The sequence below is a fragment of the Oryctolagus cuniculus genome, chromosome 9 (assembly GCF_964237555.1).
Source record: "Oryctolagus cuniculus chromosome 9, mOryCun1.1, whole genome shotgun sequence".
NCBI classification, from domain to species: Eukaryota; Metazoa; Chordata; class Mammalia; order Lagomorpha; family Leporidae; genus Oryctolagus; species Oryctolagus cuniculus.
Window position 1 is genome coordinate 92967827 of NC_091440.1, and position 72089 is coordinate 93039915.

At 43.0% G+C, this 72089-nt stretch overlaps 1 long non-coding RNA gene across 1 annotated transcript; it reads right to left on the reverse strand.

Moving 5' to 3' along the window:
* Positions 1–5951: 5951 nt before the first annotated feature.
* On the reverse strand, positions 5952–46356 carry LOC103349026 (uncharacterized). Its single transcript, XR_007921212.2, has 6 exons — positions 46038–46356; positions 21240–21321; positions 12599–12717; positions 8889–8947; positions 8368–8570; positions 5952–7441 (listed from the first exon to the last, which is right to left on the reverse strand). It is a non-coding gene; the product is annotated as an uncharacterized lncRNA (long non-coding RNA).
* Positions 46357–72089: the final 25733 nt, after the last annotated feature.

Sequence of the window (72089 nt, forward strand, 5' to 3'; positions counted from 1 at the left end):
AAATAATCCATTAGGCTGGTGCCACGGCTCACTAGGCTAATCCTCCACCTTGAGGCGCCGGCACACCGGGTTCTAGTCCCTGTTGGGGCTCCGGATTCTGTCCCCGTTGGCCCTCTTCCAGGCCAGCTCTCTGCTGTGGCCAGGGAGTGCAGTGGAGGATGGCCCAAGCGCTTGGGCCCTGCACCCACGTGGGAGACCAGGAGGAAGCACCTGGCTCCTGGCTTCGGATCAGCACAGTGTGCTGGCCACAGCGATCACTGGAGGGTGAACCAATGGCAAAGGAAGACCTTTCTCTCTGTCTCTCTCACTATCCACTTTGCCTGTCAAAAAAAAAAAAAAAAAAAAAAAAGAAAGAAAGAAAAAAAAAAGGAAATAACCCATTGATTCACAGAATTTTTCACATGCTTGCAGTCTGGGTTATGTGAACATGAATGAAACCCAATCTGGAAAGGGAGCACAGGAGGCTGCCTGACAAGGCCATATCCCCCTGTATTTGCTTGTCTTGGCCATGGACAGGCACCAAGGTGTTGGGTGGGGTTGAAGCGGGGTCCATGCCTTAATGAAAGAAATGCCTTGTCCAGAGTGGCCTGGCTTGCAGTGAGAGCACCTGGAGTGGGAGCAAAGGTTTTGGTGAAATGTTTCACTGTTTACGTGATCATTTAATTCTGGCTTATTTATTGACGGAAGTCTAGCTTTCTGGGCTATGATGGCCGGTGGCTATCAGTCACCAAACTAAGCGTAGTTCCAATGATGTCGACCAAGCAGTTCTCTGTCCGGGTAGAACTCCACCCTCTGTAGCACCACGTGACATCCTCATAACCCTGTCATGCTTCACTCTGTACCACGATCATCTGGGAGTAAAAGGAATCTAGATTTCACAGGCAAACAGGTGGACTCGACACTGATCAGCTGTGAGCCCTTGAAGGCCAGGCCCTCATGTAGCTAATTTTTACTATTTCCTTTCTTCATTCTGTAGACACTGGAAGTAACAGTCTCCTCGGAGGTTTGGTATGAAGAATAGATCTAAAGGAGGTTAGCATGATGTCTGACCCAGACTGGTAGCTACTATTATTCTTGCTGTTACAATTATTGGTGGATACATTTAAGCATATTAGATATATCTGACAGGCTGTGTGCTTTTTGAGAACAGAGACTATTTGGTTAGTTTTCTATTACCTTCATACTCCTCCTAGACATTTGATCAATGTCCCTAACGTTAGGAATACAAAGATGTGTATATGTGGGTTTTAAGATTTATTTATTTTTTTGAAAGAGTTAGAGATCTCCCATCTGCTGGTTCACTCCTCAAGTGGCCACAATGGCCGGAGATGGGCTGATCTGAAACCAGGAGCTGGGAGCTTCTTCCAGGTCTCCTGCATGGCTGCAGGGGCCCCAGTACTTGAGCCATCTTCTGCTGTTTCCTAGGTGCATTGGCATGGAGCTGGATCAGTAGTAGAGCAGCTGAGCCTCAAACTGGTACTCCTATGGGATGCCAGCACCTCAAGCAGTGGCTTTACCCACTATGCCACAGCACCGGTCCTGTATATGTATGTTTATATGTATATATGCTATGGATCTTCAAAAAAATCATGAAAAATAGAATTTGAAAATAAGAGTAGGAATAAGAGAGGGAAGAGATGTGCAATTCGGGACATGTTCAAGCGGACTTACCTCAAACGGTAGAGTTAGAAACATATCAGGGGATTCCAATTCAATCCCATCAAGGTGGCATGTACCAATGCCATCTCACTAGTCCCAGTGATCAATTTCTGTTCACAATTGATCATAATGATAGGACAAAGAGCCAAAGGGATCACATAAACAAGAATAGTGTCTGCAAATACTAGCTGATAGAATAAAAAAGGGAGAGAATGATCCAACATGGGAAGTAAGATACACAGCAGACCCATAGAATGGCAGATGTCCTAAACAGCACTCTGGCCTCAGAATCAGCCCTTAAGGCATGCGGATCTGGCTGAAAAGCCCATGAGAGTATTTTAGGCATGGAAAGCCAAGACACTCTGGGGAAAAAAAAAAAAAAAAACTAAATGGAAGATCTCCGTGAGTGAGATCCCAGTGGAAAGAACGGGTCATCAAAGAAGAAGGTACCTTTCTCTGAAGGGAGGCTAGAACCTCCAATTTGACCATGGCCTTGCCTAAATATGATCAGAGTCAGTGAACTCAGGGGGCTTCCATAGCCTTGGCAGCTCATGACAAGAGCCTAGGGTGATTACTGATGCCAGAAACAGGAGTGTCAATTTGTAAAGTCAACAACAGGAGTCACTGTGCACTTATTCCTCATGTAGGATCTCTGTCCTTAGTGTGCTGTACATTGAGATTTAATGCTATAACTAGTACTCAAACAGTATTTTTCACTTTATGTTTCTGTGTGGGAGCAAACTGTTGAAATCTTTACTTAATATATGCTAAACTGATCTTCTGTATATAAAGAGAATCGAAAATGAATCTTGATGTGAATGGAAGGGGAGAGGGAGTGGGAGAAGGGAGAGGGAGTGGGAAAGGGGAGGGTTGCGGGTGGGAGGGACAGTATTGGGGGGGATCCATTGTAATCCATAAGCTGTACTTTGGAAACTTATATTCATTAAATAAAAGTTAAAAAAAAAAGAAAATAAATTGAGGGATGGATGTTTTACTTAGCAGATAAGATGCCTACATCCCACATCTGACTACCTGGGTTCAAGTCCTGGTTTGCTCTTGACTCCAGCTTCCTTCCAGTGCAGACTCCAGGAGGCAACAGATGATGACCCAAGTACTTGGATCCCTGCCACCAACATGGGAGTCCCAGAGTGAGTTCTTGGTTCCCAGCTTCAGCCTTGGCTTAACCCTGGCTGTCCCAGGCATTTAGAGCGTGACTCGGTGGACGGTAGCTCTCTTTCTTTGTCTGTTTGCCTCTCAAATAAATAAATGCATATTTTTTAAAAACTATAAGCTTATTTTCATGCAAAATTTTGTGTAATTCCATGCACAGGAGAGGTCTTCTTGAAAGTTTATGAAAACACATGTTATGAAAAAACCATGGATAGGTTTCAAGGTATTTGGAAAAAATAAACTTATCTTTTAATTCAATTTTTCCACAATCCTTTTCAAGTATGTCCCTTATGTGTATATATTACTAACACTAGAACCAAACGCATATACATGGCTTGGTATGATAAATTGCTGTGTGCAATTCAGACCTCACCTGCTATTTTTATCAGTCCCTAGTCTCCAACAAGTTAATAATTTGAGAAGTCGCGTTACTCAGGTTCTGTGGATGAGGAGGTGGGACAAGATCTTCATGTAAATTATGAGAGAACCTCAGGTCCCCTATCTTAGGGACTAGGCACATTCCCCGGGCCCCTGGCATTGCAGATTTTCAGTGAGTGCGCCTACTGTCACACCCACGCTCCTCCTCGACAGAGGTTGTTTATGACTCGCTCCCCTGTTGCTTACTTGTTCCTGTGCTACAAAACCCATGCATGAAAGGAGGCCCACGTGCTGACTCGGAGCAGAGAGAACAGTCCTCATTTGTTCCTTAAGAAACAAGGTGGCCAATTGACCTGAGCACATCCCCCTTGGGGGAAGGAGCAGCGTGAGCTGCAGCGGGAGTGCTGGGGGCTGAAAGCTGGACCAGGAAATGTCTCACACCTTCCCACTTTCAGAACACTCTGGCACTCACCTAATTTTTTTGTCATGCCTTTTGTTCTGGCGAGTTTTTAGCTGTAGGGGAGATTACATAGACAGCACTAAGCACCAAACATTTATTTAAGGTGAAATAGCGCCAGCTGCCATTTCCATGTCAGTGCAATAGATTCTTTGGGGCCTTTCCCTTCCAGAGTCTGACAAGGCAGACAAAGATAACACCCTGCCAGGACTCCATCCACTATGTGAGGCCTCGCTATTAAATCCCAGGAATGCGCGCCCAACTCCTCCCTCTCGACCGCTCACCGCTCGCCTCTGTGTTTTCGAAGGAGAAGGATCTTGGGTGGGCAAGGGATCTGACTGGGGGAATCGCTCTGCTTGCTCTCCCTTAAAGCCCTGGGATATTTTAATTTTTATCCTTGGTGCCCGGCACTTAAAGCACATGAAAAGTAAAGCTTTAGATTGAAGTTGAAAGAAAATACCAGAAATGGCATTTGGAAGCAATGAAATATGGCACTCCACAGTTGAGACAGGCAATGCTGCAGTAGGAGCTGTAGATTTCACGAGCAAATTTCAGGGTTGCACGGGCCATTAAAAGCAAAACAAAAACCATAATTGCCCTTAATCTCTATTCATTCTGCATGTGCAAATCCTGTTCAAAGGGAGATTTTGAGGGGGAAGATCAAGAGAAAAATAAGCACAAATCTTTGGACAGTGCCAGATTTGATCCTCTTTCTTTGAAGATGTGTTAAGAATAGGGCTGCATCCCGAGACTGGAGCTCTCCTCCAGCAGCTGTAACTAGGTGACATGCTTTCAAAGACTTGACTTTGTTGCATTGTCTTTGCTAGTCCCATCTGGGTCTACAATGCCCTGTTTTGTAGGTGAAATATTTCTGCTGTGTTTTTGGCTCAAGAGGCTGAGCAGGATGATCATGCCTACATATCTGCTTTCACTTCACTTTCCTTAAAATATAAAACAACAACAACAACAACAAAACCTCTGCTTAAATTACAAAGAAATTAGTTGTGAGCCTAAGGGGTTACAGGTTAGGGGTTGGAGCCAGAGGGAAGAGACACCAGATTGAATCTGATTGTAGACACAGGACAGAAATTCCCCTAGTAATTTGTGATTCTCTTCCTTGGTTCTCCCAAGAAATAACCAAGGTTCTAACTCTGAGTAAAGTTGCTTTGCTCATGCTAATATTGTTTTCTAAGTGTGAGACAATGTAATGCAATGATCTTGTTTTCCAAATAAAACAAATAGGTTCTTTTCTAGATAATGAGAAGTAACAGTTAGCATTAGTCTGTGTAGATAAGCATGTGACATAGGAATATTCCAATATACTCAGATTTTATGGTCCCTCTTAAAGAATATTTTGGGCAATGTAGGTCAATGCAATTTCATATTATTTAAGTGGGTTTTCAAAAAGCTTGTAGAAAATGTGTATTATGAAAAATGTGTTTCAAAAAGGCTTGCACCTTTTTTATTCTATCAGTTAGTATTCGCAGACACTAGTGTTGTTTGTGTGATCCCTTTGACTCTACACAGCAGATTCATAGAATGGCAGATGTCCTAAACAGCACTCTGGCCTCAGAATCAGCCCTTAAGGCACTCGGATCTGGCTGAAGAGCCCATGAGAGTATTTTAGGCATGGAAAGCTAAGACACTCTGGAAAAAAAAAAAAAAAAGGACCTAAATGAAAGATCTCTGCGAGTGAGATCCCAGTAGAAAGAACGGGCCATCAAAGAAGGAGGTACCTTTCTCTGAAGGGAGGAGAGAACTTCCACTTTGACTATGACCTTGTCTAAATAAGATCGAAGTCAGCAAACTCAAGAGGCTTCCATAGCCTTGGCAACTCATGACTAGAGCCTAGGGAGATTACTGATGCCATAAACAAGAGTGTCAAATTATTAAGTCAACAACAGGAGTCACTGTGTCCTTACTCCTCATGTGGGATCTCTGTCCTTAATGTGTTGTCCAATGTGAATTAATGCTATAACTAGTACTGAAACAGTATTTTACACTTTATGTTCTGTGTGGGAGAAAACTGATGAAATCTTTACTTAATGTATACTGAATTGATCTTCTGTATATAAAGATAGTTGAAAACGAATCTTTATGTGAATGGAATGGGAGAGGGAGCAGGAGATGGGAGGGTTGCGGGTGGGAGGGAAGTTATGGGGGGAAAAAGCCATTGTGATCCATAAACTGTACTTTGGAAAATTACATTTACTAAATAAAAGTTTTAAAAAATGCTTACACCAACATAAAATTATTATTTTTAAAAAATATTTATTTGAAAGTCAGAGTTACAGAGAAGGGAGAGACAGAGAGAGATGTTCTATTTCTGGGCCACTTCCCAAGTGGTCACGACAGCCAGAGCTGGGCCAGACTGAAGCCAGGAGCCAGGGGTTTCATCCGTGTTTCCCACAGGGGTGGCAGAGGCCCATGCATTTGGGCCATCTTCTGCAGCTTTTCTCAGGCCATTAATAGTGAGCTGGTTTGGAAGTGGAATACCTGGAACAGGAACCAGCATCCATATGGAATGCTGGTGTCACATACAGTGGCTTTTCCTGCTACACCACAATCCTGGCCCCAACTTATCTTTAAACTCCATTATTCTTTTTTTCCCTGTTCTTTGCCTAGGGTCTGATACATTATATTTCACACTGGCACCCCCTTATGCAAACACTATGCAGCAAAATGGTCATAATCCATCCAACCTTATTTTTCTTCACATTTACCGAGAACTAGACTGAGTGCTATGTTGATGAGTGAGACAGACAGTGGTAAAACCCTCAGCGTCTCCTCTCCTCTTTTCTCTTCTGCCTCCAGGTGCCCCGTAGTTTTTTTAAATGAGACTTACTGGTTCTCCTAGTGACATTTCTTTTCACTAGACTTCCACCTTGAGACCTTAAATTTTCTCAAATCTCTCAGAATTATAACCAGATTCTCTTTCTTCTGGTGGGTTGAAATCAATAGTTGTGTTTTTTTCCTCCTGAAAAAAAAAAAAAAAAAAAAAAGCAGACCCTAACGATTGTTCTCAAAGTCAGTAACAAGTTTGGAGGAGTAATGTTTCTCTGTGGAATCAGAGATGGCGAACAAAGAGAAGCAACCATTTCTGGTGTCTCTGGTGTTGGAGGGAAAGCAGTTTTCTTGGAATTTGATTTGCTATGACTTAACATAGGTTCTTCCATTCCATTTGGAGCCTTGTTGTGTGTCTTTTTCTTTTGTCTGGGTAAGCACCGGGTGGACAACTTCTTCACTTTGGGATTCTACACTGACCTGCAGCTCTCAAAGCTTTGTATCTTGCCACTCTGTAATGGATAGGCCAATGAGGGATTCCAATTCCTCTACATTATATCACTTTGATCAGTTAAACTTTAAAGGTTGATTTCTTCAAAAGATGTTGAAAGCTGCTTGAAGTTGAGTGACCTCATAGCAAATACTAAGCTGCTACTTTTCATCAAATTTCCTCTTCAAGGAACATGTGCAACTCTTCAAAACTTTACTTTATTCAAATTGTCACTCCACACCAGAGGATCGCCCCATCAGAAAAACAGAGCCCATCACAATTACCATCTCCTTTACAAAGTGAAAAACTATGCTCAGATTATTGCTCCATCAGAAATGACAATTCCTTATGTGACAGATTGTGACTTAAACCATTACATGAGTTCTTTAGGAGCCTGGGGCAGAAGGGAGTTGGAAACCCCTAAAAACTCAATCAAGTGTAGTTCAATGCTTCCATATGATTGCTTGGCTTGGGAACAACCTGGATTTTTTCTTGGATATTTTCTGAAAAATAATAAGACCATTTGCAAAATATATTGTGATAGAGAGTGGAAACTTAGCTTTATTTAAGAAAATACGAGTTTAGGTAGAGCTAACATAAAACAAGCAATAAGAAAACATGCAAATATTTATCAAATTTCTCTGTGAGTAAAGACTTCCTAAAGTAACAAGAAGCAAGAGGAGTCACACAGAAGAAGACTGGTTAAGTTGCTTGCATATGACTTTAAAAATCTTTATATAGTTTATACATTAAAAACTTTATTTACATTATTAAGACAAAAGAAAAAACAAGAAAAGTATTTGCAAAATATCTAATGGTTCTCTAACCCTAACACCCTAACCCTAAGAGGGGATTCTCTCCTTAATATATATTATATATTATATATTCTCTTCTTAATATATATTATATATTACAATATATAATATATACTATATATTATATTACTCTTGCAAATCAGGAATTTGAATACAGTCAGTCAGACTATATTAATATGAAGAAAGAAAATAAAAAATTCAACTGTTTTAGTCATAAAAAATCCAAAAATTAAAAAAAAAACTAAGCATATCAAATAATCAAAAGGAACATGAATCACTGGCAAGGATGGGCATAAACACATTCTTTACCATGTTTTTATGCTTGCAGAAAATTGGAAATAATTAAATGATCACCAAAATTATTATGAGTAAAAATATATAATTGTGCAGTCATTAAATGATATGGTTTAAACAATAAAGGAACATATTCTTGTTAATTTTGAAAAGAATACAAAATTACACAGCCCAGTAAAGTTCCATGTGTATTAATATTACATAGAAGCAATATTAATATGTTGATGTGTGCTACTACATAATGCCAACAAATCAATATTTATGCATTTGTGTAACTTATGGAGAATGATGGATTTCTGCCTATAAAAAGGACTACTTACACTTGCATTTGAACTTAATTCAGAGTTGTTCAGTGGGTCCTACACGGTCCTTCTGTTTATGTAAACACCCCAGGTACAATTTTTGGAGCTGATGTCACCCCAAGGATTTCCGAGATCTACTTCCATGGCTCGAGTGCTTTAAACAGCACACACTGCAACAGACTTCCAGTGCAACCAGGCCTTTTGGACAGTGCCTTTGTAAGCTTTTTGGAGAAAAGAATGACTTTTACAAGGTGTTATGAGTTGTTGTGAGTGGACATTATCCCTCATAAATTCAGTGCTCAGATTGGCTAAATATGTTGCCTTTGAAAAAAAAAAAAAAGAATTACATTGATCTCCAGGAAAGGACACACACATGTGAGAATCAAAGGGCTCTTTCCGATGTGTAAGCCTAATATCAAAGACTGCAGAAGTCTAACCCAGCCTTACAGGTGTCCTGTGCTTTGATCATTAATTAAAATGTGACTTCTACCCACAGTGTCACTTTGGGAGAACTTGACAAAACAAAGTACGTCAGGTACCTGACAATTTCTTATAATGCCCGGAAAGACAGGTGTTCATTCCTGCAAAAGCTTTGAAGCTAAAAATAAAATAAAACAAAATTTAAATTAAAGGATATTCCCAAGCACATGGTAATCATCTTAATACACACATTTCAGGCCTTTCTTCCTCCCTGAGGATGGCGATGGTGCTGACTGTGATTGGGGGGTGGGGGTTAGGAGGTGGGGGTGGGGCCCCTGTTAAAGACCAGCAAAACCCCTGGCTGGAAAGGAATGCAGAAAATGGGGTAAAGTAAAGCCTTGTAAGTCATTTGAGATCAATCGTCAGAGAATGTGTCTCAACGGTGTCATTATCAGATTAATATTTGAGTTTCAATTTAAGCTGGAATTATTTGGATAACAGAAATCAAAAGAAAAGTTTTTACAAACAATTTTGCCTCGGAGCAAAAGAAACGTATCAGAGATGGGAGTTTTGCGATTTTTCACCACACCTCTTGAATTCCTCTTGCTCCACAAAGAACCATGGGCATCCTTGCTTTCATGGCCCTGAATTGTTTTATCTTCAGTCAAAATTGGGAGAAAACAAGATTCTCTTAACTGCAGGTGAGTTTCAGGTGGACCATAGATTTCCTGGTGGAATAATCTAGAGAGTTTTCTAATCATTGTCAAAACATGATTTATTGGGTAAACTCACTCTACATTGAAAATCAGAGATGCCTCTTGGGAACAAAGCAAAAGTTTGCTTCTTTTTATTTCTTCATCAGGTGTCAGGAGTTTCTTAATGAAACATTTCTGAGCTTTGAAGCAGCTTACTTGTGTAGTAGTTGGCAATGCTAGAAACTAAGAGCAATTGGTACATAAAAATATACAGTGAAATATGAGGCTACTTCAAAAAGTTCGTGGAAAATGAATTGAAAAAACTTTTAAATTTAATTAATTACTTAATTTGAGAAGAAAAAAGAGAGTGAGAGGGTCCCCATCTTCTGGTCCCTATCCTATGCCTACTGGTGCTGAGAGCCTAGAACTCAATCCAGGTCTGGCTTGAGGGTTGCAGAAACCCAATCACCTGAGCCATTGCAACTGCCCCTCAGGCTCTGCCTTAGGGAGAAGCTGGAGTTGGCAGCCAGCATGGGCACAGATCCCAGGCACTACCATGGGAAACACGGGTGTCAAGCACCATCTTAACTGCCGGGGTAAACACCCCAATAAGTTTATTTTGTTTCAAAAACTTGAGAGATCCATGCATACAAGAGGGTCCTCCAAAAGTTCATGAAATGTACTTTATGAAAAGATTGTTCATGAATTTCAATTTTTTTTTGCATCAAAATAAACTTACTTTTTAATTTAACTTGCTCTTGAACTTTTTAAAGTGCCTTCATACTTTGACTTGAAGCCTGTATACAGAGTGGAAGCAGACGTGAAGGGCTTAGCTGAAGGGGAGCTGTAATAGGATTAATACGGCCAATAGTTTTGGTGAGAAAATGACTCTGGTCCCAGCATAGAGCACTTAGGGAAAGCACTTCTTGCAGAAGTAGGAGGTGGGAGGTAAGACAATGGGTTTTGTTCAGACTTTAGCTAGGCCATTAACATCAGGTTGTATCTTCTACATTCTGGGTTGGGAAGACAGAAAATACATGTTTTGTAAACTGCTACAAAGAAATCAGGCTGCAGATGAATCATTGAATTATGGGAAGGCAAGACTTACAATAGACATATGTAATATTCTTATTTTTATTTAAAAATAACACATTTGTGAAGAAAAGGAAAGCCATAACAGGTGGGTACCCGCAAGGAAAGCTATTAGCAACATGCAGACCTAATATCTTGTAAAAAAAAAAAAAAAAAAAAAAAGAAACCCAAAAGCAAACAAATCAAAACAAAAGAAACAGAAACAAAAACCAAAAAACCAAAATTCTATATAGAAAAGAAAACACAGGCTGAAGATTGCAACACAATGGTTACTAAGTCCCTTATTCCATCAGCATTGCAGTTCTTTTTCCTGGAGTTGTTTGTTTTATGTTTGCTCATAGAAGTTATCTGTTTTCAATACATTTCAGATTTACAGTAATTCAATTTCCCATTTCTATCCAGATATTTTTATTTATTTAATTGTTTGAGAAAATGAGCGAGCCCCCATCTATTGGTTTCCTCCCGAAATGCCCATAACAGCTGGGACTGGGGCAGGCAGAATTAGGGAGCCAGGAACTCAATCTGGGTCCCCTAGAAGAGTGGCAGAAATGAACTACTCAAGCTATCACTGTTGCATCCCAGCATGCCGCATAAGTCTTCTTACTACCCTATGCCACAGCACTGGCCCCTCAAACAGCAGCTTTTTTATATGCTAATGATGAACTCACAGAGAAATCATGAAAGAAATTCCATCCACAATAGCCACATACACACACACACACACACACACACACAAAACAAGTATTTAGAATAAATTTAACCAAAAAAGTGAAAGAGCTCTACATTGAAAATGATCAAACATTAATGAAAGAAAGAAATCATCAAGGACACAAAAAATGAAAAAATATTTCTTGCTCATGTATTTGAAGAATCAATATCATTAAAATGTCAATACTATCAAAAGCAGTCTATATATTTGATATAATCTCTATCAAAATAACAATGACATTCTTTACAGAACCAGAAAAAGTAATCCTAAAATTCATATGGATTCATGAAAGACCCGGTTTAGCCAAAGCAATCCTGAACAAAAATGGGAGGTTTCATAGTAGCTGCCTTCAAAGCATATCACAAAGCTATAGTAACCAAAATAGCATGATAGTGGCATAAAAAATGATGCATAGATCAATGGAACAGAACAGAGAGCCCAGAAATTAATCCACATGCATTCAGCCAACTGATTTTTGAAAAAAATGCTCAGACGGTACAGTGGAGTAAAGATAATCTCATCAACAAATGGTGCTGGCAAAACTGGATGCATATGTGTTGAAGAATGAAATTAGATCCATACCTCCCACCATATATAAAAATCAGCTCAAGGTTAACCAAAAACCTAAATTTAAGAGCTGAGACTATTAAGTTGCTGGAAGAATACAAAGAGGAAATACTCCAAGATGTAGGGAACAACTTCTTGTGCAAGACCCCAAAGCACAGGCAACAAAAGCAAAGAAAACAATCAATAGAGTGAAAAGACAGCCAACAGAATGGGAAAAATACTTGCAAACCACCTGACAAAGGATTACTATGCCAAATATATCAGCAACTTCAAAAACTCAACAACAAAAAACCAATCAATCCAGTTGAGCAATGGGCAAAGGATTTCAATAGACAGTTCTTGAATGACCAACAAATATATGAAAAAACGCTCAGGATCACCATCCATCAGGGAAACGCAAATAAAAATCACAAATGAGACACCAGCTCCCCACTCTCAGAATAGCTAAAACCCCAAACCCAGACAGTAACAAATGCTGGCAAGGATGCAGGGAAAGGAGAACTCTTATCCACTGCTGGTGTGAAAGTAAATGAGTGGAGCCACTGTGGAAAACAGTATGGGGAGTTCTTAAAACGCTAGAAATAGGCTTGCCATATGATCCAGAAATCCTTCTTCTGGGTATGTACGCAAAACACTTGAGCACAATGTATTGGAGAGATAACTGCAACACCATATTTATAGCAATCCTGTTCACAATAGCCAAAATTTGGAACCAACTGAGGTGTCCATCATCAGACAAATAGGTACATAATGAAATATTACTCACCTGAAAAATGGAATTCTACCATTTGGAGCAAAATGAGCTCAACCAGAGGACACCATGTTGAGTGAACTAAGCTGGATCCAGAAAGACAAATACTGCATGTTCTTCCTTATCTGTGGGAGCTAAAATTAAAAAAAAAAAAAAAAGCAAATGAAAAAGAAAAAAAGCCAAAGAAATGTCAAGAAACTTTGTCTCCTGTCCTCTGGCCTCTCAGCATGGCCACACACTCTTAAGGTCTGCTTCCTTCTATATCTTGGTTACATCAGGGAATTGGATTGGAAGAAGTTCTAGGGCGCATATAATGCTGCCCCAGGCTATCCAGACCCTGAATGCAAAAATTTCATCTAAAATTGAATTTTGGTGCAAAGACAAATGAAGTCCATGCATAGTTTTTTCTTCCACAGCTTGTCCCAGGTGTATTAGCAGGGAGCTGGCTGGGAAGTGGAATAGCTTGGACTTGAAGCAGTGTACTTATGGGATGCTGGTGTTGCAGGCTGTGACTTAACCTGCCATGCCCACATCACTGGTCTATGTTTTTTCATAATACGAACCTTTAACGAACTTTTGTATGTATTCACAGATGTCAAAAATTTTTGACAAAACTAAATTTATCTTTTAATTCCATTTTCCATGAACAACACTTTGAAGTGCCCCTGTGTTCCATATAAAGTTGAAATGGGTGGTGAGATCACACCTGGAGACAGTGGCTAGAAAGGAAATGCATTTTGGATTTGCTTATCTCACTCCTAGAATGAAGATTTTCCTTGAATTTTACCTAACAACATTTTCCTTGTAAACATTAAGTCTGCTTGATTAAGGAGCCAACAATTGACTTCAGAGAAATATAGAATGCTTCTGAAACTTTCTGCTGACAGACACGTCTTTGACTTTATGCAAGGTCATGTCCCCATCCTTTGTCAGCAAGCAAACGCAGTCTCTCGGGAGCTCTCTTGTTATTCTTTTATCACAAAAGCAGCCTTTCTGAAGAGCGACACTCATTGTGTTGATGGTGATAGTACTTCCAAATAATTCTGTATGGAGCACATTCTATGCATCCGGCACTTTACTGTGAATTGTACATTATTTATATCACTTTGTTTTCCAAGAAATCCTATGAAATAGGTATTTTATGACCATTGTACCAATAACAAAATTAGGCCTCATCATTTGAGCTAGTTCACATTATCCGAAAGTGGTTGACAAATATCACAAGCATCACATGTCTCTGTTTAAGCTGGTTTATGGGAGAACACATACTTTATGGAATGTGCTTTCCTTACTCTTTCATTTATACTTCTTTCTTTACAGATTTATTTATTTGAAAGACAGAGTGACAGAAGTAAAGATAGAGGTAGAGGTAGAGGTAGAGGTAGAGGTAGAGGTAGAGGTAGAGGTAGGGATAGGGATAGGAATAGAGATAGAGAGAGATAGAGATAGAGATAAAGATAGAGATAAAAGAGAGAGAGAGAGAGAGAGAGAGAGAGAGAGAGAGGGAAAGAGAGAGAGAGAGATCTTCTATCTGTTGGTTCACTCGCTAAATGGCTGCAATAGCCAGGACTAGGCCAGGCTGAAGCCAGGAGCCAAGAACTCCATCCTGTTTGCTCATCCTGTTTGGCTCCTGTTGCAGGATCCAAAGTGTTTGAGCTATCTTCCACAGCAGAAAGAGGGATGGGAAGTGAAGCAGCCAGGACTTGAACCTTCCAAGTGATGTGGGGGTGCTGGCATTATAAAGCAGCAGCTTAAGTCATGGTGCCCCAAAGCTGCTTTCTCAGTATTTCTCAGAGGTACAAAGTACTTGTTGGATAGTAAACCTTCCATAATGTTTCTTGAGCTAACCAATGAAGTTCCAAGAATTTCCATGATAATTGTATAGCAAAGTCTAGAGACTTGTCATATCTATCCTATGGTGGGGTGTGATGTTCCCTAGAATTAAATGTTCAAACCTTCTTCCCTTTTGTGATTGAAGGTCATGGAAATGAGGTAGGGTGATGAGATGAAACATTCATTTTACATTCAGAAATGTTTTGACTTTTTGTTTGTTTGTTTGCTAATTACCAAATTGATTTTGTTAAGTGGATACGATTTGAGTACCAATATCCCAGCATGCTAAAGAAGATGTGACAACTGAAATAAAGGGAGTTACTCAAAATGCCAAGAAGAAATTTTTCAGATCCTCTTTTTCTCACTCCTATCCTGACTATAACTGAAATGTGGTCATCAAAGATACTCCAAAGTAAAATTCAAGAATGTTCGGGAAGGTAGAAGTACAAAATTAGTCAGAAAAGAATTATTAAACAAATGTCAGAGCTGAGTCAAAAAGTACCTTAGAGTCCACCAGTGGGTTCAACTGAAAAAAACAAAGCCATTCAAAGGTGGAGACTTCAGGATTCTCTCATTGGGCAAGAAAGCTGTGTCTTGAAAATTTAGAATTATGAAGTCATTTTAAATTTTATTGAAGTTATACAACTTTCATATATTTTATATATGCAGATTTATAATTATGACATCTTGATGAGTTATGAATTATGAAGAATCAATCTTTCAGGGCTCTGCAGGTGAAGTAATTGAGTCTCGCGGAGTTGGGGAGACGTGGGAAAGTGTGCAGGCTGCATTAGTCTTCCACTCAGTGCACATTATTGTGCATTGGTCTCTTCCCTCTATTTCTACTCCCTTCTTGTTTATTTCTTGAAGAAAAAGCAACTCAGCACAATGAGAAAATTTCGTCCAGCGGATTCTATCTGTCAACCTGCGCAACTGAGCAGGTGCTGCACAGCTGAGCCCGGGATCTCTTGAGTATCAGGAGGCATTGCTCTTCCCACATTCTGAGAATTCTGGACTTTTATTGGTTACTGAGGTGAGAATGATAGCACATAATGAATTTGTAACATGTTTGAATGGCTTTTTTTTTTTCTTGTAGCTGGTGACCTCTGTGTAAGTATGTAGTGTAAAGATGTGGAAGGCTTTGCCATCATTGCTGCCAGAGCTTTTATGGAATAATGGAATACAGGGAAATATTGGAAAGCCTAGTTGTGTTACTGTTTTCCTCAGGTATGGTAGAATTTCCATCTGTGGGCAGAAACAGCATGCTTGTCTTCCTTGCAGTTGGGCCACAGTGTGTATTTACAAAGTTAAAACTCTGTGGAGTTTCTAACCAGGGAAAGTGTGTGCATTTACCCAAGGTGGACTAAGGTTGCCATTAATTTGCTGATTTGCAGGGTGATTAAATGCAAAAAGGAAACAGAAAGAAACAATTGCAAACAGCTTGGGAAAACGTCCTTTATCCTTTCCAGAATATTTCTGATTTTTATGATCATGAACATCTGAGCACTTCAATTACAGATCCTACGTTTCAACGACCAGTTTAAATTAAACACATTTTTTAAAACTCTCACTCGTAAGTATTGACTAAGTAAATTTTATGCATTGTAGTAATGATGAGAAAGCAACCTGGTCATGATCAAGTTGTCAGCGTTTCCTTCTTTTAAAAACACAAATAGAGCCAGGGATACTTTCCTTTCTCAACTCCAGGTCACCCATCCCCACTCTGGCTCGATTTTTTTTCCTCTCTCTAGAGTAAGAAGCCTAAGGAATGATACCTACTTTCATATTTTGAAAGATAACATTTTACGTAGGCTATTATAAAATATTTATACCCAGATTTTAATGATTTTTACTAATTTGAATGCCTCAAGATTTATGAGCAGAATACAAGCCTAAAATTGATTTCATTTAAGAATAAATATATCCAGTGATCTTTTGAGGGTCTTCTCAAATCAAAGTAGATTCTATAAAAGTTTGGATTGAGAGGTTTTTTTTTTAGGAAAAGCTCTAAAAATCTATCCAATCTCAAATAATTGGCTAATCGAATGTTTTTGTGCTACAGTTGCTTTGTTAAAAGAGTTGGGGGTTGAGGAGTGGGAATTGACAGTGTACCCTTTGAATCATTTATTATTGCAAACATTTTGTTTAAAAGCAAGAGTATTTTTTAGGGACAAAACACAGTTCCTTACTGGATTCTCTGTCATCATATTACGTTACAAACTGGAAGTATATGAAGAGTTTTTAAAAGTTCACTGAGGCTCACTAGGCTAATCCTCCACCTGCGGCGCCGGCACCCAGGATTCTAGTCCCGCTTGGGGCGCCAGATTCTGTCCTGGTTGTTCTCTTCCAGTCCAGCTCTCTGCTGTGGCCTGGGAATGCAGTGGAGGATGGCCCAAGTCCTTGGGCCCTGCACCTGCATGGGAGACCAGGAGGAAGCACCTGGCTCCTGGCTTTGGATTGGCATAGTGCGCCAGCCGTAGCGGCCATTTGGGGGGTGAACCAACAGAAGGAAGAACTTTCTCTCTCTGTCTGTCTCTCACTTTCACTGTCCTACTCTGCCTGTCCAAAAAAAAAAAAAAAAAAAAAAAAAGTTCATGGAACATGCATATTGTGAAAAAGCTATGCATGAATTTTTTGCACCAAAGTAAATTTATTTTTAATTCCATTTTCCACTGGTTTCTTTTTGAAGTATTCTCATTTACCCTTTTTACTAATTTATTTCACCAAAAATTACAAGATACTGTGTGTTAGAAATCATGCTACATATGTGAGAAACAAACAGTTGCACATAGTCCCTACTCTGGCATGAAAGAGCAGAAGATGGAAGGAGCTCCAGTAATCAATCGTCCATCCTATAATAGATTTGGTCTAGGCATCCATCTGTACTGGGCTCTGGGGACACAGCTGGGAGCGAGCCAGGCATAGTCTAGGCTCTAAGGAAGCTCAGGACAGAGAAGCCAGCACTGAACTCGGGTACAGGAGAACGTGGCTCTCTCGGTTGGCGTAGGGAACTCAGTCTTGTTGGGGGAGTGAGAGCAGGGTGCACTAAAGGAGAATTATTTAAGCTGATTTCTGAAGTAGGAGTTACATCCAGGTTCTAACTCAGAATCTGGGGTGTGTGTGTGTGTGTGTGTGTGTGTGTAAAAGAGAGACAGAATGTTCCAGGCACAGGGAACAGCTTGTACTAGGGAAGTGAGCTTGGGAAAGTGCAGGTCCATCCAAGAAAGCTGGAAAACCAGGTGTGCCCAGTAAATAGAGAGGGGAGAGAGAGAGAGAGAGAGAGAGAGAGAGAGAGAGAGAGAGAGAGACTAGTGCCCATTCATGCCTGCTATGAAAGCACCACATGGCTGTTTCCTCTCGACTCTACTGAGTTTCCAGATTAGTGTCACCATCATCAGTTGCTTGCAGCATGCACTACCCGAGCAAACAGTTCCACAGATCCCAAACACAAAGGCTCCAGGTAGCTCAGCCTGCACTCAGGACATCAAGGGATTTGGTGTTCTACCTCAAAGCTTTTTAGTTAGTTTTACAACCATGTATCCAAATAAAACCCATGTTAGTGAAACACTAGCCTCTGGTTTCTGGCTCAGGATTCCAGTGTTTGCAGACTTTTTTAAAGCGGTCTAGGTTGCAGTCTTAGTTTGTCCCTCCCCTCCTTTAGTTCTTTGAGCAAACCAGGTGTTTTGAGATTGCTCAAGCTTTATAGACAGAGGTTGGAAAGAGTCCAGGTATGACGCACATGTCCTTTCAGGAGGTGGAAAAGGCAATAAACAAAAGTGTAAATCAGTGTTTAAGAGTAAATTCGTGGCAGGGGTGAGGTGGGAGTGGGGGTGGGGGAGGGGAAAATCCCAAACATAAAAACCTCTGAACAGCAGGGTCATGTAGGAAGTCTGTCCCTAGTTGAGCCATCAGAGCCCTATCAGAGCTGAGTTTGATAATTCTTTGCATTGGATCAGTTGTGTAAAATGAAGGTTCAGGTTTATTTACAGAGGGAGATAACAATTTTGGGGAAAAACCATGGTGACTTCAGATTTTTCAGATGAAAACAGCACACCCAGATCTCAACATCATCTGTAGATATCATCTTCTTTTACCCTCCTCCCATCCCCAAAGAAAAAATAAATAAAGCGCATTCTCTGGATCTTTTGGATTACTCGCTAGGTATAATTAATATGTCTGTTGAACTTCCTGTGTGGGTGGCACTGGTTAACAGTTCAGACAGAAATGTTTCTTTCAACACTTTGAGCATCATCAGTCATTTGATTCAACTCTTTGGCACGTCATCAGCCTCTGCTTCATGGGCTTGTTTTCTTCGATTTTAGTGAATTGGGGGGGGGGGTGACTATGTTCATAGGTATATCTTGAAACCATACATATGAGACCGCTTCAACAAGTTCATGGAAGATGGAGTTCATGTATGAGTTTATTTTAGTGTACCAAGATTTTGTTTCTCAGAACGTACGGAAAATATGTATTATAAAAAACTATGCATGGATTTCAAAATCATTTCTGCACCAAAATAAACTTAAAATTCTGTTTTTCCCAAGGTCTAGGATATGTAACGGCATGCCCCCAAACTGGAGCTCTGCAAAAGTAGACCCGTGTACATTCTCTCGTGAGCTCTGTACTTTCACTTGCTTTCTTTAATGCAATCCAGAATTCCCTTCTCAGCTCAGGTAGAGAGAGCTGGTAGGGCATTCATTATATTTATCTTTGCTTATTATTTGGCTGAGTAGAAGTCGCTGGTTTTCTGAAAGCCTGGGCTACAATACGATGTCATGACTTTCAAAAAGGGTGAAGATAAACCATTAAATATGCTAAAAACACAGTTCGCCTGGACAGGTAAAGCAAATAACCTGCAGTGTCAAATGCTTTGGAGACCAATTCACTTGTTTCCAAATCCTGGTCTACTATTTATTATTTGTTTACCCCTCAGAAAGTCATTAAAATGTGCAAAGTCTCAGTTTATTCCACTGTAACTGGATATGACACATGCTGTGTGGTGGTTGTGAGGACTGGTGATAACACAGATAAACTATTTACCCATTGCCTGTCTGTGTAGCACTAAGTACTTCATAGATGACAGACACTGTCACACCTAATAGTAATGGAAAAATAACATATTCTGCACACCCAAATATGAGGTTACTTCAGAAAGTTCATGGAAAAATGGAATTAAAAGATTGAGTTATTTTGATGCAGGGAATTTTTTAAATCCATGCATAGTTTTCTCATAATATATCTTTTCCTTAAATGTTTAAAGGACTCCTCATATCCTCACTGTGAGAAATATCACCTTTAGAGAGTACCTTTGGTAGCAAAGTTCAGTTGTCCCCCCATGTCCATGGATCCTTGGTCCCAAGACACCACACCCCGCCATGATGTGTATATGAAAATCCGAGTATCCTCAATTCTATTATACAAATATTTGCAGATAAATCTATGCACATTCTCATTTAAAATTTAAAGCATCCTTAGATGACTTATAATATTCAATACAAAGGCTGGCGTTGTGAAGCAACGGGTTAAAGCCCCAGCCTGCAGTACCAGTATTCCATATAGGCGCCAGTTCAAGTCCCGGCTGTTCCACTTCCGATCCAGCTCTCTGCTGTGGCCTGGGAAAGCAGTAGAAGATGGCCCAAGTCCTTGGGCCCCTGCACCCACGTGGGAGAAACACAGGAGGCTTCTGGCTCCTGGCTCCTGACTTCGGTTCAGTGCAGCTCCAGCTGTTGCAGCCATCTGGGGAGTGAACCAGCAGATGGAATACCCCTCTCTCTGTCTCTACCTCTCTCTGTAACTCTGTCTTTCTTTATAAAGAAAGTCTATATTTATAAAGATTTCCCCCCAATTATTCAATGAGTTATTCTTTGGTCTCTTCAAGAATTGGTTCCAGGAGCTCCCATTAATATTAAAAATTTGTGAAGCACAAGGCCATAATATAAAATGGTGTAGTATTTTTTAATCATCTCTAGATGATATATACCATATAACACAATGTAAATTCTTTATACGTGGTGGCTAGTGCATATTGTTTAGACAATAATACACGAAAAAAGCCTACACATGTTCAGTATAGTCACAAATTTTTTTCATTTTTCAAATGCCTTTGGTTTTTGATTGGTTGGATCCACGAATGTAGGTGAACGCACAAAGGATCAACTATATATTAGGTGAAAACACATGAGCTTTCCTATTCCTTTGGAACAAATCAGATTTCTGGGATCAAGGGTCCAACCTGCGTCCTTTGCAAATTCACCAAGTTAATGATATCTCAGGAGACAGTTTGTTTGTGTCCCCCAGAGAGACATAACCACTAGCCTTGTTACCGCCTATGTGTGACCGCCTCTTTGTATAATTGGAACTTTCAAATTACCACGCCCCTGATCATGACTTTCTAGGCAGCCATGCTGCATTGTTCATTCTCTTTGACCTTGCAGTAAAGCAGAGCTTGTGTAAAGGTATTTTACACAAAAACCTAGTCATAGAAAGAATTTACAGTGTAACTGATCAAATAGCATACATTTGTATTGGGTCTGTTATTCTGTTTATTGCGATTCCAGATTCTATCATTTAGTTCAGAGGCTGGCAAATTCCAGCCTGTGGACAAAATCTAGGTAGCCATCTCTTTTTGTGAACAAAATTATTAGCTATTTCTTCCAGTTTTTGGTTATCTGAAAATGAGGGAAACTGTTCTGCAATGCTTCTAATTATGTTGCCTGTAGAAGTATTGGGCACTGGGGCTAAGAAACAGATATGAGAGTTAGTAATACAAGCATTGTAGATACAGTCATCACGGTACCTTCAATGTGCACAAACTACTCACATTTATCCACGTTTTTCTGCTTCTGTTTATGGTTGGACCTCATTTCTCAGCCTCCCTCGCAGCTCCATGACTGAGTTCTGGGCTGTGGAATGTGAGTTGGTGGCATAGATGTGAGCTACTTGTAGGCATAGGGCACAAGAACTCTCTCATTCCTCTCCATCTCCCCATCTGCTGACTTCTGGGTACCCACAGGAGGAACAGCCCCAAAATGGAAGGGGCCTGAAGCGAACAATGGTGGCATCAATTAAAATCTCTCCACTATCCCTCGTTGGATTGTAGTATGTGGGGGAAATACTCGTATGTCTCTGTTTTATCTAGCAATTGTATTTTGAGAGTTGACTTTTAGAGAAGATAATCCACTGTGGCTAATTCCATGATTGAACCAGTTTTTGTTCCTCAAATAGAAATGAATAATATATGAAACTCAGGAAATGTGTTGTTTTGAAAATTTAAATACAAGATCCAAGTGACTGTTCATAAAGGTAAATACCATTTATAACTGTTATTGGGTCAACCATTAAACGCTCCTAACAAACCCTTGTTCTATAAAGTTTTCACCAATTATTTGTTAATCATCCTATTACTGATGCTCTTCAGTTCTCAAGAGGGTTGATAACATGCTCGATATTCTATAGTGTTATAAGTGTGACTTTCCCTTTTTAGGAAATTTGGATCCTTCTGGTCTCTATTTGCGATTCTCATTGGCCTCTTGTTTTGACCACGTCCCTTCAGTCTTTTGGACATGGCTGGCCCAGTCTGGAGAGTTGGCTAAATGTGTTTAGTGGCCTCTTGCTATTCCTTCACATGCCTCTTGACCATTTTCTCTCTCCCAGTGGTTCTAATGCAGCAGAGTTAGCCTACTGCATGTCTGGGTCTTAGACTTTCCTTGCATGGATTTTACTGGAAAGAAATAGAAATTCCCTCATCTCTCCTTTCCTGTCTGTCTTCCCCCCATTTTCAATATTTTTTTAACATGCAGAATTATGAAATTGCAAATTTCTGACTGTGGTGAATGAATTAAATATTTTTTTCTCTATGGATCATGTTGTTTTTCTATTCCTCTGGGCAAGTTACAATTTAAAAAAAGAAACAATAAACATGTGTAAAACAACTTTGAGGTTATTTCTTGAAAGTTGTTGAAAGCTTTTCTAGGGTTGGATTTGCTAAGCAACAGGGTGTGAATTCAAATATAGACAGAGACAACACTTTCCTGATATTTAAAAACAGTGCTCTGAGATGTTCTGTGATACCAGCACTTCAGGAAAGTCTCACTAAGAAGCCCTGATTGGCTGAAATGGCTTTTAGTCCACTGGAACTATTGGATGGTCTTTTGCAAATTGCCACAAGGAGGCTGCTGTGTGCCAAAGCAGCCTGTTCAAAGAGAAGACCTTGACATTTCTGTTTGCCACTGGCATATAAATTAGTGTGGATGAGATGCCAGCTTTGATCACAAGCTTGGGCTTACGGAAAAAATTAGCTTCCTTGATGTTCACAGGTTGCATATACTTGAGCCATCTCACATGCAGAATGGTGAGGGAGAGGAGAGGAGGGCGTGGGGCTACAGACCACCAGATTGGAAATCACTTCACATTTAAGTGTGCACACCCTAATGTGTTAGGATCCAGTGGCAAATTGGGTGACTTTAAACCTTTCAGGAGAGGCAGCCTGATGGGATGGAAGGAACACAGGACACGGAGGCCAACCCGACAGCCCCACCCAGGCTGTGTCTTCTTCTTAATCTAGAAGAGGTGAGTCAGAACTCCTACAGGCCTTTGGAGGATGACATGAGAATCAAATAAGAAAATGACTTTAAAATTGCTGTGAGAGTTTTTTATTTTAAGTAAACAAAATAACCTGGTTTCTTTCTTTAAGGAGGGGACTAAATGAATAGATGAATGGTTTTCATTTTCTTAGAACAGTAAAACAAAAAAAATAAAAGGGCCTAAGATCTCACTACTGTCTTTCTGATCCTGTGCTCCAATTTATTTCTTACATAACTGCCCATCAAAAGTGCCATTACAATCCATCCAATGTCTGGAATAATGTCAATCAAAGCCTTTGATAATTTGAATTCCCATTAACTTAACAAAATCCCTTTGATAATTTCCTAGTACATAAAAATGTTAAGATGTTTCAGTTGTAAGAGATCACTTGGGGAAATTGCATTTCTCCCCATAAGCTGAAAAGATAATCTTTCCTCTGCTGATACATCTGGTACTGGTGATGCCTGTGAGGATACTTATATGCTAGGCAGATATTTCAATGAGATTAAGACTGTAAATTCAGTTAATTTTCTTCCCATAATGATTAGGGTCTATACCCTGAACCCCAACCAAGTAGCTATGTACTTTGTAAGTGAATGTTCCTGCAAAAACCTAGGCCATAAAAAGGAAAATGTGATTTGATCATTTATTCAGCAAATCTGCATTGAATACTCTTATATGCCATGTACTCTTAGAGGTCCCTTTCCTAATTTGGTTTAGAGACTTGAGGTAGAAACAGATACTTCTTAAGTAATTCCTAGTATGATGAATGTTATGAAAAGAACACACATGGCCAGGATACATCCATCACCCATATTTGAAGAAAGGCCATCAATGTCTTCATCATTTTCATATATAAAAATTCACATGCTATTATTATATTTATTATTCATGGGGCAAGGTTTCAATTCTATCTTTTCAGAGCACTGAGGTTATTCCTATAAAGAACAAGGGATTTCACATGCTCAGGGAAAGAGAGGAATCAGACACCATTTAGTTCACTGGTAATTGTTGCTCATCACTTCTCTTAAAAAAATCTGCTGGAGCTGGGTGTTATTTTATTTTAGTCATCTTCAGCCATGGTTGGTGTGCTGAAACTATGCCAGACTGAACATTGATACCAGGTGCCTGTCCTAGCAGAATCCAATATCACACCTGCAGGTAGAGTGTAGGATTACCTCATGTGTCGTGCCTAAGCACCACAAATGACTCTATCCCTCATCTCAAATAACATTATAATTTACACTTGGAGGCTTCAGACTATGTAGCCTTGGCCAAATGAAAGTTTTTGCAGCCAAACACATCAAACTCAATATATTTCATTGTGCCAATGGGATTGTTTTCTTGAGAAGGTTGAACATAATTAAATCTATCAATGGCGTTTCAAATAAAAAGTACCTGTCCTGGAAAGGTAGGCTTATAAACATTTGGCTGTCAGTTAGGAAGATGCCAGAAAGTTTTGTGTTGGAACCCAGAGGGAAAAAAAATAAAAATGAAAGGACTCCAGTGTGCTACGGGAATGAAATAAGAGTTCACAGATGAAAGGAGGAACAATGACATCTTTTGTTTTACAAAAATGTCATAGTTGTAAAGGTATAAATTTGAAGTTGGAGAATGGCTTCAGGCAAAAATGAAAACTCGTCCCAAGTCAAACATTTTCCCAGCTCCAGGACATAACCTACAGTAATCTTCTCTGAACTTTTGGAAATATTGTGTGGATATTTCAACACCTACTCGCCCCATGCGTTCTAATTTTCACCTTTGCACTTTGGTGCTTGACGTGCTCCTCTTAGGAAGCAGTCATTGTCACCTGCTTGCACTTTGATCCACTGGCTGCAAAGCAGCTGCTCTTCTTTGTTCATAAAACCACTGCAAATGTTTACATGAATAGAGGAAGGGAAGAATGTCTTCATTCCCTTCCTTCCCCCACCAACTTCTTCAAAGGCTTGGGGGAGCTCTCCACCTGGCTATTGGGTTTCCTTGACTTTCGGATTCTTTCTATGGTTCTCAGATTCTCTATGGAATTGCCCTTGCGTTTTGAGTCTTTCAGCCAGGCTTGTTTGATGTTTAAAACTGGTAGCCAGTAATCTCTGTGGTCTTCGGTTTCATTGTACGGATGCCAGAGAGAGGTCTTTCCCACCTCAGCAAAAAATCACTCCCTCCTGAAACTGCCTTCGCTTTTTACTATTCCCTCGATGCTGCAGGGACACTGGTTGTTTCCTGCATATTTTCATGTGGATACTGAGGATGTAGGACACAGGAAGTGAGGATGCTTTTTGCAGTCTGTAAAATATTCTAATGCAGACCCCAGGGCAATCTGAAGGGTCCTGGAAACTTTGTGGTTGGGGGGGGGGGGTTGTACTGGAAGGAGGTTTGAAAACAAGTATAGGACAATTGAAAAAGCATTAAAATGAAGCTTGATTTCTATGTTCCACAACTCCTAGCTGTTGGGGAAGCTGCTTTATCAAACAGCACTGTGTAAGCTAACTTGGAAGAATGTGTGTTACCTGCTGAACAAGGAATGATACACATGTTCTCACTAAATCTTTATGAGCGAGTTTTACTTCAAGAATGTTTTCTATGAAATTATTTTTATTGATGCTCTATCAGGGAACTATGTATTAGGCAGCTTTACTGTGGTAACAAACAATCTCCAAGTCTCCATGGTTTCCAACAGTGTTTATTTTCTCTTGACATTCCATGCTGTTGACTACAGTTGATGGTGGCTGCCATAGTCCACACGGCTCTGTGTGCACTGCCCCAAGTACCTTTCCATTCTTGAACGGAGGCTGAAGGAGCAATGTCTGCTTGGCAAGCCATCCCTCACGGAAGAAGAAAAATGTAAGAAATCTGGGGGAGTTGTGCAGCAACCAGTCAGTGCTGCTTCCATTCCATTAGTCCAAGAAGGCTCCATGGCCAGTCTGCCCAGCAGCATGGGGAGTCGCACTCTGCTGCAAGGAGGCACTGTGCGCTTCAGAACAATGGACAGGTTGTGTTTCCTCTTAGAGGGAAAGGAATGAGCAGTTGGAAACATCATGAGGCTACTTCAAAAAGTTCATTGGCATTGTGACACAATGGAATATGCAGCTGGCTGTGACATCAGCACCCCTGTGGATGCCAGTTCTGGTCCTGACTGCTCCACTTCGAATCCAGCTCCTGGCTGATGCTCCTAGGAAGGCAGTGGCTGATGGCCCACGTGCTTGGGCCCCTGCCAGTCATGTGACAGGTGGAGCTCCTGGCTCCTGGCTTCAGCCTGGACCTGTCCTGGCCACTGTGGCCATCTGGGGAGTAAACTAGTAGATGGAAGATCTCTTTCTCCATCTCTCCTTCTCTCTTTGTCTCTCTGCCTTTTATAAACAAGTAGATTTTTTTTGAAAAAAAAAAAAAAAGTTCCTAAAACTGGAATTAAATATTAGAATCCTGGTGCAAATTTTTTTTTTGAAATCCAGTTTTTTCATAACACACATTTTTCCAGGAACTTTTTGAAGACTCTCCATAATACAATCTGTCACAGTACATCTGTTTTCCTGTGGCTACTTATCCAATTTTGGAGAAACCCCAAGTAAATTCAGCTTCCGAGATTCAGAAGTATTGGTGCATATAAAGCCAAATAAAATTCTTGGACATTTATCTACAATGAGTTCTGGTCTTCATAGTTAGTGCAATTAATGATTTCCCACTGTGTCGTGTATCATTCATACTTTCTCTTTCAACTGAGTTGCTGTTCAATGAAGCTGGACTGAAGGAAATGAGTTTTCCCTTTATTTAAGCGATTTTCTCTTGAGGTTAATTTTTACTTACCTATTAAATTTATGATGATGAAATGTTCATATGTTTCACAAATGGACTCCATATAAACAGTTAAGGAATTAAATGTCAAAATTATTCACACAATTATTCACAAGTAGTGGCAGTAATTTACATTTAGCTTTATCCCAAAGGATGTTCTAGTAATCAGTTCCCTAACACCCTAAGCCATTAGGTCATTAAAGAGTACTTGGCATTTTACCTAAAGGCTTTGGAGTGTTAATCCCAGTTTCCTGGTCAGATTCCAAGTAGAGTAATGACTTTCTGACTTCTTAAATTACTCCTGCAATTTTGGTCAAACAGGATGTTCTTGCTTCTGTCCCATGCTGTTTCACTAAGTGGCTTGCTTGTTAGACAGATGTGCTTCTTTCATTGTACACAAAAGGAGGATAATTTAAAAACATTTCTGAAAACTTCTGAGCTGATGCACTGTGCTGAACTTGGCCATGAACCTGGATATGGCCTCCCTCCTGAGTAGACCCCAACTGTGACCAAGGGGTGTCAGCCCACAGAGGCTGCTCAAGGAGCAGCAGATCCTTCCTGGTCTTGCCCCTGAGAGAGGAGAGGGGTCTTGTCTGCCAGCTGGTCAGGGAAGCTTCACAAAACTGCTTCTGGAAAGACATTATGGAGAAACAATTGTCTATGTTCACACAGAGCTATTAATAAGCATTCTTTGCATTTTAGTATTTAATGACATATTTCTTAATTGTTCATTGAAATATACCTCAGTAATACAACCTGTTTTTTAAAAGTGTGTACTTACATGCACACATTTTTCACAGTACAAATAATTTGAATCCTATGTTATCACTAAAATGACAGGTAAAAATTTTGAATAATCATTGACCAGATAATTAATTATTAGGCATGTGTTTGATTTCCAAATGGTCACATTGGTTTCTAACATTTTCACTGATAAAGTTCATTAAGTATTTTTTGCCTTATTAGCAAGATTTTCTTTCCAATTGTAAGTGATAAGTAATTGACTTCCCCAGTTTTCCATCTTTGATGATCACAGACAAATAACTAACAACCAGAGTGATTATTTTGAGTTCAAGGTCAGACTGCCGGCTCCTCAAGGGCAGAGAATGCTTTCTCTTATGTCTGCCCTCAGTGCTGTCCATAGTGGCTTACACGTTATCAGTGCTCACTACATAGTATGGAAAGGAGAGAAGAAGAAGGAAGGAAGGTGAGAAAGGAGAGGAAGGGAGGACAGAAAAAAAGGAGAGGAAGCAAAGGAAAAAAAAAACAGGAAATACAAGGAAAGAAAGGAAGGAAACAGAGACAAAACAGTGGGAGAGTTACTACCTTGGTAGATACAATACCAGGCCCAAACTGTGCGTTTGCTCATCCTTGAAGAACTTTCCAAGTGTGTGCGAGTTTAGCCTGTAGAAGATTGGCAGTATACTCAGTTATGGTTAGCAAATGCACTTGCTAGTATTACTCATTTACTGCTGCAGTTGACTATTGTCTTGGCTCTGCCTGTGCGTTTATCTTCCAGTCAGATCAACCTGTTGGTTTAGATGGCTTTGTACAGCACTGGGGAGCAGCAGGAAGTTCACTGTGATGAAACAGCAATAATGGTGACAGAGGACACGTTCTGTTAACTAACCATTGCCAAATCAAGTCATTGTCTTTGTCAGAAGCCTTCAACATTCCTCTGCTTTGGGATCAGGACCCCCTATAGCAAATGAAGGAAATCAGCTTATCATTTTGAAGTAGAAGACAAGATGAAATGTGTTGCTGTCCATTAACTGAGGCTTTTTTCATCTTCTTTGATAGATACGGGGATATTTATTATTTCTCAGATGAAAACCAGCAGAGCCTCCTCTGTGAAGGAGAGCCTGGGTGGATGGGTAGATGGGGGTGGTTGGGGACTTGTGTCCTTGTGCAGAGACACATTCCAACCACATCTTGAGGAGAAGCATAGCTCCATTTACTGAAGCCTCTGTTGAGGTGCACTTCCATGCTGGGCTCCTTGCTGAAAAGAAAAATGACTGTCACAGCAGAAAACACAGATGTCACAAGCTGCTTTCATTTGCGAGTACTTCCATCCCAGTATGGCCAACAGCAGGGGATACCTCTGAGCAGATGCTCATCAGGGAAGAAAACTCCAAATGCTCTGATTCAGAACCATATACTTAGGAAGCAGGCATTTCGCCTGGTGGTTACGATGCCCATGTCTTATATCAGAGTACCTGGGTGTGAAGCCTGGCTCTACCTCCTGAATCTAGCTTCCTGCTAATGCAGACTCTGGGAGATAGCAAGTGATGGGTTAAATATCTGGATCCCTGCCACCCACCTGGGAGTCATGTACTGACTTCTCAGCTCCTGGCTTCTCCCCAGTCCTGACCATTGCGGGTATTTAGGGAATAAACTAGCAGATGGGAGCTCTGACTCTCTTTCCTTCTGCCTCCCAAATAAATGAAAAAAATATCATATATATATATATATATTTAGAGCTAGGTTTGGAAAGCTGATTACCATGGATAAGAACATGAAATAAGCTTTGGTTCTCCTAAAAATATTAGCACAGGGCTATATTCTCTACTGAGGTAGAGAATGTAGTGCTTGAGAGCCATATAACAGCTAAAAAATCACTTGGTTCTGTCTTGCCAAGGCACAAGCAGGTGGAATTTGAAATTCAATAAATCTATAGCAGGCTAATTTTTAAGCTGATAATTTTGTATGACCTGCGAACGATGTTATAAATACCCAGATGGCCCTTGGCAGAGAAAATGATCCCTATTCTTGTAACCATGTGGGGAGCAACCCGGACTGGACTGAGTTACTGGAATTAAGACTTATTCTATGCATCTGCTCTCCCACAATCTGGCGCTGGGAGAGGAGAAAACAGCTTCTACGCAGCTGCCTCTTGCCAACTTGAGTGATGACCTCCAGGAGCTGATCCTGCTCCTGATTGGAGGAGAGCAGCATACTCGGCGTGTGGGCAGCTGAGTTGGGATTGGCGGAAGAGGACTATAAAGGAGGAGAGAGACAACATGCACCAGGAACATCTATCTGAAGGAACACCTGTGCAGCCCCCGAGAGAGCTGGCCGGCGGTGTGCTGCTCCCCTGCGGAAGTGGGGAAAGTGGCAGGGGGAACCGCCCTTCCACGGAGGTGGAAGGGACAGTAGCCAACCCGGGAAGAACCAGCAGCAAACCCGGGGAGGGCCGAGCAGACGAAAGAACAGCGCAGGGTCCTGTGTCGTTCCTCCATGAAGAGGGGGAGCGACATAATGGTGCCGTGACTCAGATAGGAAACCTAGGCAGGGTTTAGTGTCGTTCCTCCATGAAGAGGGGGAGCGACATAATGGTGCCGTGACTCGGATATGAAGCCTAGGCAGGTTTAGTGTCGTTCCTCCATGAAGAGGGGGAGCGACATAACCACCCTTCCCTAGAATGCATTATGAGATTTTTTTTTCTTTTGCAATAAATGGAGCCCACCACTTTGCAAACGTTTGACCAAGGAACTCTTTTTTGGGGGTAGGGCAGATAGGAGAAGTAATTTGGGCCCCCAAAGTTGGTTTTATAGAAGTCTGCTTTGGAGTCATGCTCTTGGATTATACCCATAGAAGCTTACGAAACACAATGATGAACCTCAGCGTTGGTCACACAAATATTAAGACTGTGGCTCTTTTTTTTTTACTTTGTTTTTTTATGAGGATGTGTAGGAGGATTTTCCTTTCCCTTGGAGCCAGAAATAGTTGTGCTTTTCCTTAGAAACTGTTTGTTTTAGGGTTATGGTCTCTTGCCGCTCTGCAGCTGATCATGTCGCTCCAGGCAGTAGCGGATGTAAAGTTTACAGTAAGTTCTTTCCACTAGAAAGATATGAGTTCAAGAGAAACCAAGGTGGTTGCTGACTTTGAAAAGGTTAAGAAAATGCAAGGCCAGAATCCTATCTTGACTAACCACATGGATTTAAAGTGGACTAATGAGAGAGAGAGAGAAAGAGGTGGTGGTGGTGGTGGTGGGGGATATTCCATCTGCTGATTCACTCCTCAAATACTCAAATGCCTGCAATAGCTGGGGCCAGGTTAAGCTGAATCCAGGATCCAGGGACTCCATTCTGGTCTCCCACATGGGTGGCAGGGACCCAAGCACTTAAGCCATCATCCACTGCCTCACACGATGCATTAGCAGAAAGCTGGATCAAAAGCAGAACAACTGTAATTCAATTCTTTCTGGATGTGGGCTTCTCAAGTGGTAGATTAACCCACTGTGCCACAGCATCCACCCCCATGCTCCACTTCTTTGTTCCTGTCAGTGGAGTAGGTATATTTTTATACCAGCATCACCATGCGTGCATAAGTACTGTGTTGTGCCATGAGGTCATGATGGCTACCGCATCACTAAGCCATAGGAATTTTTCAGCTCCATCACAGTCTTTTTTATAAGTGCCTTTTTAAATATGACTCCACTGCCCAGAAGAAGACATTCCTGAGTTGGGTATACAAGGTCCCTGCCTGTGTCTTCAACAATCGCATCTCAGTCTTGCCAATCCCTCACCAAAGCTCTACCATGGCCACCCAAAACTTGGCTGATCCTCCATGCTCAGCCTTCCTGAGACAGTCCTATCCCCTCTTCATTCATTAAGCAAAGGCACACTCTCCCAAAGAAAGCTGAAGGCGCTACCCAAGGCTAATCTTTTTAATAGTAAGGAACTTTCTGTGCTGTTAACAAATACTAACGAGAAGGTAAGCAGAAATTAAGAATATCTCACCTATATCAATCCACAAGTGTGTGTGTGTGTGTGTGTGTGAAAGAGAGAGAGAGAGAGAGAGAGAGAGAGAGAGAGAGAGGTCTGAGTTGTCCACTGTTGTGTAGAAGGCTAGAGGGAAATAAAATCTGTCGTGGGGATGAGCAACATCACCAAAGCATGACCAGAGGAGCCTAGTCACACTTTGAAACCCCCAAGGAATTGTGTGTCACCTGCTGGGACACATGTTTGGAGAGAAGGTGCCATGAGCATGCAGAGGGAATTCTCAGTTGGGGCAACACAGCCTGGCACAGGGAATGCATCCCAGAACCAAGGCCACGTGTGATGAATTGATAGGCACATCTGGTGGCTTTTCTCGATGTCAGATCCGATGACATTTTCTTCCTTGGCTCATGGGTCAGGTTGGTTTTGGAAGTGAGACATTTATTTTATTCTTCCTTGAAAACAAACTTTACATCATTGATCTGCCGCTAAAAAATGTTTGTGCTAAATTCCTGCCTCCAAGCCAGAGCCTATGACTCAGATGGTGTGCATTTCAAGATTCTCTCAACATAATTTCACATAAAAAAGAAACATCTTACATTGGGCCAACTCAGCTAACACCAACTGCCTTGTATCACTAATATGTACTGGATGGATTCATGGTTGTACATCTTCAAAGACCTGGATAATCATCTTTGTTTGCAAATTCCTTATTAACGTGGAGATAAATGTTATCATAAATTTGAACTTTTATATTATGAGCTAAATTTCTTGGTCTTTAAAATTCATTTCGAAAATATTCAATAGCACGAATCTAAAGGCTGCATGGCAGTTTCCCAACTGGACACGGTTCGAGAAATTTTTGGTCTCCTTTTTCTTTAAGCAAGATGATAAACACTTAATAAGAAGATGGAACTCATGGACAGCAGCCAGAAGAGAATAGCATTCTACCCATGGAATTCCACCGCAGATGCTCTGCTGGAAAGAAATCCTCATCTTGCACTCCTTTTTCCTTTTGATGATGGCTTTAAAAACTGTGAAAACAGAGAAAGCCAAGTGTGTGGTCTTCAGCAATTTCGTAATAGTCTGTGCAGGAGACAGAGGGGGCGGTGATTTGTTGGAAAAAATGATTAGCTTTTTCTTTACGATGACAGAAAACAGTTGCAATTCAAAAATGCCGAAGATTCTGCAGCCCTCCCTTTTGGTAAATTGTTAGGTAATCACTCCTTCCAGGTGGTGCTTTCAATAAAGAACTTGGAAAGTCACGCCCCCAGAGCTCCTCCAGGCAGAGCCATTGTCAACTGGGAGAAACTTGTAGAATTAGTTGAGGGCAGGGTTGCAGGAAAATATTCTGGATTTTTATTCAGAGGAATCTGCTCTTGATTCACCAGTGAGCGTTCAAATGCCTCCATCATGGTCTAAGGAGCAAAGAATGGGTCCAGGAGATTTTTTTCAGACAGAGTTGAAGCAACTTGCTCCCATCCAATGGTGTTATTATTACTCATTATTGCTGTTGTCGTTATTTGCTTTCAGTTATAAGAGGATACAACAGGACCATCATAATTGAGATGTTGCTCCACACACAAATCAGCATAATGAAAGATTCTCATCAATTGATGACTTTGCTTAAATACTTGTGTAACTTCTCTCAAGACTGGTTTTTCTCATGTCACTTTGGTAAAAATATTATAAACCTGGTATGGACCTGGAACCTTGGCCCAGCTTTGCCCCTTTCTGGACACTTGGTGTCAGGCTCTTCAGTTCTTCAATTCCTTTGTAAAACAATGTAGCAGATGCCTTGTAAGGTACAGGAAAAGGTGTCTCTCTGGGGTCAACTCAAAGTTCCTTTTTGAGCACGGTGATTGGTTTCTGTCATACAAAGGTAGCCATATCCTGACTGTTCTTAAGGCTGTGGGGGTACTGAAATTACAAAATTATATCAATATATGGTGCAAACATTAAGCTAACTAGAGCTTTGCACAAGGCATTGAGTACTCCGACTCCATTAGTCCATTGCTGTGATTGACTGAAACACGGTGAGCTCTGCTGATGTGCATGACCCTGCAGGTGCTTGAGTTCTGAATCTTATGCTGATAGATCGGTCAGCCCTGATGACTCTGTCCCAAATCTCCACCATGTGCGCAAAACAATCAATGTGATACACCACATTAACAGACTGCAGAAGAAAAACCATATGATTATCTCAATAGACGCCAAGAAAGCATTTGATAAAATACAACACCCGTTCATGATGAAAACTCTAAGCAAACTGTGTTTGGAAGGAACATTCCTCAATATAATCAAAGCAATCTATGAAAAACCCACAGCCAACATCCTATTGAATGGGGAAAAGTTGGAAGCATTTCCACTGAGATCTGGGACCAGACAGGGATGCCCACTCTCACCACTGCTATTCAATATAGTTCTGGAAGTTCTAGCCAGAGCTATTAGGCAAGAAAAAAAAAATTAAAGGGATACAAATTGGGAAGGAAGAACTCAAACTCTCCCTCTTTGCAGATGATATGATTCTTTATTTAGGGGACCCAAAGAACTCTACTAAGAGACTATTGGAACTCATAGAAGAGTTTGGCAAAGTAGCAGGGTATAAAATCAATGCACAAAAATCAACAGCCTTTGTATACACAGACAATGCCATGATTGAGGAAGAACGTCTAAGATCAATCCCATTCACAATAGCTACAAAAACAATCAAATACCTTGGAATAAACTTAACCAAGGACGTTAAAGATCTCTACGATGAGAATTACAAAACCTTAATGAAAGAAATAGAAGAGGATACCAAAAAATGGAAAAATCTTCCATGCTCATGGATTGGAAGAATCAACATCATCAAAATGTTCATTCTCCCAAAAGCAATTTACAGATTCAATGCAATCCCAATCAAGATACCAAAGACATTCTTCTCAGATCTGGAAAAAATGATGCTGAAATTCATATGGAGGCACAAGAGACCTCGAATAGCTAAAGCAATCTTGTACAACAAAAACAAAGCCGGAGGCATCACAATACCAGATTTCAGGACATACTACAGGGCAGTTGTAATCAAAACAGCATGGTACTGGTACAGAAACAGATGGATAGACCAATGGAACAGAATTGAAACACCAGAAATCAATCCAAACATCTACAGCCAACTTATATTTGATCAAGGATCTAAAACCAATTCCTGGAGCAAGGACAGTCTATTCAATAAATGGTGCTGGGAAAACTGGATTTCCACGTGCAGAAGCATGAAGCAAGACCCCTACCTTACACCTTACACAAAAATCCACTCAACATGGATTAAAGACCTAAATCTACGACCTGACACCATCAAGTTATTAGAGAACATTGGAGAAACCCTTCAAGATATTGGCACAGGCAAAGAATTTCTGGAAAAGACCCGGGAGGCACAGGCAGTAAAAGCCAAAATCAACTATTGGGATTGCATCAAATTGAGAAGTTTCTGTACTGCAAAAGAAACAGTCAGGAGAGTGAAGAGACAACCGACAGAATGGGAAAAAATATTTGCAAACTATGCAACAGATAAAGGGTTAATAACCAGAATCTACAAAGAGATCAAGAAACTCCACAAAAACAAAACCAACAACCCACTTAAGAGATGGGCCAAGGACCTCAATAGACATTTTTCAAAAGAGGAAATCCAAATGGCCAACAGGCACATGAAAAAATGTTCAAGGTCACTAGCAATTAGGGAAATGCAAATCAAAACCACAATGAGGTTTCACCTCACCCCGGTTAGAATGGCTCACATACAGAAATCTACCAACAACAGATGCTGGCAAGGATGTGGGGAAAAAGGGACACTAACTCACTGTTAGTGGGAATGCAAACTGGTCAAGCCACTATGGAAGTCAGTCTGGAGATCCCTCAGGAACCTGAAGATAACCCTACCGTTCGACCCAGCCATCCCACTCCTTGGAATTTACCCAAAGGAAATGAAATTGGCAAACAAAAAAGCGGTCTGCACCCTAATGTTTATTGCAGCACAATTCACAATAGCCAAGACCTGGAACCAACCTAAATGCCCATCAACGATAGACTGGATAAAGAAATCATGGGATATGTACTCTTTAGAATACTATACCACAGTAAGAAACAACGAAATCTAGTCATTTGCAACAAAATGGAGGAATCTGGAACACATCATGCTGAGTGAAATAAGCCAGTCCCAAAGGGACAAATACCATATGTTCTCCCTGATCGGTGACAACTGACTGAACACCAAAAAGGAAACCTGTTGAAATGAAATGGACACTATGAGAAATGGTGACTTGATCAGCATAGCCCTGACTGTTAATGAACAACTTAATACATTATCCCTCTTAGTAGTTTTTTTGTCTCTTCTACTTAATATGACTGGTTTAATTCTGTAATTAATACACAGTTATTCTTAAGTGCTGAAATTTAACTGAAATGTGATCCCTGTTAAACATAAGAGTGGGGATAAGAGAGGGAAGAGATGTACAATTTGGGACATGCTCAAGCTGACTTGCCTCAAATGGTAGAGTTAGAAACATACCAGGGGACTCCAATTTAATCCCATCAAGGTGGCATGTACCAATGCCATCTCACTATTCCAAGTGATCAATTTCAGTTCACAATTGATCATAATGAAAGGACTAAGAATCAAAGGGAGCACATAAACAAGTCTAGTACCTGCTAATACTAACCGATAGAATAAATAAAGGGGAGAGTGATCCAACATGGGAAGCAAGATACTCAGCAGACTCATAGAATGGCGGATGTCCTAAACAGCACTCTGGCCTCAGAATCAGCCCTAAAGGCATTCGGATCTGGCTGAAAAGCCCATGAGAGTATTTCAGGCATGGAAAGCCAAGACACTCTGGGGAAAAAAAAAAAAAAAAAAAAACACTAAATGAAAGATCTCTGTGAGTGAGATCCCAGTGGAAAGAACAGGTCTTCAAAGGAGGTACCTTTCTCTGAAGGGAGGAGAGAACCTCCACTTTGACTATGACCTTGTCTAAAGAAGATAAGAGTCGGAGAACTCAAGGGGCTTCCATAGCCTTGGAAACTCATGACTGGTGCATAGGGAGATTACTGATGCCATAGACAGGAGTGTCAATTGGTAAAGTCAACAACAGGAGTCACTGTGCACTTACTCCTCATGTAGGATCTCTGTCCTTAATGTGCTGTACATTGAGGCTTAATGCTATAACGAGTACTCAAACAGTATATTTCACTTTGTGTTTCTATGGGGGTGCAAACTGTTGAAATCTTTACTTAATGTATACTAAACTGATCTTCTGTTAAAAAAAAAAAAAAAAGAAGAAATTATCAATTCCCAACTTGACTCTCGCTGGGATTAAACATGACAATAGGTCTGATCTGATTTCATCATCATTTAAAAAATCATCTATTATTTTTCACTTTATGTTTCTGTGTGGGAGCAAACTGTTGAAATCTTTACTTAATGTATGCTAAACTGATCTTCTGTATATAAAGAGAATCGAAAATGAATCTTGATGTGAATGGAATGGGAGAGGGAAAGGGAAAGGGGAGGGTTGCGGGTGGGAGGGACGTTATGGGGGGGAAGCCATTGTAATCCATAATTCGTACTTTGGAAATTTATATTCATTAAATAAAAGTTAAAAAAAAAAAAGAAAAAAGAAAGAAAAAAAATAAACTACTTGTTCTTTACTCTCTTTGGGGTCTATGGGCATGTTGAGGTTTTAGTTCCTCTTGCTATGAAAATTTTCTTGCTGGGATGGACAAGATAAAAGGGAGGGATCGGGATCTGAAGAGCAAAACCACACCCATATCCCTTGCTTGTACACAGAAGGTGCTGTTGGTTCAGACATGCTGGTCTTCACCGGGGATCCTGTAACACAGGACAATTGAAAACTTTCATGTGTAGAGATTCTATTATTAACATGCTAACTTTGGATTAATTTGAAATGATTTTCACCACTAGTTAGATTGTACTGTAAATGATGTGGGCCATCCAAACTGCTCAAGGGCTTATCAAACATGAAAATTAGTATCATTCTATATCTAAGCTAAAAAACAATAGCAATTTCAGCCTTGGAAATCAAAAAGGTGTTGCCCATGACCCCTGTTTTTGGACACAGTAATATCAAGGAACTTAAAAAAGTTGATGGAAAAATGTTTATTTTGGTGCATTTTTAAAATCCATGTATATGAGGAATCTTTAAAAAGTCCTGGACATGTGTACTATGAAAAAAATTATGTATGGATTCCAAAACCTTTTTGCACCAGAATCAACTTATCTTGGAATTCCATTTTCTCACAAGCTTTTGAAGTACCCTTGTTATTGAAGAATTATCTCAACAAAAATGCCAGTGGGTAGAATTGCACACCCTGGCAATCCTTAACGAGATTTTCTGCTGTGAGTGTAGCAGGGATATTAACTTGAGACAAATGTGGTGGGGAAAAAAATAGATGCTTCTTTTCTCCCTTACTAGGGTAAGTGAGCCAAGTGTGGATGTCTAGTGGGGGTCGGTGATGGGCAGATGGGTAGGGTTCCATGAGATGTGCCATAGGCCGTTTGCATGTATGGAGAAAGGAATCATGCATCGTGAAACCCTGGAAGGAGGACACAGGGACTTTGGGGAGGATTTGTCATTGTACTTGACCAGATTAATCTGCTTTCAACTGCAGGACTTACTGTAGCCCGTTGCCCCCACACAGACCTCCCTGATCCCAGCACTGGAGCCGTCTGTGCCAACCTGTCACTGCTTTGATAGTGGTATACACGTTCTCACGGCAACCGCAGATTGCTAGTGGGACCACATCACATCTCACCTTGCATTTTCTGGGCTTCTTCACGCACTGCTCGTGAGAAGTGTTCCATCAACAATTGTCGAATTGAGCCGTGTCTGTCCTAGGGAGCTTGGGATTCAGGCCAGCCAGAGGAATGAAAAGGGCTGGGATGAATCATCCATACCACCTCCGCCTTCACAATATTTTCTTCGCACAAAAATGCATTTAAAATGAACACCAAAGGCAACTTTAAAAGTGAAATGTAAGAACAAAAGGCTAGGGGCCAGTCCTGTGGCACAGCGGGTTAAAGCTCTGGCCTGAAGCACTGGCGTGCCATATGGGCATTGGTTCTAGTCCCGGCTTCTCCTCTTCCAATCCAGCTCTCTGCTATGGTCTGGGATAGCAGTAGAAGATGGCCCAAGTCCTTGGGCCCCTGCACCCATGTGGGAGACCGGGAAGAAGCTCCTGGCTCCTGGCTTCAGATCGGCCCAGCTCTGGCCGTTGTGGCCATCTGGGGAGTGAACAAAAGGCTAAACCCTGCCCTGAGCTGTGTGTTTGGGATCAAGAAGGGGCACTTGTTCTTTGGGCTCTGGAGAGAGGGCTCCTTTATAGCAAGGACACAATATTTTCAAACTTCACCAGCTGAGAGAGTTCTCCTGTGTCTGTCGTGCCTCTTAGATCTGATTGCACCACCAGCGACACCACAGGGCCCTGAAGAGTCCTCTGCTGATGCAACACACGGAGAAGCAAACTTGCAGCATGAGCAACAGGGGCTCTCCCGCCCGAGACATGCAGAGGAGGGGACAGGCTTCAGGAACTGTGTCCAGCACGCAACATCCAACTGCTGCAAATGCTCACAGACATGCAGTATCCCAAGAAAACTGGCTGAACTCTGCCATCTGGCTGTTTTCATATTTGTTCTAATGTCATAACTTGCCCAGTTGTTTTGGAGCTATTTTTTGTGACCAAGCAACTATGTAATTAAGAGTCTTGCTGTCAGGGCTGGCATTGTGGCATAACAGGTTAAGCCTCAGCCTGCAGTGCCGGCATCCCACATGAGCACTGGTTTTTGTCCTGGCTGCTCCACTTCCAATTCAGCTCCCTGCTAACGTTCCTGGGGATGCACCCAAAGATGGCCTAGGTGCTTGGGTCCCTGTGACTCACATGGGAGACTTGGATGGAGTTCCAGGATCTGGGATTCAGCCTGCCCTGGCGCAGCCCTGGCCATTGTGGCCATTTGAAGAGTAAACCAGCTGATGGAAGGTTCTCTCTCTCTCTGTCTCTCTCCATCTCTCTCTTTCTGTCTTTCTCTCTCTCTCTGTAACTTTGCCTTTAAGATAAATGATTTTTTTAAAAAGTCTTCAATAGTAAGATATAAATGGAATAAATTCTGTATTTAATATGATGCTATCAACATTTTTTGGATATCCCAGGTCTATAGTCAGTGGCCCCACAAATTAGAGTAAAATACATGCAGAGGCCTGGAGCATGGCCCATACATTTTTTCCTTTTTCCTGCAATGACTCAAACTCACCTCTGAAAGTGAGTGATGCGGTCATGTGTGTCTGCTTTTCCATCAACATTTACTCTCCAGAAAATCTCAACGATACTTTTGCAACTGTAGTCCTGCACTGCTTAATGATGTTTTGGTCAACATGGATCACATATATGATGGTGGTCCCATAAGATCATATGATCTAGTGATATTTCAACTGAGTGTAAGTGATATTTCAACTTGTGTAAGTGTATAGCATGATGTCTACACAACTATGAAATCATGTAACACCACATTTCTCAGACTGTCTCATCATTAGGCAATGTATTACTATCTATCTATCTATAGATAGTTTGAAGTATTTGCTTAAAAACATTATTTGGTTCATAAGGCTAAAAGTATTATATAGTGCCTTTGAGCAGTCCATTGGACTAAGGACAATGGGAGTGACAGAATATTTTTAAATCTCCAGTTTATTTCCTGAAATCCACTAAATCAGTGGATTCTTTGCTTTGCATATGTGTAAGTACAGACCAGTTCAAGACTGTCTTTTGTTATGGCTTTGTTTTCCCCCTCATGAGCAAAAGCTTAAGTGTCAGGATATGGAAGAAAGAGTCACTGCCACCAACCTTCAAGCAAAATGGAGTAGTATTTTGCAGAGTGAACACTCAGTGTAGAGGTTAAGATGCCTGTGTGTAACATCGCAGTGCCTGGATTTGACTCTGGGCTCTGGTTCTTGACTCCAACTTCCCACCAGTGCAGACCCTGGAAGGCAGCACTTATGGCTCAAGCAGTGGGGTTCCTGCCTCCCATGAGGAGGGAGACCTGGATTGCTTCTGGTTCCTAGCTTTAGCTACTATAATATTATTTGAGGAATGAACCAGCAGTTAGAAACATTCTCTCTCTCTGATTTTCATATAATCCAAAAATTTTAAATGCAATATTTTGGATACAGGGCATTAGACTTTGCAGCTAAATTAGTACAGCCCTCAATTCCATATCCTCTGTCTTTGGACTCACTGACTACTTCCTGATTTTATGTCATGATCAAAGACTTGTATCTGTTTTTATTGTCGTGGTAATATTAGTGTCTGTCATCCCAGCTAGGATGGGAAATTCCACTTAACAGCATTTTAAAAATATTGTAGACAGTTCTTCATACATTATTGTGACAGATGATGAGGTTATGGGCAGCCCCTTCTTTGTGGTTTATAAGGCTGAAATTCTTGTTGAGTCTTTTATACTTGATGTTGACTTACACTCTATTCTCTTGTTTTAATGAGGGTAAGCCCATGTTCAGTGTTAATGACCCATGTTTTGGAAGCTACTGTACAAAGGGCAGTGAAACTACTTTTAAGTGAATACGAATTACAGATGTTAATGCTGCCTTCTCCAGCTCAGCTCTCTGTCGGTAGGCACAAGGAACCTGTGGTCGGCAGGTGTTTTCTGCCTGACGTGGCTGTCAGCAACCACAGCTGTGTGAGATGGAGTCTGGCTCTACCACGGCCCATTTTAGCACACCAGCTGGAGGAGCTAAAGATGGAAACAAACTTAACCTGCTTTTTGGCGTTAATCTGGCTCTTTGTATTTTTTCTGTAGGTATGTTGGACATTTTTCAGCATATCTATAATTGTGTGATTTCTTCCGTTAGACCAGGGCTGGGGAACCTTCTTTCTGTCAAGAGCTACTTGGATTTTTATAGCATCAATTGTGGGCCATACAAAATTATCAACTTAAACATTAGCCTGCAGTAAGTTTATTGAATTGCGAGTTCTACACACAGTTGCCTTGGCAGGATGAGCCCAAATGATTCTGTGGGCGTATAATGCCTATAAGGGTCTGTGGGCTGAGTATTCCCCACCCCGTTTAGGCAGTAGAAGCTTCAGACCTCCCTAAGTAACCCCTTACATGAAATCTCAGTAATGGGTTCTTGAGGCTTCTCCCCACAACGTGTGGGACAGCATTGGTCATCTGAGTACTCAGATCCCACTCCTGGGAAGAGTTTGGGAAGGGAAAAGGCAGTGAAGGTATAGAATAGGCAAGAGACAGTCCTCTTCTTCCATTTGATTGCTGGTCGCTCAGTCTGGCTTTGAGAACTTGCCCCATCAATCCTCCATGGTTGTCCTTCTTGGGAAGCCGTATGAATTTCAAACAAGGTGAATCCCTTTTGCTCAAAGGACTTGATAATCTCCCTCATGAGGTCTCACTGGATCCCAGCAAGCTTGATGGCCATGCAGGTGCACTCACTATTAGCTATGTGCCAACAGCAGCAACAGAGCTGTGGCGTTGACTTCAACTGCAGACACCAGCACCAGAAATATACCTGGGTCCCACATGGTTCCAGGTGATGATCATATAATTTCACCAGTTATTCCTGTTCTTGGTTCCCAACAGATCAATCAGGTCACTGTACTAACATCAGGAAGTTGTCTAGTTAATACCTATTTATGCTTTAATTTCTGCAGAGGATAAAAGCAAAAGCAATCAGTAATAATGTTATGGTTTATCTTAGGATTTCTCTAAGAGTGAGTTTTGAGTTCCATTGTGAAAAGCTTTTCCGTGGGGCTAGTGTTGTGCTGCAGCAAGTTAAGTCTCTAATTGTGACATGGCCATCTTAGCATGCAGGTTCAAATCCTGGCTGCTCTGCTTCTGATCTAGCTTCCTGCTAATGAGCCTGGGGAGGCAGAGTACTTCAGCCTTTGCAAGCCATCTAGGAGACTAGAATGGAGCTCCTGGCTCCTGGCTTCGGCCTGGCCCAGACCAAACTGTTGTACCAATTTGGGGAAGTGAACCAGTGGATGGAAGATATTCTCTCTTTTTTTTTTTTAATTTTTTTTGACAGGCAGAGTGGACAGTGAGAGAGAGAGAGACAGAGAGAAAGATCTTCCTTTGCTGTTGGTTCACCCTCCAATGGCCGTTGCGGCCAGCGCACCGCGCTGATCTGAAGGCAGGAGCCAGGTGCTTCTCCTGGTCTCCCATGGGGTGCAGGTCCCAAGCACTTGGGCCATCCTCCACTGCACTCCCTGGCCACAGCAGAGAGCTGGCCTGGAAGAAGGGCAACCTGGACAGAATCCGGCGCCCTGACCAGGACTAGAACCCGGTGTTCCGGCGCCACAAGGCAGAGGATTAGCCTAGTGAGCCACGGCACCGGCCGAAGATATTCTCTCTCTCTCTCTCTCTCTCTCTCCCTCTTTCCCTCTTTTCTTTCCTCCCTCCCTCCCTACCTCTTTTCTAACACTCTGCATTTCAAATAAACTTTAAAAAAAATTTTTTAGTAAAAAATATGCTTTCATACATCTCTATTGAAATACAAGGTGCTCTGAAAGTTGTCAACAATGTCCAAGTGGTGTATTTGTCCACAGGGACCTTTTTTTTTTTAACAGATTGATCTATCTATCTATCTATCTATCATCTCTCTCTCTCTCTCTCTATATATATATATATATATATATATTTAGAGAGAGTGATAAGCGACACACATACAAAGAGAGAGAGATCGTCCATTGCTGATTCACTCCCCAAATGGCCACAACTGACAGGGCTGGGCCATAGTCAAACCAGGAGCTAGGGGCTTCATCCGGGTCTCTTACATGGGTACAGGGTCTCAAACACTTGGGCCATCACCTGCTACTTTTCCCAGGCCATAGCGGGGAGCTGACTTGGAAGTAGAGCAGCTGGGACACAAACAGGATGCTGACCTCACCGGTGGTGGATCTACCTGCCACAACACAATGCAAGTCTTATAGAAGCCCCTTTTAGAAGTATTGTATGAAATTATACACAAGGATATGTATACACAGGAATACAGGTAGCTTTTGTAAGAATTTTTAGTGAACTGAATACTTATGTTACCAAAAGGATTAATTCATGAAGTGAGTCCTATGAATGATTCGATACGGAGACCTGGAGTTTGTGGGTAGTGGCCTGTTCCTAGGACTGTGCATCCTTGGAGAGGGTGGCCACCAAGCACACCAAGCAGCAGGGGTGAGAACAGCACCACTGGCTCTGCTAACTTTCTCTCATTAGCCTTGTTGCAGCTTCAGCAGCCACCAGGCTCTCCCGCAGCAGCTGGGGAGACTTTCTGGCCTGCCATCTGTCTCCCGGCTGCTTGGCTTGGAGAGCAGCCATCATCAACTACTGCGTTTACTTACAACACTCTCTGCAAGCTTTCACAGTGAACTGTGCGAAGGAAACTCCCCAGACAGAGTAAAGTGTTCAGTGTTAGCACTTGTAGCAAACCTCTGATACCAAGGGAAAGACACTTTCAATCTCATGTGAGAGATGTGAGAGATGTTTAGAGATACCTAGGCTTCTAGTTATGGCGCAGATTTTTTAAAAATTATCATTCATGATTTCATTTCTAACTTCTCATTATGGAGGATTTTCAAGCATTACAAAACCTGAGAGAATAGACCAACAGAGCCCTGTGTCCCTATCATTCAACAATGTCAATAAAATACTCACAGCCAATCTCCTGTTGCGTAATTTCCACTCAGACAAATAGTTCTTTTTTTTTTTTTTTTAACAAAACAGCTGATCTATTTAACAGCGATTTGGCAGAGTGAATCCATCATAATGGTAGTATTTGAAGGTGACTCTGCCTTTAAGCTACACAAAGTAGGTGTGGATGAGAGAAACACAGAAAGAATGAATTGCAGATCGTATTAGTCAGCTTTCAGTTACTATAACTAAATAGCTGACACAGCCTACCTCTGAAGGAAGGGGGTTTATTTAACCTTACAGTTTTGGAAGTTCACAGTCCAAGACTGGGTAATCCTATTGGTGTCTATTTAGGGCAGTGGATGGCAGAGTACTTGTGCAGGGGGGATCGTCACAGGAAGCAACGAGAACAGCTATGTCCAACCCAACTTTTATAAACACCCCTCTCTGAAGAGCTACTTGCCGAAGGCATGACCCAGTGTCCTAAGGACTACCCACGAGGCCCATATCCTAAACACCATAGTTGGATCAAATCTTTACCCTCAACCCATTAACCATCAACATTAATGAATTAATCATTGACATAAGACTTTGGGGACCAAATCTTCAACATACAGGCCTTTGCAGGGACACAATATAATGCCTAACTCATAGCACAGATAAAGCAATGTTATAAGTGTTTTGTAATGGGAACTTACAAGGAGTGTCACTGGGTTGAGGAAGAACTTGAGAGAAAAAGATGATGGGGCGGGGGGGGCTGACACTGTGGCGTAGTAGGCTAAGCCTCTACCTGTGGCACCGGAATCCCATATGGGTGTCAGTTCAAGTCCTTACTGCTCCTCTTCTGGTACAGCTCTCTGCTATGGCCTGGGAAAGCAGTGGAAGATGGCCCAAGTGCTTGGGCTCCTGCACCTGCATAGGAGGCCTGAAAGAAACTCCTGGCTCCTGGATTTGGATTGGCTTAGCTCTAGCTATTGCAGCCGTCTGTGGAGTGAGCCAGTGGATGGAAGACCTTTCTCTCTGCCTCTCCCTTTCCCTGTAACTCTACCTCTCAAGTAAATAAATAAAATATTTTAATAATGATGATGGAGGAATATAGTGAGTTCTGGGGAAAATGGAGTACTACCTAAAAGAGAAAAGAGAAAACATGTAGAATAGTACAAATTCAAAAAGGATGGAATGATCAACACAGTTAATCCAAAAACATGGCTAAAGTTGAGTGTAAATTGTGGCAGTCAGTTGGACCACGATAGGAAAAAATCTCTTGGAACAATGAATTTGGGTCCCCTGGGCTAAAATCTATATACAATTCCTTATTTGTGGTTCCCCTGGAGGAATGTAATCACCCTTTGCATAAACTATACAGCAAGTATTCAATTCAAATATTTTATTTCTGATATTATTTGTAATTATATTCAGTTTAGTTTGAGTAGTGTTAATGCTTTCCAAAAAATCATTTGAATCTATAAGTACTTTTGTTCATAATATATAGCCTGTTTGTATTCTCCTGGATAATTTTATTGCATCTTTGAGATGTGTCTTATATTTTCCCCAAGATTAATTAAACACTAATGTCTCACTCATACTTTGATTCATTCATTAACTAATGTTTAATGTTTATTATGTGCAAGATACCAGTGGAGGCCAGGATTCTTAGGAGCCTTTGTCATCTGAAAGGGTGGAGATGGCCAGTCAAAGTGGAGTCTAGAAGGCCACTAAGTGGCACTGGTACTCAGAGTGACCCACCCTGCTGTAGAAAAAGGAGTTTAGGACACTGAAGATACCCACTGTGGGTCCAGCAGAGGAGTACACAGCATGAGCCTACCTTCCAAAGAACATTCCTGAATTCAGACCCTAGCTCTGTCCTGTTGAGTCCTGGAGACCTTGGGCATGTTGACTTGCTTCTGCCTTGGGTCCTTGTCCAATATGCTCTGAGTTGTAGCCACCTTCTGGCATGGCGATGAGTTAGAGCACGAGGTTTAAGTAAGTGGTCACTAAAGTCAGTACTCTTTTTCAGCAAGGGGCACCAACTGCTAACTGGCCAGAAGGAGCATTTGACCTTCTGGGCAGAGTACTTGAGGCTTCGAGCAGGGCGCCATGGGTGCTGTGGGAGCAAGGGGAAGATGGAACCTCCCTTTATTATGACGTCGTGGTCAGGGATATGGCAGTGTCATAATAAGGGGATGATGACTGGACCTGTGCTGAAGGGATAGTGCAGCCTGCTAAGTATAGGAACGACAATTTCAGGAGGGGGTAGGATGTAGGTTTGAATGAACCTGGTGAGAAATGCCAGGTGGGCAGCAGGGTGCCTGGAACCTGAAAGAGGGCTGATGGGACCTCAATTGAAGGGGCTACCATGTGCTGCTCATGGAACAAAGAAATTCTTTACTATCTTTTGAATCCTAGATGTCCTGGGAGAACTTGGGATGTCATCTGTCCTTTCCTTAACAGATTCAGGATTGGAAAGGGTGAGGTGCCAAGTCTCTGGCCACCAACTGGTTCGCCACGAATAGGGCTGGCTCTTGAACCTGGCTTTCTGAATTCCAAGTCCTGTCTTTGCTGCCTGCCTTGCTCAGGGAACAAAATAATAAACACATATTGAGCACCCATCCACCTTGTGCAAGGTGACAGGCTGCTCCCTTTTGGATGAAGAAGGAAAGAGCTCAGGTCAAGGGGAAAACTGCTCCAGTATTGCTCTTCTCCGTGATGAGTAAAGTTGTCACTTTATATTCAACCTTCTTGTAAGGTCAGGGAATGACAACACATTATTCACCCCTGGTTGTTTGCTAAGCAAATACAAAGTTTGTATGTTGGCGTGAACCCAGTGTTCAGTTTGAGAACTCTCAAGTTGCAGCTTTCAGGCAGTGGAAGAGAGTGAGAGATACTGAGATGTGATAAGGAAGGGGCGTGTCGGCTCTATGCAAAACCAGCCACGTGTTAATTACATGGAAAAATGTGCACTGATGTGTTTTCTTAATGCCTTTTTTCCATTGCCTTTATAAAGGGGATGCAAGTGTCTGTTCTTAGTTTTGAATGGTTTCAGCAGTGTGCTTCTTAAATTTGTTGGAAACATTCTGCAGGTACATTATACTTTGAAGGAAATCACTACAGATGAATGAATTTGTGAAAATCTGAAGTCAGTCATTTGTGCAGAGTTAGGACTTACTGGTAGGCCAAGTGACTTATTCTAACAGCAAAAGACATGCCTCTTTTTGTAATGTTTTCGTTTGTTTTTAGAAGATATTTCAGTTGCATTTCCTCCAAAGCTTAATAAGCCTATTGTTGTTGCTGTATTATTGTTTTTTTCTTCGTCCTACTTGATGGGATTTTGAATTTAGCTAGACTTGAGAATTCATTCAAAATGAGGACCTCTTTGCTTGGGGGTGAGAGGAGAAAGTGCTTCTCTCCCAGGGTTTGCCATGACTCAGCTGAGACACTGAGCAAATGACTCCATGTCTCCTCGCTTTGGCTTCCCTATTTGTAAAGCAGTTTTAATAATACCTGGGACTGCTGCCTGTGAAATCATTTTATCCCCTCAGAAGAAATGAGCTATCAAAATACAATATGTGATTAGGCAACACACAGCTTTTGATTTGTCCTCAGGTGCCAAGTTTAGCAATAATTTTTGGCCAACGTTCTGAAGAAATAATTTGATTTTCACAATCACTTGGGCTAACCAGCCCATGATGACCACAGCTGCTATGTGTATGAATAAAATACAAATTCTTCTCCGGCCTGCCAGCTCTCATTGTTCCAGGCTGCTAAATATGTAGATGGTTGTTTAACCTCACTTTTTTTTTTTTTTTGGGGGGGGGGAGTCTTGTCTCATCAGATATGCATTATAAGAAATAATCTTAAGATTTGTTTCAACATTAAAGTGACATTCTCATCTACTCTCCAATCATCAGGATAAAGCAAAAAACCCATCAGAAGTTGTTCCTGATTGCTCATTATCTTTCAAAATATAAACGTGTGTGAGAGAGCGCTCCTTTCTCCCCATTGTTAGAAATAGCTAACGATGTCTTATAAGATGCTTTGCACGCAAAAGGGTTCCAAAACCCTTTGCAACTGCACAGATAAACAGGAATTACTTCACTGGCCATTGAAATGTGGCCACTTCTTGGACGAAATGCGGCAGCTGTTTAATAATGCATAGCAACATTCCAAAACAGTTGAGGCCTGGAAGAGAGGGGCAGACTTGCATCCAACTCAAATCACCTGGGAAGTTTCCTGGGCCCAGTGGTGTTGGGGAAGGAGCTTAGTTGTAACCGCAAGAAGCTCGGACATCAGTTTTATGTCTTCCTAGGAAGGCCAGCTCCGTTCTGTTCAGCACTGGCTCCCCGTCACCTGCTAAATCATCCAGATCCCAGACCGCAAGCTGATGGATGGGCCTCTGAAGTGTGGCCAGCTTTCTACACCAACTGACACAGGAGAACAGGGCAGCATGGAGGGGGCCTTGACTGACAGCCATGGTGGCCTGGCCCCTGCAACAGTATTGGAAGTGGGAGTGGCTCTGGGTGATGGAATGCGGAAAGTCATCTCTTCCTTGTGGTTACTCTAAAGTTTGTTTTCCAGTGGCAGAAATGTTGCTCAGGGCTGGTGCCATGGCTCACTTGGTTAATCCTCTGCCTTTCTTGCCGGCATCCCATATGGGTGCCGGGTTTTAGTCCCAGCTGGTCCTCTTCCAGTCCAGCTCTCTGCTGTGGCCCACGAAGGCAGGGGAGGATGGCCCAACTGCTTGGGTCCCTGCACCTGCATGGGAGACCAGGAAGAAGCACCTGGCTCCTGGCTTCGGATCAGCATAGCTCAGGCTGTGGCGGCCATTTGAGGGGTGAACCAACGAAAGGAAGACCTTCTCCTTTCTCTATGTCTCTCTTTCACTGTCTAACTCAAATTAAAAAAAAAAAAGAAATGTTGCTCACAATTCCTCAAGCTTGAGCCTAGATCATGTTTCATATTGATCTATTCCTACAGGATCTCAAATGAGAACAGAAAAAGAGTCTTTTTTTTTTTTTCAGACCAAAATTTTATCAGCAAGAATTGCTTCTCCTTTAGGCAAAGGAACTTCATTTACAAGATCTGGTTGGCAAATCAAAAGTTGATGATCACTTGTATGGCCTTACAGTTTCTGTGGTCTCCCATCCAGTGTGATTATTTTTGTGACTGGAATAAGGGAGTCGCTAAAACATGTCATAAATCATGGGGTACGGCAAAAGCAGCGCTTACAGGGAGATGGATAGCTGTCAGTACATCCATTGAAAAAAAGAAAGACCTCAATTTAATAATGTAACTGTAGGCATTGAGGAACTAGAGAAAGAAGAGAAAATTAAACCCCAAATCAGCAAAGGGGAGAAAATAACACACATTACACCAGAGGTTAATAAGATAGAGAACAGAAAAATAGTAGAGAAAGTTAGTAAGAACAAAAGTCGGATATTTGGCAGGATGCGCACGGTTGACAATCTTTTAGCTAGAAGAGAGCTCAGCCGTGGTGGGCTTGTTCTTTCCTTTCCAGGAGCTTGCTGGTGTTAGACTGGCCTCCTTGCTCTTAGGCTCTGTAAGTCTTTGCAGCACTGACTTGGATGATGAACAGTTCACAGAGGATCCAAGTTCTCTCCTGGAAGGCCATGTGATACGGGTCAACTGAAACTATTTTCTACACACTGAGTGAGAAGGTACTTCAAAACATCTTAAGATATGGAAGATGGAATTAAAAGATAAGATTAGGAGTCAGCATTGTGGTGTAGCAGGTAAAGTTGCCAGCTGGGATGCCCACATCCCACATTAGTGCCAGTTCGAGTCCCAGATACTCTGTTCATATTCCAGCTCCCTGCTAAACTAACCTCTGCACCCACAAGGGAGACCTGGATGGAGTTCCTGGTTGCTGGCTTTGGTGTGGCCCAGCCCTGGCTGTTGCAGTCATTTGGGATGTGAACCAGCAGATGGAAGATCTCTCTCTTCTTTGTCACCCTGTCTTCCAAATCAATCAAGAACTCTTTTTAAAAAAGATAAATTTATTTTGCTGCAAAACAAAGTTGAAATTCATCCATACGGGGTGTCCTCAAAAAGTTCATGAAAATGCATATTATCAAGAATCCGTGCATGGGTTGTGTAACTTTTGTCTCCAAAATAAATTCATCTTTTAATTCCATTTTCCATGAACTTGTTAATGCGCTCTCAGATTCCTCCATGAAAAAAAAGAGGAACATTGACTGCAATCTCACAGTGGAAAAGAGCAGCCCGGGGCTGGGGTGGAGGCTGGCGGGTAGAGCCCAGCTTTAGTAAAACGAGGAGGAAAATGCCAGTGGAGGGGTGACATTTATAGAATGATTGTCTGGCCAAGGTCTTGGCTCAAGGCCTTGGCTGGTGAAGCCATCGCCTTTCCCTGCCCTGAATCACTCCGTGAGCCCAGCAATTCTGTCTTCTCAAAATGCAGGAACCAGGGCTGTTGTTCCCACTCACCCTATGCTGGTGACAGCTCTGATTCTCCATGGAAAATTCCACATTTCCCAACGAGGTCCAAATTAAATATTGACTTTACTAATTTAAAATTATTTTGCCCGTAGACAAATGTACTTTTATGAGGACATTCTGAAGAAATGTTTTGACTGATCACTAAGATACTACTCCAGCACGAGGCTTCGTGGGGGTGGGGTTCCGGGCAGCTGGAGACGTGAGCCTGCAAGTCACTCTCTCTGGAGGAGCAGCAGAAGCCTCACCCCTGCAAACACCATCCCTGAGCAGGCCCTGGGAGAAACTGCTGTGCTGTCTTAGAATACTTGGAGCCCTATGACTCTTTCTGATTGCCCAGCTCTGCTTTGGATGCCTAGCCTTTCCCTCCTGGCCGATCCCAGAACACTGTCAATGGCCCCTTCTCCAGTATTTTTGTTTAATCTAATCCACTCTCTTCTGCATTTCTACAGTGTCTCAAAAGACAAAATTTCAACAAATTGAGTTAAAGATTGAATTGGTTTTTATTCACCATTGGTAAATCATGCGGCATCCAGCCTGAGACAGATGGGAGCCCCGTGGGGTGTGGCAGAACACTTGGTTTTTATGAGGCAGATTGAACAGGAACCTGGAGGAAATGGCAGGAAACAAAAAGAGCACTGGTGGCACTGGTGCTGTGGCGTAGTGGGCTAAAGCCTCCACCTGTGGTGCCAGCATCCCAGATGGGCGCTGGTTCAAGTCCCAGCTGCTCCTCTTCTAATCCGGCTCTCTGCTGTGGCCTGGGAAAGCAGTAGAAGATGGCCCAAGTGTTGGTCCCCTGCACCCACGTGGGAGATCCAGAAGAAGCTCCTGGCTCCTGGCTTCAGATTGGCCCAGCTTGGGCTGCTGCAGCCATTAGGGGAGTGAACCAGTGCATGGGAGATCTCTTTCTGTCTTTCCATCTCTCTGTAACTCTACCTTTCAAAATTACTAAATATTTTTTAAAAAGAGAGAATCTGTTAACACAGGTAGGTTACTCTCCTTGTGAGGGTCAAAGCCAAAGGGCCTTCCTTATCATGCCAAGTGAAATTGGTTTGTTTCGGGATTTGGCTATCATCACCCCTGATTTCTCAGAAAGTCAACATAAAAAAACTGTCTGGGTGCAAACCTGAAATCTTTACTTAGTATATACTAAGTTGATCTTCTGTATATAAAGACAATTAAAAGTGAATCTTAATGAAGAATGGGATGGGAGAGTGAGTAGGAGATAGGATGGTTTGTGGGTGGGAGGGTGGTTATGGGGGGGGGGGGAATTGCTATAATCCAAAAGTTGTATTTTCAAAATTTATATTTATTAAAGTTAAAAAATGTGTTTGTTTGGTGGTATGAATCTTTTTTTTTTTTTTTTTGACAGGCAGAGTGGACAGTGAGAGAGAGACAGAGAGAAAGGTCTTCCTTTGCCGTTGGTTCACCCTCCAATGGCCGCCGCGGCCGGCGCACTGCGGCCGGCGCACTGCGCTGATCCGATGGCAGGAGCCAGGAGCCAGGTGCTTTTCCTGGTCTCCCATGGGGTGCAGGGCCCAAGCACCCGGGCCATCCTCCACTGCACTCCCTGGCCACAGCAGAGAGCTGGCCTGGAAGAGGGGCAACCGGGACAGAATCCGGCGCCCCAACCGGGACTAGAACCCGGTGTGCCAGCGCCGCTAGGCGGAGGATTAGCCTAGTGAGCCACGGCGCCGGCTTGGTGGTATGAATCTTGAGCATTAATAAATCCCTATCTTAAAAGATTTATCTATGTATGTATGTAGGTATGTATATATGTAGGTATGTATGTATGTATGTATCTATCTATCTATCTATCTATCTTGGAAAGCAGTTGCAATGGCCGGGGCTGGTCCAGACTAAAGTCAGGAGTCAGGAATTCCATCTTGGTCTCCCACTTGGGTGGTAGGGGCCCAAATTCTGCTGTTTTCCCAGGTGCATTAGCAGGGATCTCCTTTGGAAGAGAGGAACAGTAGAGACTCGTCAAACCAGCACTCTGATAAGAGATGCTGGCATCTCAAGCAACAGCTTAACCAGCTGTGCCACAATGTGGGCCCCGAGTGACCCCATTTTAGGTTGGTATGTTGGAGCCTCATGCAGGAGCTCAGTCCAAGTCCATGGGTGTCCATACGTTTTGTTTAACAAGTGCCAGCCACTCATTTATGTTCTGCAGGTGCAGCATGGTGGTGTGTTTTGGGTAGAATATAATTTGTTCCCACCAAAACTCAAGTTGAGGCTTGGTCCTCAGTGCAGTGGTGCTGGGAGGTAGGCTGTGCTGAGTGGGACAGAGCCCTTATGAATGGATGACTACCTTTCTGTTGGGAATGGGCTGACTGCTGGGGGAGTTTGGACCCCATTTTCATGGAAGCCTGCTTTCTGTCAGCAGCATAAGGCCCTCACAAGATGTGGCTGCTTGATCAAGGACCTCCTATTCTCCAGAACCATGGGCCAAAGTAAACGTCTCTGCTTCGTAAGTACCCAGCCTCAGGTGCTCTGTTGTAGTAACAGGAAATGGACCAAGACGTGAGGCTACTTCCAGAGGTGTCCTCCATTGCCAACAGCATGGACTCCAGTGTCTGTTATTGAAGCAGCATTGTCTTGTGGGAGGGCCTTTCTAGCCCATCCCGCCCCCCAGTGCAGGATTCCCTGAACCTTTGTGTCACGTAGCCCCTGCTGCCATCCTGATTGCAATCTCACATGGAATCCTGAGCTAGAAACACCCCAGGAAAGACACAGAAATGGTGAAATAATGAACATCGGTTCTTTTTCAAAATTTATCGGAGAGCCAGAGAAATGGCAGTGACAGTGGGGTTGGGTTTGTTCCCTCCAATGGCCCACAGTGGCAAAAAGGGCCAAAGGCAGGAGCTGGAAACTCAGTTCACGTCTCCCACGTGAGTGGCAGGATTCCATTGATTTGAGCCATTACCTCTGCCTCTCAGAGTCTGTGTTAGTAGGAAGTTTGAGTCAGGAGCTGGAGCCAGGTATAGAATTTAGCCACTCTGATATAGGATGTGGGTGTCTTATCTGGTGGCTTAACCATTGGGCCAAACACCTGCTTCATGTCTGTTTTAAGCTGCTGTGTGTTGGGGGGAATTCATGACACAGCAATGAATTCCTCTCAATGGGCTGGTGCTATCGTTTACCAATAGAAAGATATAGACAATACCCCATGGCATTGTTAGAGTAGGCGAGAGTCTGAGCAGGACAGCTAGGGTAGAATTGCTGCCCCCGTAGCTTGACCATCCACTTGTCTCAGCACATTCTAAGCCATGTCTGGACCATTATTTTTCCCACATGCATTCAAGGGAATGGGGGGAATGGAGGTTAGAGGTGGTGGTGGTGGGCTCTCCACCCACGCAGGGACAGACAGTGTGGAGATGCAGACAGCCAACCAGCGTGAAGCAGCAGGAAGAGCAGGCAGAGGGCGGGGGGCCTCTCTCCAGTTTGCAGCTGGAGGAAATCCGCCCCCCATCCCTGGCAGTATCTGAACTGGATTTTCCCAGTACCTGTCAGGAAGGGGTGGCAGAGAGGGAGAGAGAGGATACTTTGGAAGTCGCCACAAATAACTGAGCCATGTTCATGCTTGCACAGTTTGTGCAATGGAAGGGACCAGCAGCTTACAGCATCATGACCTAAGAGGAAGCACAGCTTCGATACTACAGATGTCACCTTGCTGGTACTCCACATCAGCATGGCTGTCTCTGAGGTCATTTCTGAACATACCAAAGTGAGGTGCTGCTTAGCTTCTTGTCTGTGACCTTCAGACCTACAGCCTTGGGCTGACACCTGGTCTGCAGTATAGGCGACAGACAAGAGTCACTTTTGCGTGTTCTGCCTCCCCTCTCTCTGCTCTTCTGTTCCTGCTGCAAGGACCAGTTTGGCAACTGTCAGATATGTACCTGAGGGTTCTTATTGGTCACCCTTTCTGTGGCTGGATGCCTGCCATGCAGCTGGTGGTCACGGTGCAGCCTCCCTTCCTCTTATTGGATGTCAGGTGAATGTGTTATCTCACCACGAATACTGCTGTAGGCACTTCTCTGCAAAAAGAAGGGATTTTTTTCTACAGTATCAAGAGTCCAAAGAGGAGGAGGAGACATCAGCAGAAAGCATAACATGCATATTAGGGGAGCAGGAATCGAGGGGTGGGAGATTGGTGTTTGGGATCTGTCCAGGAGCCTGATAAAGTGATTCTAGCGAGAGGTGTGGGTGTCTGATGGAAAGCAGTGCCGGAAGAGATGGCGCTGCATAGGTGTTCACTCTCCCCTTCCAGGATGAAGCTCCAGTCGACGCGATGGGGCCATTCCTCTGTGACTGAGTCGGTGATCGTCTACAACGCATGCTCTTTTGTGGAGACTGGGCTAGGAGGGAGATGTGCAAGATGAGAACATGCGACTCTGCCCCCGGCCCCTGGGGGGCCTCAGTGAGAACCGGATGGGAGGTTTGCACGAGGAGGCTGTGAAGCCAGATCACCTGCCAGAGGAGTGTCTTTGAAAACCTTTCTCTGAGCCCTCTGTGGTGTGGGAGGAAGAAAGGCATGACGGTTCAACCAACCCTCCTCCATGGTCTCTTCCGGAAATTGTTTCCACACGCAGCGCAAGCACAGGTAAGCACTTGCTTAGTATTGTTAATGTTCAGAATACTTTGTTATTCAATGGTCAACCAAACAAAACAAGCAAGAAAGCAAAAGCAAAAGATAAATAAATAAATTATTTAATTAATTAACTGAGCAAACAATTAGGGAATATATTCTACAGGATTCATTTATGTCTCCAAGAAATGAATTTACCTGAGTTCTTGCGTTAGGAACACTTGATCGCTTTTCTGCTCTCCCTCACTCTGTAGTCAACATGGACAATTCAGCTTCACTGTGCTGTGAGATTTTATGTTTCGGCTGTGGATCAGGTGGGAAGCAGTCCCCATGGCCCTGGCATGGGTAAGCTCTGTTTGTGACCCCACGGAGCTCCTCCCTGACCCAGGTGAAGTCTGTGCTTTCAGATCCTCTGTGCTCATAGATCCCATTGGCTCCAGCTGTGGCCCCAGCCAAAATCCACCGTGAGCCTCTCTGTGAGCTGGACTGTGTTCTGGGTCGTTCTTCAGCAGCTAGCACAGGGCTTGTGCTATGGAGTTTGCCAGTAATTTGTTGATTTGATGGACTAAATTGCAAGCATACATTTTCACTCTCTGTGTCCACTTCGTAGGATGGCCATCCTGGGCATGGAGAGAAAGACATGGATAAAACATGTGGATGTTCCAAGACCAGCCTATCTTAGGTGCAGCCATGAAGATGAGTCATTTTTTAAATACAGACTCTCTCAGGGAAGAGACTAAGTAACATCATCATTTATCTCACAGATTCTACAAAACTCTGGTCATAAGTGCTTCCTAACTTGGGACGTGGGCTACCCATGGGCAAGTATGAAAGGACCCCGAAAATCTAAACTCTTTTTTTAAACCTTTTTTTTAAATTTATTTATTTTATTTGAAAGGCAGAGTTATAGAGAGGCAGAGGCAGAGAGAGAGAGAGAGAGAGAGGCAGAGATGTTCCATCCGCTGGTTTATTTCCTAGATGTCCGCAAGCCAATCTGAAGTCAGGAGCCAGGAGCTTCTTCTGGGTGTGCAGGGTGTGCAGGGGCCCAAGGGCTTGAGCCATCTTCTACTACTTTCCCAGGCCATAGCAGAGAGCTGGATTTGAAATGGAGCAGCCAGGCCTCAAGCTGGCACCCCTGTGGAATGCCGGCACTGCAGGTGGCGGCTTTACTCATTATTTTCTTCTAACATTTTTCTTATTAATTTCACTTACTTTAAAAGAAGATAGGGCTGGAGAGAAACAGATAGGAGATCTTCCATCTGCTGGTTCACTCCCCAAATGCCCACAACAGCTGGGGCCAAGTTTGGGGTGAAGCTAGAAGCTAGTACCTCAATCCAGCGCTCCCAGATGGTGGTGGAGACCCAACTGCTCGAGCCACCGCCTGCTGCCTCCCAGGGTGTGCATTAGTAGGAAGCTGGGATCAGAAGGGGAACAGAGACTCTGGGGGTGGGCACCCCAAGAGAAGGCTTACCCACTGTGCCAAATGCTTGTCCCCCTCTGCTAACAGTTCTTTATTCTTTTGAGTTATTTTCCTAAGTACATTTCTGCTTTGTGTTTGTTATGATTGGTTTGGTACACATCTTCACACATTTAAGCTCCCCGTTTGATTCAGGTTCTTATACAAGAAACTGACTCCAATAAATCCCTGGATGTTTTAATTTAAATGTGGGATTCTGAATTGTTCCTCGCTTGAGTTTAAAACTGAGCTAAATTAAAAGGGGTTATTAGAAACTTCCTCTGTCGGTGAGTTTACGTAGATACAGATTCCTTACGCAACTGTTAAACTGTTTTCCTAGATGATTATAAACACCCCTCCCATCCAATACATGAGCTTTGCAAAATATGTGTCATTGAGGTTGCTGCTTTTCTCCCTTTGGTAGATGGGTGGGTGAGAAAGGTGTAAACTCAAGAATTCACAGGTCACGCCACTTTTTTCTTAGGTTTGAGGAAAGACTGGCCAGCTCAGGTTAAACAAAGCCACATTCATCTAGAAAAGGAAGCATAAAGCTTTTAGAAAATGGCAGGTAAACCAGGAGATAAGTTCCAGAGAAATAAGGTACTGATTTTGGGTAAGTGAAAGAGAATTGAAGAACAAAGCGACCTGCTACTGCATGAGAACATGGAAGGAAATTTGTGTGGCGGTGGTAATTCCACCCTGAGTGCAAGACCAGAAACCGTCTTTCCCTTCTGAGGCCACCAGAAAAACTATTGTGCAAGTCACTAGCTCCTTGGCCATTGCAAAGAATTGTGGCCGTTCTAACAACAGCTCCCATAAAACAGGCAGAGAGCTGTCCCCAGGCACTGGAAGTAAGTGTGAGTTTTCCCATCCTTGGGAATCAATCAGAATCCATCAAGAGGGGCAGATGGCAAGGTGATGAAATCAGAGCCAAACTCGGGCTGGACTGCATATCCGAGTCTGGCCCTCCAGGCTCCTTGAGGCCCCTGATTTCCCTGTGTTCAAGGGTCCTCTGTGCTGACGCTGCGGTTGTTTTCATGTCCTGTTATTTCAAAAGGTCACCACTCTTGGCGTGTGAGTGTTTGACCTCTCCCTGTTTCATTACCCAAACCAGCACCATATCCAAACACAGGCACAGCCTCAGCTTCAGAAGAGGGCTCTCCAGCGTGCTTTGTTTGTTTAAAGAGTCATCTGATTTTCACAAGACGGTACTGCAGTGCGTGCAAAAGTGAACAGTTGAGTTCAACCATTGGGAATGTGTTTTTCCTGGAGGTGGGAGCGGGTATTTTAAAGATATTTAAAGGTGATTTCTTTGCTACAAGTGAATGAAGTGATATTTTGGGCTTATAGAGATAACCTGAAACTGTTCTTTTATTATGTGAATTTAACTTCCAGTGGCTGTGCATATGAAAGTTGAACCACCACATCCATTACACGTGATATTTTCTGCCCTTTGCCAAGGAACTGCTCTGTGGCTGAAAAAATGGATTTCATTTGAGAAATGTGTAAAAAAAAGTGTTATTAAGACAAATTTTCTATTATTTCTGGTTCCACACCAGGGAAAAGGATGATGTGTTTAGCCTATGTAACACATTTTCCCTGAGGTTTTTGTACTAAGTCATTTGCTTACTTGGAAAATGTTAGTGCAAGGTACAAAACCTTGGAATCAAATCTGTTCCCCTCTGCATTAACTGGGGCAGCTTAGGTAGCCTTCACTATTCACGGTTTCCATCATCTATGAAGTAGGGAGAATAATACTTATTTTGCATAATTTTTATGGGGTATAAAGAAAGTCGGCATGTGGATAAGGCTTGGCGGGTTATGGGCATTGTCAATGGAGCATTCTTTTTATGGTCAGACTCATGTGGTAGTAGTGGTAGACTTTGTGTTGCTTTGGCCACTGCAGTAGTGATTCTGGAAGAGGGATGGGCTCATTCAACTTTTTTTTTTTTTTTATCCAGGAACAAAAGGGAGACACTGAGCTCCCATGCTTTCAAAGTATATTTTGGGAGTCATGATTTTTTAACATAGTTGAGGAATTTTGGAAGAGGAATAGTTAAAGATTCTTTCTGATTTGGCTCACAGAAATTTGGTGATCTGTTATTTGACTGCAAGACTGGGTGTTGTAATATCCTCAATGAAATGGATTTAAGATCTATTCCTCCTCTGCTGGAGGGTAATTATTTGCAGCTTCAGGGTTTTTTTTTTTTGTTTGTTTGTTTGTTTTTTAATTTGTTTGTTTGAAAGGCAGAGTTACAGCCGGCACCGCGGCTCACTAGGTTAATCCTCCACCTTGTGGCGCTGGCACACCAGGTTCTAGTCCCGGTTGGGGTGCCGGATTCTGTCCTGGTTGCCCCTCTTCCAGGCCAGCTCTCTGCTGTGGCCAGGGAGTGCAGTGGAGGATGGCCCAAGTGCTTGGGCCCTGCACCCCATGGGAGACCAGGAGAAGCACCTGGCTCCTACCATCAGATCAGCGTGGTGCGCCGGCCGCAGCGCGCTGGCTGTGGCGGCCATTGGAGGGTGAACTAACGGCAAAGGAAGACCTTTCTCTCTGTCTCTCTCTCTCTCCCACTGTCCACTCTGCCTGTCAAAAAAAATTAAAAAAAAATAAAATAAATTAAAAAAAAAAAAAAAGAAAGGCAGAGTTACAAAGAGGCAGAGGTAGATTCAGAGAGAGAGAGGTCTTCCATCCACCTGTTCACTCCCCAAATGGCTACAACGGCTGCAGCTGGGCTGATCCAAAGCCAGGAGCCAAGAGCCTCTTCCAGGTCTCCCACTCAGGTACGGGGCCCAAGGACTTGGGCCATCTTCCACCGCTTTCCCAGGCCATAGCAGAGAGCTGGATCGGAAGTGGAGCAGCCAGGACTCAAACCAGCGCCCATGTGGGATGCTGACACTGCAGGCGGCAGGCAGCCTTCCCTGCTATGCCACAGCACTGGCCCCAGCTTCAGTTTTTATTTCCAATGAAATTACTATATTGTTGTTGCAAATAACATCAGGCTATGTTTCTCAGCATTTGGTAGCCACCGAAGGTCACCATAAAATTTTAACAATGACAATCTTTCAACACCCTCCTCATCTGACTGCCATTTCCTGGTTGGTGGCTTGTCTACAATCTTTGTGACAGTGGCATCCACCTTCAGTGCCTCATAGAGAAAGCGTGCATTCTAGATCATAATACAAAACCTAGTACAAACTGAGCGCATTAAGGAAAATCAGAAAATCAATTCCTCTGTTTTTGTGATACCATAATCCAAATGGCTTGGATCAAGGAAACTAAGCCTGATGCTGAGTAATACATTAACACACTTGTGGGAATTGGGTCTTCTCTGTGAGAGTCTCAGAATGGGAGCATTTGTCTAGACCAGGAGACATTTGGCCTATGGTGCATTGTGGGAAATGGATTGGGAATGGAGTGGGAATAGAACCTAATGCAGTAAAAGCACCAGGCTTGAAGGACTCCAGAAAGGTAGGCGGGGGAGTAAAAGCCAGGACTGTACAGGAACTAATTCTGCAAAGGGGGAGCGCCTCCTGAAAAGATCATTATGCAGTTAGAAAAAAAAATGACACATGGGTTGGAAGGCAGTAGAGCTGACTTAGACACGGAGCACAGCTGAGCTCTTTGGTGACAGAGCAGGGTGCCTGGGGCAGGGCTGGGGGCTGTGGAAACCTCTTCCTCCCGTTTCATCAGCAAGATGAGGGAGTCTCGGGGAGTACACAGTGAAGGAGTCATTTATGTACATATTTGGCCAGCTTGCCTCTCACCTGTGCAAGGCAAACCTTGACCCAGCCTCTAGAAGAGGTCGTCAAGTCAGACAGCACTTTGAGAAGCCATGTGGAAAAGAGCGGCGTGAGCAAACTGGTGCCTCTCTAACAAGGCCCGTGTGTAGAGGTCTGTAGTCCTGGATGTTGGGGATGACAGCTTTGGATGCTACCCTGAAAATCTCCCACATGCTGGCTGGTGAGACCTCAGCGTTGTCAGCTGGGATGGCTTCTCTGTGGCAGTTTCGGGGTGGGTTTTAGGGTGTGGGTGTGTTCCACTGAGTGGAGCTCTTAGTGGACACGTGGCATCTCACCATGTATTTGAGAGTAATTGATGACTCCGTCCTAACTGACAGCAGACACCCTGACCACGTGCATACAGTGGCTCAAGTGGCCCCCTCCCTCGCCCAGCTCTCCTCTCACCACTTCCTGCATTGCGAATGGTTCCTGGAGCTTGGCTGCCTCTAGTACATCCAAGGACAAGATGGGCCAGAAACCCTTGCATGCCTGGTCCTTTGTGAACAGGTACCATGGGACGTGCGACCAGAACCTTCTGGAAGGATTCATTTTCTTAGTAGAGAGAAAAAAAGAAAAAGGCAGTTTGAACCCTTTCTTTCTTATCCGTAACTGTCAGCATTGATATTTGAGATGAGTCCTGGGTCGGACCTTGATCTGAGTGTCAGTTCTAAGTGAGACGCTTAGCAGAGGGCCCTGGGAACCAAAGCAAGCCACTTCACCCTGCTGGAGGTCAGGGGCATCCTAGGAAACCACGACCTCATTTAGCACTGAAGGCACCAATCTCTTAATTCCTTTTGCATAAACTAGGCCAATGAAGAAGAACTGGATTCTGATGTGAAATACAGATTCTTATGGAAAGCACTTGGCCTGGCAGTTAAGATCCCCTTTGAGGGTGCCTGCATGCCATATTGGAGTGCCTGGCCTGGAGTCCTGGTTCTGCTTCTGAGTCCAGCTGCCTGCTAACGTGTACCCTGGGAGGCAGCAGATGATGGTTCAAGTACTTGAATCTGCTGCCATGTGAGAGATCTGGAGTGAGTGCCAGGCTCCTGGGCCCCAACTTCAGCCTGACCCAGCCTTAGGCACTTGCAGACATTAAGGAACATTAATCCTTTGAATAGGGCTCTCGCTCTCACTCTCTCAAATAAAAAAAAAAAATTACAGGTTTATAATGATAATAGAATAAGAGATACTTGTTTTCCTCCACATTCTAAGAGTCAGGCATATCATATTTAAGACATGTGTTAAAGTACTTTAAAAATATTTTATTTAATCTTTGCAGTAAGCCTATGAAGCAGGTACTGATTGAGACTGCTACAGCTCTGGCCACAAAGCTAGTGTGTGAGCCACAAAGCTAGTGTGTGACTGTAGCACAGGTAGTGGAGGAAATCTACATCCAAAATCATCTTACTTTAAATTGAGAGCTAGACTATGCTTTCTCTTATCAAAGCTCTTAGCTTTCTCCAACTATGCTCTAGGACATAGGTTTTTCCTGGAGTAGTGAAGTAATAAAGTAATGAGCCATGAAGACATTAACATTTCAGCATTTTCCGCCTTAACACCTCTTCAGCTACTGAAGATTTTCTCTTTATGGGGCTCACAGACACCTGGGTTACCCATCTAGAATATTCTTCTGGAGGAAACATTTGCAACGTTACCATCAGAAGCTCACGCCAGCTCTCTCGTCCACGTCTACCCTGACCTATTGGAAGGTCATTGGCACTGGCCCTGGGACTTCCCCTTTTTGCACCTTGTCAGCAAGGGGACAACCGGGGAGACTTGGTAGCCGCGTGCTGTGTGCAGTGCTGCGATGCTGTCCTGAGGCCGAGCGTTTTCCGATGTCAGGGCGACTGCGTGTGCGGCTCCAGTGTCATCAAATGATCATGATCTGCTTTGATTTGCATCTTGGTTCCATTACTGTTATTTTCCCACCACACCCTGAGGTTAAGAGAGAGAAACCTTCAAGGGTGCCTTTCACAAAAAATGCATTGGAGCATCTCTGGCAGAGGAGAGCCCACTGGTCCAGAAATGAATGTGGGCCTCAGCCCAGAAACTCCCTAGCCCTGACCGCATACCATCTCCTGTACTGCAGAAAGGGAAAACAGACACAGCTAAGGCAGTAGACAGGCAGAAAATGCAGAGGAAATTGTTTTTTTCATGATGGACTAAGGAAGGAAAACTAAAGTGATACCTCTATGGCTGGCGCCATGGCTCACTAGGCTAATCCTCCACCTGAGGGTGCTGGCACACTGGGTTCTAGTCCCGGTTGGGGCTCCGGATTCTGTCCCGGTTGCCCCTCTTCCAGGCCAGCTCTCTGCTGTGGCCTGGGAGTGCAGTGGAGGATGGCCCAAGTGCTTGGGCCCTGCACCCCATGGGAGACCAGGAGAAGCACCTGGCTCCTGCCTTTGGATCAGCGTGGTGTGCCAGCTGCAGTGCGCCAGCCGCGGCAGCCATTGGAGGGTGAACCAATGGCATAGGAAGACCTTTCTCTCTGTCTCTCTCTCTCTCCCACTGTCCACTCTGCCTGTCAAAAAATAAAAATAGAAAAATAAAGTGATACCTCTAGAGTCTTTACTCCTGGGAGCTGGCTTCTCTCCTGTTACTCTGGCTGACTGCTTAAGGCGTTCCCAAACTCCGCATCTTTTTGAGACCTGAAAAAGACTTGGACTGAATTCTTTCTCCCCTCCCCTACAAGTCTATGGGCCAGCTTAGAGCCCTGAGCTCCGAGAGGAATGGGGGTCCCTCCCACCCGTGGCTGTAGGGCAGGGAAGAAGGCCCTTCAGTGGAGGGGGGAGGGCACACAGGGCTGTGGTGGAAGATGAGAGGGGTGCAAGGGAGGAAAAAGGTGGCCCAGGACATCAGCTCTGGCCTGACAGTGGTACAGGTTCCCAGGCACTGAGGGTTGGAGGCAGTATCAAAAAATAACAACAAACAACAAAAACAAAGAAAACAGGACTCAAGTTCCTGGGAGCAGGGCTGGTGCCCAAGACCCACTAGGAGTTCCCATGTTCACCAGGCATGTTGGACCTGGCTGGGACAGGAACCAGCACCTTGCAGACCAGTGGACATTGCCAGCACATAGTTAACAACCACATAAGGTGTCGGAAGAGAGGTGTTGGTCATGTCCCACCTCTTCTACCGGGCTATGTCTCAGGGAAAAAAAGAAAGTGGCAAGGGGCAGTGTATGGAGACTAGGTGTTCTAATTCAAAAGAGGTTGCAGATCGCCTATGTGACTGAGAGGCCAGGCTAATTAATAACAGCAGGTTGCACTTTCTGGCACATTTGCGTTTCAGTGCATAGCAGGTGGAATGCTGCAACCCCACCAGCTGGGAACACACACAGCCAGTCTCCAGCAGGCGTATGAGCAGGGAGGGGACCCTCTGGGTCTCTGTGAAGTCTCTCTAAAGCAGACTTCGGGGCAGCCTCCTTTGCTCCCTCTACATTGGTGACCTGTGACCCTATCAATCTGTTTACAGCTTGACTGACATTAAAGCCTTGCATGCTAAGTGAGTTGGTATCTGGAGCCCATGTCGCACAGGCCAGTGGGCCAACATGGACACTTTGCTGAGTAGTCCATAACTCCCTTTGGTATGAAAACGTTTGTCTGCAAACCTTCAAGTCTGTTACGATGGCCTAATTAGTTCACTCCTCTGTTCCTCTCCCTGTATTACCCAGCGTTCTTCACCTCTGCCTTTACATGGAATGCCCCCGCTCTTCCTCTGGGACATTCTTCTGGAGGATCTGAAATAAGAAGAATGAGTCACAGACACAAACCTGACTCGAACACTAGAAGGCCAGCTCTGGCCGTCTTCCCACGAGCTGCCATCTCATGCCTTCAGGGGACTGTGCTGCCTCTTCTTGGATCACCACCTCCTGAAAACAATAATTCAAGTACTCTGTACCCCCAGAAACCCATCAAACTGAACACCTGAGATGAGGCGGAAGTTCCTGTTACTTGGGGTCTGATCTGTGGTTTTGACCTTGGAAGAAGGGGGCTCTGGGTGGTCACATGGGAAGCAGCACCCTTTGCCTGGCTCCCTTACTTATCATAGCTCCCAATGATGTCACCAAGTAGAGCAATAAAGAATGGGCATGCGTGCCCAGAATTCTGGGAAAGTGCATACAACCAATGCCACTATACAGTGCAGTAAACTTGATGTGTAATAGGAGGACCAACATTTTAATTGTGTTTTAATGTCATAAAATTTCAAGACGTCAGTGTTGGGGAGTTGTGGAGCCCAGTGAGGCACCCCGTTAGACAGCCCGAGAGGAGAGCAGATGGAAATTCCCAGGATGAAATAGAAACAGGTGGCACTTCTGCAGGTGGAAGTTGAACTTGAGCGTTTCAAAGTCCACGTGGCCAAATGTAAAATCCCATTAAGCGGGCTCCGATAAAGAGTCAGGCTGACAAGCTCCCTGGTGACCTCTCTCCCTCCTAACAAATTTCCAGCCTCCTCAGCCATCGGCGATCTCTGTGTCAGGGGTTACAAAAGCACTTCCTTCCCCGCTGCCTGCTCCTTTGGAGGTGGCAGAGTTTTAAGCTGCGCCACCTGTGACTCTAAGAACGTGCGCTGTAAACAGGGAGATGCGATTTCGCCTCTTTCTAGTTCTTTTTTAGCTGCCTGCTGGCCTCTCCTCTGTAATTTCCCGCTTCTCCTTTTAGACAACCATGCACCCACAGAAAGCCAGGCTGGCCAGAGCCTGGCCTGTGCTCGGGCCAGCGCGAAGCCTTCGGGTGTTGTGAAAAGATGTCACTTCATCCGGCAACGTCCCCTCCTGTGAAAGAGGCCAAACTGTGTGACACAGCCATGGCAGGGGCAGGTCAGGCCGAGGGTACAGTGCAGTGTTTACTGCGGTGGGTGGGTGGCTCTGCCGCCAGCGGTTTCTCGGAGGGCACAGAGCTCTCCAAGTTGAAGGACACAAATAGCTTCTAAATTTATCCCCGCCTGTCGAGTGGCCCGAGCAACCCAGACGGGAGGTGAAGGAGCCAGCTCTTGACCTTGGCACTTACTTTGGAGAGTATAGGGGGAACCAGGGGTGGTGGCGTTTGATTGACAGATGCTGGGTCATTCTCCTCTGCCAGTTTCCCCAGGCCTGGCTGGATGGACTCAATACCAGGCACTCCTGGGGGAAAGATGCCCTGTGTTTGGCCAGCATCATCTCTCTGGGATGACTTTCCTATACTGAAAGGGGAAAGGCAATGGACATGGGGAATTCTTTGCATTGCAGCCAGGCATAGGTCATTTGGGGGGAGAAATTTTTTCCTTTGATTTCTCAGAAGTCCACCTTACTCTCAGAGCAAAAGAGGCACATGTATCCAGGAGCAGCACAAGCCGTGAGTGTGGCTTGCTTCACTCTCCTGGGCTGGATTGGAGGCTTCTGAGAGAATCAGAGAGAAAAATAGAAATTCATGCAATTGTCTGAGGTTTGGAAGATATGAGATGCTACACGTGCAGACGCTTGTAGAAGCAGTGGCTTGAGACATATTTAATAATCACAGCGCTGTCTCCCTTTAGACTAGAGGTGGGATCATCCGCGATGGTCAACACAGAGACACCAGAACCCAAGGAACTATTGCCTTGTTTCCAGAATGCCTGCCAAGCTGCATGGCTGCGCAGGTCCTGGGTTTCAAAGCTCAGTGTTTTACCCGGAGTCTAGAGAGCATGGATGGATGGAAGACTCGCTTTCAATAAAGATGGCGGAAAAAAAAAAATACACGGAAGTACAGAATTAACAGCAGCAACGGTTACTGTTTGCATTCAGCCTTCTTCAGACGAGAGCATCGTCACACCAGCTTTAATGTTCGAGTAGATTTGTGTTGCTATGACGAGACTTCGGTGTTTGAGAGGCATCTAGCTTGTTTTCTTTCAAACCACTTCATTGAGATGTGATTGACAGATAAAAAGCAGTACCTACTGATTCTGGATGAATATGAAGATAAGTATACACCTGTGACACATCCATCACAAGCATAGCCACCACCTCTCAAAACGGCCTCCCACTCCTTTATTGTTACTGTTCATTGTTTACTCCAGTGGTCAAAGCCCTTGAAAGAAGGTTTACCTTGTAGTGCATTTTAATATGCTGTAGAGTGTATTTCCAGTGCTAATTTATCTTTTTATTTATCTATTTAAAGGCAGAGTTACAGAGAAGCAGAGACAGAGAGAGAGAGAGGTCTTCCATCTGCTGGTTCACCCCTCAATTGGAGCTACGCCGATCTGAAGCCAGAAGCCAGGAGCTTCTTCCAGGTCTCCCATACAGATATAGGGGCCCAAGAACTTGGGCCATCCTCCACTGCTTTCCCAAGCCACAGCAGAAAGCTGGACTGAAAGTGGAGCAGCTGGAACTCGAACTGGCACCCATATGGGATGCCGGTGCCATAAACGGCAGCTTTACCTGCTATGTCACAGCACCAGCCCCAAGAACTAACATATCTCGCATAACTGCAACTTGGTACCCTTTAACTTATACCTCCTCATGCACCCAGCTTGTTTTGAGCATTGAATGTATAATAAGCAATTCTAAGTATCCAGTTTGTGACTGTGAGATTAAAAAATACAAGACATCTAGTGAAATTTGAATTTTAAATAAATGACAACCTTCTTTTTTAGTGTAAGTATGAGAAGTCTTTAAAAAGTTTATGGAAAATTAGTATTGTGAAACACTTTGCATGTATTTCAAAAATGTTTTAAAATATTTTTAAAATTTATTTAAAAGGCAGAGTTACACAGGGAGAGAATCTTCCATTTGCTGGTTCGCTCCTCAAATGGCCACAATGGCCAGGGCTGGGCCAGACTGAAGTCAAGAACTGGGAGCTTCCTCTGGGTTCCCACCCAGAGGAACCCAAGGAGTTGAGCCATCTTCCACTGCTTTCCCAGGCACATTAGTAGAGAACTGGATCAGAAGTGAAGGAGTTGAGACTTGAATTGGCATCACAGGCGGTAGCTTTAACTGCTATACCACAACGTGGCCCCTGATTCCAAAATTTTTCCATAAAAAAACCTTATCTTTTAATTCTATTTTTTCAAAAGAAAATTTTGAAGTACACTTTTATGTTCAAAAGAATCCATGGAACATATTTATACTAAAATTATCTATTCAAAATTCTATTCAATGATGTTTTCATCTGCTAAATCTGGCAGCCTGGCCAGGGCAGCTGAAGCTTGGTTACTTTTGATGTGAGTGACAGATTTTAGGAGTGTGTACCACTGGGCACGTGGAGGACGCAGCATAAGAGCTTTAGCGAGCCGGCGCCGCAGCTCACTAGGCTAATCCTCCGCCTTACAGCGCCAGCACACTGGGTTCTAGTCCCGGTCGGGGCGCCGGATTCTGTCCAGGTTGCCCCTCTTCCAGGCCAGCTCTCTGCTGTGGCCTGGGAGTGCAGTGGAGGATGGCCCAAGTACTTGGGCCCTGCACCCCATGGGAGACCAGGAGAAGCACCTGGCTCCTGCCTTCAGATCAATGCGGTGTACCGGCCGCGGCGCGCAGCCGTGGTGGCCATTGGAGGGTGAGCCAACGGCAAAGGAAGACCTTTCTCTCTGTCTCTCTCTCTCACTGTCTACTCTGCCTGTCAAAAAAAAAAAAAAAAAAATAAGAGCTTTAGCGAAGCTAAGAAGGGTGTGCCTAAGTAATGAACTGCTGGCTAAACTGCATTTCTCTGTACTGTAGGGACTCTGCAGTTTTGCTTGAAGTGATTTTCTTTGCAACCTAACTTTCCTGAATCTTGCCTCAGTTATCAAGACCATCGATGACCGGTTTCTGTGAGATCCATTCAAAGTTTCTAAGCATGTTGATGACATTTTGACTAGTAACAGAGTTGGGGCTGAACACCAGGCCACTTTGATTCCAAAATCGTTGCTATCACGGAACAGACATCTCAGAAACCTGGTATTCAGAAAACACATGGGATGTGACACATAAGCTAGCACCTGCTGTGCTTTCTGAAAAAATGGAGGACTTGCAACTTTAGTGATGGATTTGATTATGAGCTTGTAAAATAATGGGTTTTAACTTTCAATACCTGCAGTACTAGATAACAATAGGAGACCAAGAAGATGCTTGGTGGAATGTAAAAAGCTTTGTTGAAAGTCATTGTTCTGAATGAAATTTTCCCCGAGTGGGTGATTATTTCAGTGTTTGTTGTTTTTTATGTGTTGGGTACAAAAAAAAATCATTGCACCTGTCAACCTAAATAACAGTCAGAGAGACATTCCCCAAAGATTAATGATAGTTTTTCGGACTAGCAGAACATTGTAACGGAAACAAGCAGGTCATAGTGAACTACTGTTGCATTCAAAGAGGATAAGGTGAAGGGGAGTCCTAAAGATAACACTCCAAGAAATGTACAAAAGCACTGAATACAAGGTCAGTTGGTTTCGGAGACCCCAGGTAAGAGGTGACCTCATCTCACAGGTGGAGGTGCCTTTTCAGGACAAGTGTTTTGTGCCCGGCATCTTGCCTGAATTGTTGCAGTCTTAAAGAATGTTAAAGATAACCTTTGTTACAGGAATATGCATTGTGTGGGAGGTGGGCAATGCCTGGGCTGCATATAGAATGAGAAAGAAACTCTTGTGGCCTTCAGAAAGTCCTTGAATCTGTATTTATCTCTAACAGGTGGGCATGAGCCCTCCTCCTTCATTGCTCCCTGGTTTTAATGTTGTCTGGGTCTGACAAGAATGGTTTCATCTTGGTATCAGCCGTTCACCACACTACTATCCTAAGATTTAAACCATTAGCACAAATAAACAGATCTCTAAGAGAGATGGTTTAGTTTCTGAAATGAACTCTGGCAGAGGAATCATGGTTGTCTATTTAGCTCCAACTGCTATGGCATATTACTATAGTCTGGCTGGCTTACAGAGCAACATCTATTTCTCACAAGAAGTCAAGAACTTGGGATGGGTGTTGTGCTGCAGCAAATTTGGGATGTTTGCATCCTATGTGTGTTTGGGATGTTTGCCTCCCATGTGCGTGGAATCCCATCCAGCTCCTGTTCTGCCTCTGCTTCTGATCTAACCTCCTGCTAATGCACCTGGGAGGCCACAGGCAATGGCTCAAGTACTGAGTCCCTGCTACCCACATGGGAGACACCGATAGAGTTCCTGGTTCTTAGCTTCCACTTGGCCTGGCCCTGGCTCTTGTGAGCACATAGGGAGCGAACCAACATACAAAAGCTCTCTTTCTCTACTTTTCAGTCTCTGTTTGTTGCTCTGCCTTTCAAATCAATAAAAGAATAAAGCAGCATTAGAAAAAAGAAGTTCAAGAGGAGGGTGCTGCCAGATACCACGTCTGGTGAGCTGCTTCGTGGTTTGCAGATGAATCTTATTCTTGTAGCATCACGAGGCAGAGGGACAGAGAGCAATTACCTCTCTCCTGTCTTTACTAAGGGCACTAATTCCATTCACGAGAACTCCACATTGAGGACCTGAGCAACACGATCTGAAAGCCATCATATTGGGGATTTAGGCTTCAGCATGTAGCATTTGGGAGAACACAAACATTCAATCCACAGATGTGGTTCACAGCTCTATAACCAAAAAACCAGAGAGCATTCAACTGTAAGGAGGCAAAGGCGTGGAAAAACAGAGGCAAACAGAACCCACTGAAGCACATCACTCAGATCCTACAAGGCAGCCCACAGACAGGTTGAGGTGAAGATCTAGAGTTTAGAAGACTCTAAAATGGAGGGAAGAAACTTGACTTAGAACAGATAGTGATTTTAGCTCCAAGCTTTTAGTATTTGTATTGCATTGCAACTTGGTGTTTACCAATTATAGTTGCTCCTGGAAAGAATTACCATAGTGTAGTAGTCCAGTCCTTGCCATGCCCAGATGCAGCTGACGGAACTCGTCTGTTCTCGAGGAAGAAGAACTTCATGTCTTCTCCACACACATCCTTTAGCTGCTGCGGATAGTGTGGTTGGTTCTCAGCAGTCATGACTAGGAAGGTGTTATGGCGCCAAGAAATCTGCTCTACTCACGAATGCCAATATGGCTCTGAAAACTGCTCAAGCCGGAGTAGTTCCTCAAGGTGGAGCAAAGAATATACCCTCTTAGCACTTGCTTTGACTCTCAATGATCAACGTCACTATTCAAACACTTAATTAGTGTGCATTCATTCATGTATTCCACAGCCATTAGCGAAGCACTTACTGTGCAATAGACCCATGCTAGACATGATGGACAAAGCTGGCATCTACTTGCCTCTGGGGAGTAATGTTTATCAGGGGAGGCGTACAGCTATTGGGAGACAGCAGTGAAGAAGGTACGTGATCTGTTAAGGAGCTGCCACCGGAAAAGAGAATAATGGGGAGTCCCTTGGAGAAGAAGCAAGCAGGAATGACAACATGGTGGGCAGGGAAACTTCCCAAAGGGATGTGAGGATCTGAGATGCTTCTCAAAGGCTTGGCTCCTCCTCAGCATTATATACGGTCTAGGAATGCTGTTAATCAAATCTAACACTTCTACCTAAAGTAAAAAGCAAGTGAAATTTGGATATTTGAAGATATTGAGTTTTCACAGAAAGGAAACTGTCAATTTCAAGTATACGGTTAACCGCTGTTTACATATATAAATTGCAATGGGTGATGATTATCATTAATATGTTTTCAGCTTCCCAATATATATAATAGTGTATTGTATTGGTATTTTATAATATTGTATCTAATGTTCTGTATGATATTTTGTATAGCATTGTATGTAATATTGTGTGATGTAATAATATAATATGTTGTGTATAATAGTCTATGAAATATTGTGTATAATATTGTATAATATAATATTCTAATGTATCTATTAATATAAAGTATATCATAGTAAGCTATATATAATATTTTATATGCTATCATATAAGATTATAATGTGTTGTATATAATTTCATGTTTGTTATATAACATGTATTATTGTATATAATTTGCATAATGTATATTTTTGTATATAATATATAATGTGTTATACATAATATTGTATGTAACATTGTGCATACTATTCATAATATGATGTAATATGTTACATATAACATTGTAATAGTGTATGTAATATTGTGCATACTTATATAACATTGTATGTAATGTATAGAATACTGTATAATATAATATATTGTCTATAATATTATATGTAATATTATGCATGCTATTATCTTTAAGTTGTAAGAGGAAGAAAAGAATTTCAAATCAGAAGCAAGTTCCGAGTTTACAGACACATCTGTGGGACAGCTGACCTGAGAACCGGCATGTCTGTCCCCTTCCTTTTGTCTCCAATTCTCAAAAGCGGTCTCCCGACTTCATCTCCTTTCTCCCTCTGAAGAATCTGTCAAGATCTTAAAGATCACAGGTGCTCCAGGCCCGAGTCTCTAAAATTTTGGAAACCAGAGTGGACTCACTTGCTGGAAAATTGCAGGTCCTCCCCCTTCCCCCAGGGGCACTCAGCACTCATGGCTCTAGTCAGTAATGTATCAGGTGGAAGGTTGCGCTGGCTCTCAGCACCACATACCACACACATCACACCCAGGTATGTACTACACACACCACACACACCATGAACAGACATACGCCACACACACATACACATCTACCACACATAGCACA